Source organism: Aegilops tauschii, chromosome 6 (assembly GCF_002575655.3).
Source record: "Aegilops tauschii subsp. strangulata cultivar AL8/78 chromosome 6, Aet v6.0, whole genome shotgun sequence".
Lineage (NCBI taxonomy): Eukaryota > Viridiplantae > Streptophyta > Magnoliopsida > Poales > Poaceae > Aegilops > Aegilops tauschii.
In genome coordinates, this window is record NC_053040.3 from 390,710,468 (window position 1) to 390,782,556 (window position 72,089).

At 43.4% G+C, this 72,089-nt stretch overlaps 2 protein-coding genes and 2 long non-coding RNA genes across 10 annotated transcripts; 3 read left to right on the forward strand and 1 right to left on the reverse strand.

Annotated features, from left to right (window-relative positions):
- Window positions 1–7,929: 7,929 nt before the first annotated feature.
- On the forward strand, window positions 7,930–9,245 carry LOC123494272 (uncharacterized). Its single transcript, XR_006664844.2, has 3 exons — window positions 7,930–8,016; window positions 8,779–8,886; window positions 8,984–9,245. It is a non-coding gene; the product is annotated as an uncharacterized lncRNA (long non-coding RNA).
- A 22,053-nt stretch (window positions 9,246–31,298) lies between these two features.
- Window positions 31,299–36,244, reverse strand: LOC109743262 (uncharacterized). The gene is made up of 8 exons (XM_073502076.1): window positions 36,073–36,244; window positions 35,766–35,858; window positions 34,773–35,696; window positions 34,661–34,686; window positions 34,161–34,580; window positions 33,834–34,067; window positions 33,056–33,748; window positions 31,299–32,924 (listed from the first exon to the last, which is right to left on the reverse strand). Exons 1-8 carry the CDS (start codon window positions 36,242–36,244, stop codon window positions 31,299–31,301), a joined length of 4,188 nt encoding a protein of 1,395 aa, XP_073358177.1.
- Window positions 36,245–40,538: 4,294 nt separating this feature from the next.
- LOC109743252 (pullulanase 1, chloroplastic-like) lies at window positions 40,539–51,300 on the forward strand. 7 transcript variants are annotated; one of them, XM_073502034.1, is made up of 14 exons: window positions 40,539–41,198; window positions 41,288–41,432; window positions 41,589–41,853; window positions 43,570–43,690; window positions 45,877–45,985; window positions 46,094–46,230; window positions 46,331–46,783; window positions 46,886–46,946; window positions 47,034–47,152; window positions 47,321–47,411; window positions 47,565–47,757; window positions 48,403–48,540; window positions 49,213–49,305; window positions 50,798–51,300. In XM_073502034.1, the coding sequence occupies exons 3-7, from the start codon at window positions 41,816–41,818 to the stop codon at window positions 46,373–46,375; spliced, it is 450 nt and encodes a 149-aa protein (XP_073358135.1). In that variant the 5' UTR covers window positions 40,539–41,198; window positions 41,288–41,432; window positions 41,589–41,815; the 3' UTR covers window positions 46,376–46,783; window positions 46,886–46,946; window positions 47,034–47,152; window positions 47,321–47,411; window positions 47,565–47,757; window positions 48,403–48,540; window positions 49,213–49,305; window positions 50,798–51,300. The 7 variants fall into 7 exon arrangements, with proteins under 7 accessions (XP_073358135.1, XP_073358133.1, XP_073358134.1 ...); XM_073502032.1 differs by having other exon boundaries at window positions 41,288–41,420; window positions 47,543–47,757; XM_073502037.1 differs by lacking the exons at window positions 40,539–41,198; window positions 41,288–41,432; window positions 41,589–41,853 and adding exons at window positions 43,882–44,121; window positions 44,312–44,461; window positions 44,553–44,788 and having other exon boundaries at window positions 43,423–43,690.
- Window positions 51,301–52,551: 1,251 nt separating this feature from the next.
- Window positions 52,552–55,621, forward strand: LOC109743259 (uncharacterized). The gene is made up of 3 exons (XR_012187972.1): window positions 52,552–53,128; window positions 53,593–53,781; window positions 54,775–55,621. It is a non-coding gene; the product is annotated as an uncharacterized lncRNA (long non-coding RNA).
- Window positions 55,622–72,089: the final 16,468 nt, after the last annotated feature.

Here is a 72,089-nt window from a genome sequence, read left to right on the forward strand (position 1 = left end):
GCGATGCGGGGTAGGTGCGTCCAGATCGATAAGTCCCAATAAGTTTCTCCCTGAGAGTCTTTTTTGATAAGTTCCAACTGACCCCAATAAGTCCCTATAAGTCCCTCCTGTTTGGTTTAGATGGGACTTATAGGGACTTTTTTAAGTCCCTAAACCAATAAGTCCTTTGAAACAAACACCCTCTTATTTTAGGGCTTGTTCGTGGGATCTGATCTGCGCTGGCGGTCTTCGCCCCTTGCCTCTTCACTGCCTCGAGACCTGGCACTGGCGGCGTGTGTTCATGGGTGGTCTGAACGTATAGGAGATGTATCTGTGAATTTAGGGATCCGGTACGACAACTAATACTTCTCCATCTCTACTTTTAACTAGTAAAATGCTCGTGCGTTGCCACGGGCTCTTGAAATAGTTTACAAGAGTTACATGTTAATTTCCACACGCACAAACAATATATAACAAACACAATTATTTAATAACTGAAGTCCATTTTTGCAATGTAAATTGATAACATAAAGAAAATTAATGACATGTCCATGTAACAAACTGAGCGATGTTCCAACTAAACATCTATTACAAAACTATTAACATCTAGATGATGCGCTTAAGAAATTCTTTCACAATATCAGGAAATTTTCCTTTAGCTTCATTCCCACGATGTTTTAGCAAGTATAGTAAAAACTGCTTCCTCAATTCATACCCATCCTGCACAAACAATACATATAGTTAGTATGAAAATTTCACGCCGAACGGCTTAAAACATGTAACGGACAATACTCACCGCGCAAATCGGCTTGACCAATTCGTTACCGTTCCACCAGAGCATAAAATGAAAAACAAAATAGTCAGACACATTCCTGCAAAACTTTAAATTAATAATATAAAGAATATAGTGATAACAAAAGTAAATGTTTTTGTTATGAATTCATTACCCGTCTATACTCGTTGGAACACCGAACGGAAATAAACGTTGCCATGTAGATATATCATAATTCCAACCAGGCAGCTTTATTTCGAGTGCTTCTTTGAAATCCCTTGCAAAACTTTTTAATTTCAGTGCATGCCTTAATTTTTTTCCTCTAACGATTGTGATGTTTGAATAGGATCCATAATATATAGATGATGTGCCTCTTTGTCGACGTCATACAAGATGTATCGGCCGATGGATGCATAGGGAAGATAAATCTAAAAGTGGAGCTATTAGAAACAACAATAAACCATGATAACAATGGACAAAATACTTTACTTACCTTGTTGCACGATGAGATGTCGCTGTCCATCCCAGGCCAGCTATCAAATAATGTTGCCAACGTCTGGATAGTTTCCTTCTCGCAAAACTTCTGACCTCGTGTTGACTCTAGCATCATGGACTAAGCAAAAAATGAAATATTGTTTCAACATGTTGATACTAATAACACATAGAATGAAGAGTTACGATAACTTACACAAAATCGTAGATCCATGTAGTGTACAGGAGGGTCTGTGAACAATACTCCCTCATCACATGCCAGCATACGCACGACGGTGTTGAAGCAATCATTGTCCATGGGCTGCTCCATGTTAAGTATGCACTGAAGTTTCTTAAGACTTAAGCCCATTGGATCGGGTGTCGAGCTCCGAACCCATACCTCCCTATAAATTGGATGGTAAGAAGAACAATAATATACATCCGCACATTAAATATTGATACATGATACTTACTCGAAACACCCGGCATCATTGATTGACATGATGTAGTTGCAAAGGCCGGCAAGTAATTCACGTTGGTCCGTGGGTATGATAGTGATTGGGGCAGGACGTTTGTCTTTGAGTACGTCAGATGGATTCTCCAGAATCTCGAGATCAGAATCAGCTAAAGTTTCTTCATCGTCAGGTTGATGGTATATGGGACCTCCTTTTAGCTTATTCAGCTCTGAATCGAGCAAAATGACAGCTAATTTTTGTCGAAAATGTTTTATATCCTCCTACAAAAAATATATATAAACAATTTATAAAATATTTTGAGATAAAATAACGAGATAATGTATAAAAATGAAATACCTGGGTGAACTCGTCTGACAGTCCATGTGATGTCCAGTATTCCATATAATTTAGCATAAACAACCCACATGATACGCTATAATATTATAAAATAATGCTTTAGAATATCACACACATGAATCAAATAAACAAACCATTCTAACAAGTGCTTACCCATCGGTTTGTATTGCCTCATGAAACTGCTCTACAACCGTCCATTTTGTAACATTGAGATCGGGCCACTTATGACCTCTGATAAACTCCGGACTATGCTCTACAAGTTTCAGACGCTTCTCGAGTCCTAGTAACTATTTTATACATGAGAAATATTAGGGATGAAGGCAAACAAAACATATGTTAAGAATGAGTAAAAAAAATAGATAGTTACCGTAGTAGCAAGGTCATTGCGTTTGACCCGAGAACCAAGTGAGTCCAATACTTGAATCTCACGTTTTTTGGCATTGGCGACTGCTAGATACCAATGGTAGCCCGGCATGTTAATCGGAATGAATAACTGGTGTAAATATCATACAAGTCACGGTCGCAATTAGATATAAATATTAATAAATCATTATACATATGAATTAAATAAAAACAATCCATAATTGTATGCATGAATAACGAGACAAAAACTAACCATATCTTGCTGTAGATAAGTATTAACATGATGCACAATGCGGTGATATTTTGATGGGTCTATGTCTTTTTCCCCATCTTCTTTTATCTGGCCAGATACAAACGTGCTAATAATGTGTACCTTTTCACCCGCCCTGTCTTGTAGATGGTCGTGAGCAAGCATGCAATATATGTAAGCATTTATCACCTGTAATCAACATTTAGATTATATTTATATTTCATGATATTATATATTGTTCATATTATTAATTACAAGGTTTATGCAATTGGTCTTACACTGTCATGTAAGAACATATCATCTTTCATAAGACATTCCAAAACGTCGGTTGATAACAAGGCATCTCCAATGTCCACAAACTGGGTATTCTTGGGGGCAGACTTGATTGATTCGATGACTGTAATATCTCTAGGGGTACAAACATAGTCTGTCGAATTCATAAAAAATGAGCCAACTTAGAAATCCAAATGAGAAAAGTTAGTTGAATACAAAAGGCAATATCACAAAAAAAGACTGATAATAATATTAAAAAAATACCTTGTGGGATAACATGTAAATTAGCATCCTTTTTTGGTTTGTTATGAGATATAACCTCTTCGACATTATTATGTTGTGAACTTTCGTCCCCTTTCAGCGACATTACATCTGAACCCTCAATGGATTCTTTCCGTGCATCTCCAAAGTCCATATCCATGTCTCCTATATTCTGAAAAAACAAAAATATAAAAATAGACCTTTCATATTATCATCTATAATATACATAGAGAGGAAGGTTAGCTATATGCACCTCTTCTTGTGGTGTTTCAGTGCAGTCTGTCATCGTTACATCAGTGCGTATGTTGGAACCCATCACTTTATAGCTATGCTGAAATATAAATAGTATTTTTGCTGCATCATATAATGTGAAACTAACACAACTATTTTCTCTGTGATAAAAAATGCTTTTGATTATAATGCTGAAGGCAGGGGCGACTGGGCCGGCCCATTTGGAGGTAACGAGCTCCAGCCGCGTAGAAAAATGGCCCGAACTAACCACATGTCTTAAAGAAACCTAGTGATAGGCTTGCGGAGCGACCTATTAAGTATCGAACTTATTTTGAAAAAATTCAAAAAATACACACTAAACATTTTGTAATATACGTTGAACATTTTCTTGACATACAATGAACTTTTTTCATTATAGAATGAACTTTTTTTAACATACATGATTTTTTTTAAACATACGAATATATCCTCTGAACAAATTTTGAATACCCATTGAACATTATGTAATATAAGTTGAACAATTTTGTAATACACATTGAACATTTGTGTAATATACACTTAAAAAATTTCAAAACACTGTGATTATATATTCATTGAACAATTTCTAATAAATGTTTAACAGTTTTGTAATGTATGATGAACTTTTGTAAAAAACCATGAACATTTCCTTAATATACCGATGAACACTTGTGTAACATGCAATGAACTTTGTATATTATAATAAAAAGGAAACGATATAAATAAAGAATAAAAAGTATAGGCAAAGAAATATAAACAGAAACAAAAAAAGATAAGAAAGAGAAAAAGGAAAATAAAAGAAATAGAAAGCAGAAGAAACAGGGAGGCAGCAGCGAAACAAGTATGGGCCGGCCCAAACAGGGCTGTTGCGAGGCGAAGCTTCAGCGAAGCCACTATATAACAGCCTCACGGCCCGGCACGACGGCCCACCTGGCACGCATGCCTCTCGGGCGGCAAAAGCACTGGAGCGACGCGGCAAGCCCTTTCCCCTCCCCCCGCCGCATTCTACCTACCCCCTCGCCCCTTTCCCCTTATCCACATCACTCTCTCCTCTCCTCTCAACTCACTCACTCAAACCATCTCGCCCTTTCCCCTTCCCCTGCCGCATCGCTGCCCGCGTTGATGAGCAGGCAGCCGCACTCTTTCGCCCGCCGACCACCGCATCGATCTCCTGCATCGACGGACCTTGGTGCTGCGTGCTGTGTGCTGCGCGACCGAGCGGGACGGACGGGGCGTGCTTCCTGGAGCACCTGCGGGTGCTCGATCCGGTCCCGTTCCGGTCGGATCCGCGGCGGCGCTCCTCTCCGGCGATGTCTCAGGTGGATCCGAAGCGAGGCGTCCCGATCTGCAACGCCACAGCTGTGGTACGCCACTCCCCATACCTGACAACTCCATTAAACGCACGCTGCTCCGATCCGCCCCCTCCTGGTCTTCTTCGATTGCGTCCCTGATCTCGTTCCTCTTGTCTTTCTGTGCCGCGGCGCCGTCACCAAACCACACATGCACGGCGAGGACGACGACTGCTTCCTGACGCCGCGTCTGACGCATCCATGAGAGGCGCCTGATGGGGCTTGGTTGGGAGGCGCCTGATGATGTAGAAGGCAAGTGAACAGAGGCACTTGGTGGGAGAGAAGTTGGGCTCAGGTGATGCGGCGGTCGGAGACATGCTGTGGAGGAGTTGGCCGGCGACCCCTTTCCTTCTAGCTTCTACGAGTCCGTGCATGCGTGACCTGTGCCGCCGGGGAAAGCGAAGCAGCAGCGTGAGTCCTCCCTTTGCCTTCTCTTTCTGTGTTATAAGTACTCTTGCTCTATCAAGGTTTGCGTGCTAGGTTTTCATCTTGGTTTAGAAATTGGACGGATTATTTGATTAGCAGTTCATTAGCGTAGATTAGACATCCAGACGATCAAAGAAGTAGGTGCTTAATGGATGGGTGGATGCTGGCTTTAAATCGGCTCTCACCTTATCACTGGATTTGATGTGATCTGGATTTGAGGAACTTGGCTCCCTTTACATTCTGAAGATCTATGCGTCTTGTTTTCGATGTGATCTCGATTCGAGGAACTTGGCTCCCTGTACAGATCATTTTGCTAATGGGTACCTCAACGAGAGTACAATGCACATGGTACACCAATGATAACGTCCCATACTGCTATTCAGTATTTATTTGTCATCTCAGTGCTAAATGGAATTTTTCTTTTAATTTATGTATCTATATTGTTGCCCCTAGCAACGCACGGGCATTTAGCTAGTGAACTTCCTAAATCAATTCGTACACGCGGCTTTGCCCTTTGGAAACTTGTTTAGTAGTACAAGACGATAAGAGGCCGAGGGCATCTGTCACCCTCCATCTGAAATTTTTGTGACTAAAGTAACAGGCATTTCTTACTGATTATAGTTTTTGAGAAAAACCCTATAGTTAATTCTCATTTTAAGTGTTTGCTGTTTTATCTTGAACATCTTTCTTTCAGAATGATTTGAGTCTTGTTGGTAGGCATTGTTCAATAGTCAACATAAATCCAACTTTGTATTTTGAATGATCAGTCTAACTTCTCCATTGAAACAAGCGACAGATCTTCAGTGAGCAAAGAGGGCAGTGGAAGGTAGGAACCCAACCCCAGGAGTTCCTTTGAACCCTTCAGCGTTAATACAATTATGCTTACACAGATCCTGAGAAGCAGGATGCTATAAATGTGTAAGTTAATTTATGTGTGCAAAAATATGACTCTGACAAAACCTTAGGAGTAGAGAGACATTGGTCTAATATTGTTACACACAAGATTTTGATGTTGTGTTTGTTTGAAATGCAGATTCTTGGGCCATTTCCAGCCTCAACAAGGCAAACCTCCTCTTGTGGAAGTTGGACTGAGATCAGCATTACAATATTGGCCGCCAAGGAACTCTAAGTGAAGAAACTGGAAGGTACTGATATAAACTCTTGTACTAACAACAGCATTGTTTGATAAGCTGTGTTGTGCCCCTTACTACCATTCTCATCAATTATAGATTCGTGATGGTCTGCAAGATATGCTTTATGAGCCAATATAAAGTTTAAATAGTTGTTTCACTTGGCAGCTACGAAGGTGGTTTAGAATATTTTTGTTATATTCTAGTAATAAAGAAGAATGCCCACAACACAACTTATGCAGAGAGCAAGTGATTAATTGTTATTTATCCCGTCTTTCCTAATCGCTAATTCACTGGATTCTTAATGTGCAGACTGATGCAGAAGCAAAGCATTTTAAGAAAAATTTCCTCCAACTGAGGGCAAGAAGGGGCCTACACCACTGACAGCCATTGCCATGCAGAAACGGTGAGCCCAGTGCACAGTGTTCACTTTCCTAGGAGTGCTAGTAGCATCTGCAAATAGTGCCAGCTCAAAATAAGCACGTGCATCGTATTACTTGCTCTATCTTGAGAATGTAGATTCATTTGGTTGGGATATAGTTGGTATTGGAGTATTACATATAGTTGGTATTCCATCGAAGCATTCTGTCCTCATGCAATTTTTATTACATGAAATGACATAATATTATGACTCTGATGATATATATCTTCAGATGCTTTTTTTTGATAAAAGAGAGCTTGCCTCTCCGATTTCATATAAAGAAATCATCCGTTCACAGACATTTCTTCAGAAGATAATTATATTTGTTTGTTTTCTGGCATGTTGAAACACTTAAAAAGTTATTAGTTTGTTCTTCTGGCTCAAATATATTTGTGAGATTTCATTAAAAAAATATTGCTTGGCTATGCAAATTTAGGCAGTGACCTATGGTCATAACTTAAAAAGTTAGGTGTATGCCACACTTGCGATGTCCAGAATAGACTGTTAGCCTATAATATCTGAAAGAACTGTTTGTATTCAGTTGCAGCCCACCTAATAGGACTGCTTGATTAGATCTACAATCAATTGTATTGGCTATGAGCTTTTTATAAGCTGGCACTATCTCCACTGGTGTTCTTCATTTGGAATTTGATGGTATGCCTGACGAAACATGATCCTAATCTAATTATTTTACAAAAGAGAAAGATCCAGAAATTTGATGGTATGCTTTTTTTAAACTACTATTAAGGACAAATTTAATGTATTAATTATATCTAGTGGTGGAAGTTGGATGAGGGGCCCATTCTGAATAATTTTAGAGTATTCCATCGAAGCATTTTCACCTTATGCAGTTTTTATTACATAGAAGGACTTAATATTATGACTGTCATGATATTAAGTTTTTCAGAAGTGTTTGTTTATTTGTTTGTTTTCTGCCATGTTCAGAATTGCATGCATGCTTTTATTGCTATAAAATGTGCTTTAGAAAATCATGTGTTCATAATTGCATGCATAATTTTGTAGGTGAACATACAGAAAATGCAAGATAAAACATACTTTTGATTGTATACCTCAACCAAACATGATCCTAATATAACAACTATTACACTTTTAGAGAAGATAAAGATCCAGAATTGTTCGTACCTAGAGTAACTCGCCTTCTTGATGTTGTTGTGATTTTCCTCCAGGTCTGCTGTTGTGATGGCCGAAGGAAGAGCAAGGAGGGGGAGGAGGGATGGCAGAGGAGGTTAACATCTATAAGTAGGCCATGCGGAGAATAACTGGTTAGCAGATCATGGCTGAATATAGTTGTACCATATATACCATTGTTTTCTACCATATATACCATTGTTGATGGTGCAGATATATTTCCTTTTTCCATCAAATGCACACCTGTTAATAAATTAGAAAAGATGTAAAAAATCAGAACTTACTAAAGAATTAAATTATTGTATCTGTTCTTTATCCCAGTATCAGATAATATATTCCCAATTCCATTATTTCAGCCCACTTATTTTGTGAATACAACAGAAAAGGAAATAAAAGAAACTTCCTTTTCCTACTCCCCGTGGTCGTCTGTATGTACAAGCATTATCTCTTTATTAGGAAAATCATATCTATAGATTTAATACAATCTTATTTCTCTATCCCAGACAAATGAAATATTTAATTTACTAACTCATATTAATGTATACACCGAAGGATTGCAACGGAGTACGTCTGCTAATAAATCAGAGAAGATGTAAAAGATCCAAACTTGCTTAAAACAATTTTGTTTCTTTACTATTTCTTTAAGTTACTGAATAGTTTTTATGAGGTATAAAATTTTCGCATATAAAAATACAATAGTTACAATATGCGATTTGTCTATTAAAATGTTAAAGTGGTAACGGTGAAATTATAATGAATTTTTTGTTCACTTATTTTCTCACTGAAAAATAATGCTTTGGCCTTTTATGTCACTTGTTTGGTTGACTGTATATTAACTCATTGTAGTTATCTTTTGATGTGTTGATTTGGCAGCTTTTATTATGAAGCTAAGCTTCTAGACACACATCTGATCTAGTAGTTATTTGTATGAGTTGACAAGACATTCGACATGAAGCTATTAGAATACACCCCGTTCGATTGGTATGACATATTTTCTTTTGTCTTGAACTCGTCGTGCTCCTGGTAACATGGGATTTCCTTGCTACTAATGTATCGTATTGCATATGTTTGTTTTCAGTGTAAATGTGTTCTTTGATCAACCAAACCTTGGTGAATGTGCAATCAGGGGGAGCCTTGATGCCTTCTCATGTAAGAGTAAGATCCACAAAATTTTGATAACTTGAGTCCATTACATCATGACAATAGGGTCAAGCTCCACTTTAATTTGCAGGCAAAGCATGCAGGAAATGATTGTTGGCTTTCAATAAGCTTTGAATATGAGGTACATACTTTCCATCAGCCTATGATTTACGACAACTGCTTTTCTTTTAGCGCTGATGTTGATAATTAGGCATTGATGTGTTAGTTATATATAGTTCGTATTGCCAAATATGTAGTTCATGACTTTACTGTTCTCATTGACGTGATATTTCGAGTTCTAGTTGACATATCTTGGATACAGTTATACGAAACGAGGAATTATAGGGTGCGTCGCAAAACAAATGTTTAATATATCCAAAACAACAAAAAGTATTTAAACCTATATATATACCATCCAATGCATTTTATAGTTATCCGTATTGCCAAATAGATAATTCTCAATTCAATCCCTAACAAAGCTGTAGTAGCCATTTATTTGCGACATATGAATATGCATCGGACCATAGTCAGTCGTTTAAAACCCTCAATGCCGCTCTAATTTCAGCCGGTATGTTTCCAGTTGCTTCATTATTTTTTATCGTCAGCATCTGGACCAGCAGGTTCTTTCTGAGCTGTATTGAATCCTAGAAAAGATGGAAAAATAGTAATTTATAAATTGCTGGAAAAAAATCGCACGATAAACCTCGTTATTGTGTACTTACGTGAGTGGTCTTCCTACCAGAATCAGTAGTACCATTCTGGTGGGCCATCTCCTGTAGGACAAGGAAAGTGGAGTCTTTGCTGTTACAAAAAAAAGAAACTATATTAAAACTATAACGGTGTGCTTATAACGCGTGTGATCAATTTAGTATATTACCGCCTGCCGGTTGAAGAGATGCCGTGCGGTGACCAGTCCATGAGATTGTTATTCCAACCAGTGATCCTCATCTGCAACACATTGTTGAACTCTTGTTTCAACATTGTGATTTCCTTCCTCGTTTCAGTGCTATGAAAGCTGTATGGTCCACCATAGACGTCGATTGATGGATCAATTGGGAGAACCCTCCTAGTTTCCATGTCGACTACAAGTAGTCCGTACGAAGAATCCACGGAAACAAATGGTAGTAGATACTGTTGTAAATAGACACATGTTAGTACAAAATATAATAAGCAAATTAAATTATAAGAACGAGTCTCTTACAATGTTAGAGTTGAACACATCATATTTAGGAAACGACCGAACAATGGCATTGTCAATCAGCACTGCGGTGCGTGTTTCTTGCTCCATCGAAGAGTGTCTGAGGGCCCGTGCAAGAGAATGAAACTGCAAGTCGAAAAAATGTTTGTTTCCAAGCATTCTTGTACCTGCAGTGCTCTCTACTTCAGCGCTCGCAAGCTTACGAACTGCAAGATTGAAGCATTCGGGATGAATTTGTCCAAAAGGCTAATTGTTTCCTGGAGCATCTGTAGGCTGATTTCAATCTGATATGGTCGTTCGCTTCTAATCCAAATTGTGCTACCCAAAAAATGCAGACCAATCTTTACCAAATAACATCCATCCATCTCTGTATCACATTTAGACTAACTATTTTGTATAATATAAAGCAGTGAAAAAAAGTTATTTAATTAAAAACATGCTAGCGCTTTTGTGATAACCCGGTAGCTATTTTTTCTGTAATAATGTTTTAGATGTATAAAAATAACATGGGCACATGTACCATAGGTAAAAAGGTGTGATACAGAGGCACACATAAAATATATAACACCGGTGTAACAGTGCATAAAATATATACACTAAAATATATAACACCTAGACAACCAAACATAATATAGTGGACTATCATGGTTAATTATGTCTAGCCTGCTGTGGTGCCCAACTGATATCTAGCCTGCTGTGTACGAGAGTAATATGCAGAGCAATACAACTTACTTTAGTGCCTCATCGTCTTGGACAACAGTGATAAATTGAAAAATGTATTCAACGGCATCTGCTAGGGCATTCACGTTGCCCGCAGCCTCTTGTGGTGCGAGATGAACATCCACTGGCTCGTGCACAGCCTCCATTGATGAGAGTGGTGAGTGATCGAAAATTGGTGAAGACTGGGGTGGGTGTTGAAACAGGAGCTCGTCGGAGGTTATATGAAGGGATCAGATCCTGTTTGACAGCTGCATTTTCGAGACTTAAGTGCCTTCCACATAATACGGCAACTTCCATTTTTGAAAGCCAAATAATAAGCAAACTTTTGATTACACATGATTTTCAACATCGGAGGCATTAAGTCTCACAGCACATGGTACCTAAGGCAGATGGAAGGTGCCCCATATCCTTCCATCCGTGCATGTCTATATTATTCATTTCCTAGTAGAAATTATTTTCAGCTCCGGACGGATCATATGTTTCTCCGATAAGTGGAAGGTGCCCCATATATTTCCCAAACAAAACATATAAAGAAACCGGCCCCCTGTCCCAAACAAACTATCTATATAATTTATGTGTATTTAATCAGTTCAACGTGTACTATAAAATTTTGTCTACATTTTTTTGCAAACTGTTCAACGTGTTTTAAAAATCATCGTGTAAAAACAATAAAGTCTATGAATGTGTTAAACCATGTCAAACGTGTTTGTAGAAATGTAAGAATAATTTTACACATTATTTTTTGTAATACATGTAGATTTTTTTTATAGTTTTCTTACTATTTTTTGAGTGCATGATGTACATTTTTCAAAAACACTTCTAAAATTTCCTAATACACGAGAATTTTTAAAAACTATGTTGAATAGTGTTTTCTTCAAATGCATTAACACTTCCTTCAAGTTTGTGCCAGCTGTAATATTTTCTTACATTTCCTTGTTCAAACAGGAAAGAGAAAATCAAAAAATAAACATGAATTAGGGAAATAAATAAAAAGAAACCTATTGAGATCAGCTTACAACTCTTTCTTGCATTTCATGTGTAATACCTATTGAGATGCATATGCCTATTTTTTTCGTCCTCTGAATCAGTCATTAGTGCCTCCTTTATTTTATTGTTATTTAACGTCATAGGTAGGTATATATGGCTATTCTGTTTAGAGAAAGTTCATACATACAACACATTTTTTTCAATTATATTATATTTGAACAAGATGTGACTCCATTAGAGTAGCTTAATAATATTTTTCTTCCTACCCCCCCCCCTCAAATCAGAAAATGTTGGTAACGTATACTGTTTGTCGGAAAATGCTGGCACCGTCTAGTACTTTATGTAGTCAATAAGAAAACACTTTGGCGGGGACTTATTTTGGTTACTCTATTCAGGAACACATACAATATAATCAGCTGGTTATCAGAAACATCATGAGCATGACAGAGAAATGTGGATCATGTGCGAACTTGAAGATCAAAGGCAATTGAAGGTACGTGCCTTATATCCAGCGTGTTTTTAATTTGGCTATTCCATAGCTGGCATGTGACGACTGCCGACAAAGTAAACCTCGTATCGTATAGCAGTGCGTGTATGGATGGAATTACACGATACGAGTTAGTATATGATGTGAGGCATGACTGAAAACCTCACTTGCCGGCTGAACCTGCCATGGTCCATTACAAAATGCCTCCGGTTCACCTGGAGCAACAAACCTGCTCCTGACCGCACGGGTATTATAGTACAAAATATACATAGAAGCCAAAATATATAGATAGAACCAAAACAAGCAGACAACGTTGAAGCGAATACGAAGCTAGAGGATGCCATCAAACCGTTTATTCCCTACATATATATAATCCAATACATTATTCATATTGCCAAACGGATAAATCTCAATTTGATCCCTAACAAAGTTCCATTAGCTTATTATATTTGCGACATTTGAATATGCATCAGTCCATAGTCATTCGTCCAAAAACCTCAAGGACGCTGTAATTTCAGCTGGGATGTTTCCAGCTGCTTCATTGCCTTTGATCATCAGCATCTGGACCAGCAAGTGCTTTCTGAGCTGTATTGAATCCTGAAAAACATAAACAAAAATTTAATAAATCGCTGAAAAATGAATTGCACAACAGACCTACGTGATAGGAAGAACATAAATTTATAATTAACAAAGCTATGGAACACAGAAACTTGTTATATATGCATGTACCGAAGTCCTGGACATGTTATGCCCGAGAGTATCATCTTGGTGAGCCATCTCCTGTAGGACTTTGAATCCAGAGTCCAGGCTGTGACCAAAAAACTCCATATGTTAGAACCTATATCAGTGTGGCTATAATATGCATGACCAATTTAAACTATTACCGCGGGGCTGTAATATAGGTATGATCTTGTGGCCAATCCACGAGTTGGGGATTCTGTGACGCCCCCGATTTGACCGTACACTAATCATGCACGCAAATGTGTACGACCAAGATCAGGGACTCACGGGAAGATGTCACAACACAACTCTAAAACATAAATAAGTCATACAAGTATCATAATACAAGCCAGGGGCCTCGAGGGCTCGAATACAAGTGCTCGATCATAGACGAGTCAGCGGAAGCAACAATATCTGAGTACAGACATAAGTTAAACAAGTTTTGCCTTAAGAAGGCTAGCACAAAAGTAGCAACGATCGAAGAGGCAAGGCCTCCTGCCTGGGACCTCCTAACTACTCCTGGTCGTCGTCAGCGGCCTGCACGTAGTAGTAGGCACCTCCAGTGCCGTAGGTGTCGTCGTCGACGGTGGCGTCTGGCTCCTGAACTCCGACATCTGATTGCGACAATCCGGTATAGAAAGGGGAAAAGAGGGAGAAAAGCAACCGTGAGTACTCATCCAAAGTACTCGCAAGCAAGGAGCTACACTACATATGCATGGGTATATGTGTAAAGAGGCATATCAGTGGACTGAACTGCAGAATGCCGGAATAAGAGGGGAATAGCTAGTCCTGTCGAAGACTACGCTTCTGGACATCTCCATCTTGCAGCATGTAGAAGAGAGTAGATTGAAGTCCTCCAAGTAGCATCGCATAGCATAATCCTACCCGGTAATCCCCTCCTCGTCGCCCTGTTAGAGAGCGATCACCGGGTTGTATCTGGCACTTGGAAGGGTGTATTTTATTCAGTATCCAGTTCTAGTTGTCATAAGCTCAAGGTACAACTCCGGGTCGTCCTTTTACCGAGGGACACGGCTATTCGAATAGATAAACTTCCCTGCAGGGGTGCACCACATAACCCAACACGCTCGATCCCAATTGGCCGGACACACTTTTCTGGGTCATGCCCGGCCTCGTAAGATCAACACGTCACAGCCCCACCTAGGCTCAACAGAGAGGTCAGCACGCCGGTCTAAACCTATGCGCGCAGGGGTCTGGGCCCATCGCCCTATGCACACCTGCACGTTGCGAACGCGGCCGCGAGCAGACCTAGCAACCCACACGATCACGGCGGTTACGTCAAAGCGGTCCAACACGGCGCGCGCCACTCAGTCGCTGACGTCAAAAGAGCTTCGGCTGATACCACGACGTCGGGATACCCATAACTACTCCCACGTAGATGGTTAGTGCGTATAGACCAAATGGCCAGACTCAGATCAAATACCAAGATCTCGTTAAGCGTGTTAAGTATCCGCGAACGCCGACCAGGGCCAGGCCCACCTCTTACCTAGGCGGTCTCAACCTGCCCTGTCGCTCCGCCACAAAGATCCACTTGCGGGTACTCCTACGAGCCGACCCGACTTTAATCATCACATGTGTCATGTATATAGTATATAAGTATATACCCGCGATCACCGCCCAGGTGATCACGGCCCGATAGTATAGCACAGCAGACGGACAAGAATGTAGGGCCACTGATGGAAATCTAGCATCCTATACTAAGCATGTAGGATTGCAGGTAAAGGTAGTAACAATAGTAGCAAGGATAGGCTATGCATCAGAATAGGATATCGAAAAGCAGTAACATGCTACACTACTCTAATGCAAGCAGTAGAGATTAGAGTAGGCGATATCTGGTGATCAAAGGGGGGGGCTTGCCTGGTTGCTCTGGCAAGTAGGAGGGGTCGTCGACTCCGTAGTCAAACTGGGCAGCAGCAGTGTCGGTCTCGTAGTCTACCGGAGAGAAGAGGGGGAAGAAAAAGTAAATACAATGCAAACATAAGCATGACGATGCGTGACATGACAGTGAGCGGTGCTAGGGGTGTCCTAACGCGACAGTAGGTGGTACCGGTGAAGGGGGGGAACATCCGGGAAAGTATTCCCAATGTTTTGCGTTTTCGGACAGAAGGACCGGAGGGGGAAAGTTGCGAGTTCGATAGGTTAGGGAGGTGTGGTGGACGCACGGACTGCGTATCCGGATTCGTCTCGTCGTTCTGAGCAACTTTCATATAGAAAACATTTTCATCCGAGTTACGGTTTAAAAGATATGAATTTTCAAAGTTGATTTGAATTTCTGGAATTATTTAATTAACAGAAAAAGGGATATGACGTCAGCATGACGTATGAGTGACGTCAGCGGTCAACAGTCCGGGTTGACTGGTCAAACTGACAAGGGGGACCCACCTGTCATAGACAGTGGGTTAACAGAAGATTAAACTAATTAGTTTTTTAGTTAATTAACTACTGGGCCCACCTGTCAGTGAGAGATTAATTAAACTAATTATTTTTATTTATAAAACATTTTCTTTTTCTTTTCTTTTTCTTTTTTTAATTTTTGCGGCGGGGCCCGCATGTCAGTGACTGGGCCTGCCCAGTCAGCAGTTGACTGGGTCAACCCAGTCAACTGGGGCCCAGGGGGCCACTGGCAGTGAGCCAGGGGTGGGGCCCGGCCGGCCACGTCGGCAGGGCACCGGAGAGGAGCTCCGGCGAGCTCCAACGCGGCGGCGATGCGCGGGTGAGCTCGGGTTTCGCCCACGGTGGCCCATTTGGAGCGCGGTTAGGTCCTATGACGAGCTGACGCTCGCGCGCATCGGGCGCGGCAAGCGGCAGGTGCCGAGGTGGTCGGAAATGGCACCGGCGATGAGCCGAGGCGGCGACCAGAGCACGGCACTGACGGGAAAGACGCAGGGGGCATGCGGGAAAGAGCTAGTGGGTGCTACGGCTTCCTACGGAGATGTTGAGCACGACGGCGTGCTCAAACGCCAGCTGCGTGAGCTGTGGCCGCAACGGCGAGGTGAGCGGCGGAGCAAGCTTTCGGCCGATGGCGGATCAGCTGCTAGAGCTCGCAATCGAGCGCGTTGAGTGAGGGGAAGGAGAGAGATGCTCACAGGGGGGGTCTGCAGAGGTGCTAAGCGGGCGCGGGGTGGTCCGGCGAGGCAGATCAATGAGGTGGGCGACGACGGCCGTGGTTGGGGAAGAAGGCCGGCGGCGACGTCTCGAGGCACTCCGGCTCAACCTAGCGCTTGCATACGGTGCAGAAGAGGACGGCGGTGCTCCTCGACATCCTCCCGAGCGCCGGGGAGGCTTGTGGCCACGAGCACGGTGACGGCACGGCGATGGCGTTCGGACGACAGAGGAGGGAAGAGAGCGAGCGAGGAGGAGGGGAATGGATGGGGACGCCAGGGGGATTGGAGAGGGGATCGAGGGGTCGAGGCGTGGCAGCCTTATCCTCTCGCGGGGTTCATCGCCGGTGAGGGGGGTCCGGCGGCGACCAGCCTCCTGTAGCGACGGGGTCGGGGGAACAGAGACCCGACCGGGGAGGGGGAGTGGGCCGGCTAGGGTGGGTCGACGGCCAGCTGGGCCGAGGCCCAGCGGGGAGGGGGGTCTTTTCCCCTTTTCCTTTTTTTTTCTTTCTGGGATCTGTTTTCTGTTTTCTTTTTATTTGTTTATTTTCTTTTCTGTTTTATTTCTTTTAAAAGTATTTAGGTATTTTATAAAAATGTGTTTCCTCCACCATAATTACCAGTGTATTATTTAGCACCCACTGAACATTTTTGTTTGAATTTTTGAAAACTTTTATTTTCCACTTTTAAATTTAATTGAAGTTTGAACTAGGAGTTTGACAAGGGTGTGGTTCAAATGTGATCTAGCCCTGTTTAGCAATATGATTAGCTTAATCACAGGGGGTTACTGTAGCATGATTCTCAGGGTGTTACAAATCTCCTCCACTACAAGAAATCTCGTCCCGAGATTTAGGAGGTAGAAGGAAACAGTGCGGGGTATTCTTCGCGCAGACGATCCTCTCGTTCCCAAGTGGCCTCATCTTCAGAATGGTGCGACCACTGGACTTTGAGAAACTTGATCGCCTTCTGACGTGTGCGGCGTTCAGCTTGGTCGAGAATGCGGACCGGATGCTCCTTATAGGAGAGGTCTTGCTGCAATTCGAGCACTTCGTGATCCACAGCTCGGATTGGATCCTTGAAGCAACGGCGGAGCTGTGACACATGGAACACATTGTGAACCTGAGAAAGGTTCGGCGGTAGTTCCAGTTGGTATGCCACTTTTCCACGCCTTTCGAGAATAGTGAATGGGCCAATATAGCGAGGAGCTAGTTTGCCCTTGATCCCGAAGCGGTGAGCACCCTTCATAGGTGTGACTCGAAGATAAGCCTTTTCGCCAGGTTGATAGACCATGTCTTTATGATGACGGTCATACTGACTCTTCTGACGTGACTGAGCAGTCTTGAGATTCTCGCGAATAATGCGGACTTGTTCTTCGGCATCTTGGATAATATCCGGACCGAAGAGTGGACGTTCCCCAGTTTCTGACCAGTTCAGGGGGGTTCGGCACTTTCGTCCATATAACACTTCGAAGGGGGCCATCTTCAGACTAGCTTGATAGCTATTATTATAAGAGAACTCAGCATACGGGAGAGATTCCTCCCATTTCTTGCCGAAGGAAATAACGCAAGATCGAAGCATGTCTTCGAGAACTTGATTGACGCGTTCAACTTGTCCTTGCGATTGAGGATGAAACGCAGTACTAAATGACAGATGAGTGCCCATAGCTTCTTGGAAACTTGCCCAGAATCTTGAAGTGAATAAGCTACCACGGTCTGAACTGATAACCAATGGAATACCGTGGAGTGAAACAATCCTGGACATATAGAGCGTTGCCAACTAGCTAGCTGTGATCGTTTCTTTGACTGCCAGAAAATGTGCAACTTTGGAAAGTCGGTCAATGACGACAAGAATAGCATCATTACCTTTCTGTGATTTGGGAAATCCAGTGACGAAGTCCATTTCAACATGGTCCCATTTCCAATCAGGAATAGAGATAGGTTGCAGAGTTCCAGCAGGCCTTTGATGTTCTGCTTTGATTCGACGGCAAACGTCACACTCAGCAACATAACGAGCAATGTCTTGCTTCATATTAGTCCACCAGAATCTCTGACGGATATCTTGGTACATCTTTGTACTACCAGGATGGATACATAGAGGCGTATCATGGGCTTCTTTCATAACTTCCTGTGTCATATCCAGGTTTTTCTCTGCACATGGCACCACTAGGCGGCCCTTGAAGTATAGGGTGCCATCTTCAGAAATGGTGAAGAATGAGGGCTTTCCTTCTGCGAGGTAGCGCTTAATCTTGTAGGCTTCAGAGTCATACTTCTGTAGCCTTTTGATGCTGTCCTCGAGATCTGGTTTAGCAACTAGGGTATTGAGGGAACCCTGGGCAACAACGTGGAGGTTCACCTTGCCAAATTGTTTAGGAGGGGGAGCGAGTGCACCCGGAGGAACAATATGGAGGTTCAGCTTCCTGAATTCTTCAACAAGCGAGGGCTGAACTTTATGAACCTGGAGGTGGTTGCAGTAAGACTTGCGGCTCAAGGCATCAGCCATTACATTAGCCTTGCCTGGCGTATAGGAAATACCCAAGTCAAAGTCTGCAACAAGCTCCATCCATCTCTGCTGACGGAGGTTCAGATCTGGTTGAGTAAACAGATACTTCAGACTTTGGTGGTCGGTGAAGATCTCGCAACGATTACCGAGAAGGTAATGTCGCCACTGCTTCAGCGCATGAATGACAGCAGCAAGTTCGAGGTCGTGAACTGGGTAGTTCTCTTCGTGAGGGCGCAATTGTCGAGAGGCATAAGCAATCACTTTGCGGTCTTGCATTAGGACACAGCCTAACCCTTGACGGGAAGCGTCGCAGTAAATGACGAAGTCCTTCTTAGTATCAGGTGGAGCTAGAACTGGGGCAGAAGTCAACTTGTCTTTGAGTGCCTGGAAACTTTCCTGACATTTGTCTGTCCATTGGAACTTGACACCCTTATGCAACAGGTTAGTCAGAGGCCTGGCGATCTTAGAGAAGTTCTCGACGAATCGACGGCAATAGCTGGCGAGACCGAGAAAACTTCTGACTTGCTTAAAGTTCTTGGGAGGAGTCCAATCAAGAATAGCCTGAACTCGCTCGGGGTTGACGGCAATACCATCCTTAGAGATGACATGCCCCAGATAGGTTACTTCCGGTAGCCAGAATTCACATTTAGAGAACTTGGCATATAGTTGATGTTCTCGTAGTTTTTCCAGCACAAGTCGAAGATGTTCAGCATGTTCTTCTTCGTTCTTGGAAAATATCAGGATATCATCCAGATAAACCACGATGAACTTGTCGAGGTAATCCATGAATATGTAGTTCATCAGACGAGAGAAGGTGGCTGGAGCATTGGTTAAACCGAAAGACATGACGGTGTACTCGTATGAACCATAGCGAGTCACGAAGGCGGTCTTTGGGATATCCTCTTCGCGAACACGGATCTGGTGGTAGCCCAACCTCAAGTCGAGCTTAGAGAACACTGACGAACCCGCCAGTTGATCATACAGATCATTGATCCGAGGAAGAGGGTATTTATTCTGAATGGTAGCTTGGTTTATAGGACGGTAGTCTTGAACTAACCGGTTCGTCCCATCCTTCTTCTTGACAAAGAGAGAAGGTGCTCCCCAAGGAGAGCAACTTGGGCGAATGAATCCTTTGCGAAGAGACTTGTCGATTTCCTCCTTAAGCTCAAGGAGTTCATGCGGCGGCATTTTGTAAGGTCGCTTGGCTATAGGAGTGGTGCCTGGTTTCAAGTCGATGATGAATTCGACAGCTCTAGCAGGGGGAATCCCTGGAAGTTCTTCAAGGAAGACGTCGAGGAATTCACGCACGACGGGAATGTTTTCAATGCCCTCGAATGGTGCAGCGTTCAATGCATTCAATGCATAGAGCCTTGCCTCGGCATTTTGCACCAGATGGGCTTGGTAAGTAACTATCTCATCTGAAGGGTGTAGCAGATGGACGGTCTTAGTGGTGCAAACGATTGAAGCAGTATGCGCTTTTAACCAATCCATTCCCAGAATGAGATCAATGCTACAGGACTTCAGTACGATGGGAGAGACAAGAAATTCCAGTCCTTCAATTTCAACAGTAACATCGCGACTAACCATAGAGGTTTGACATTGGCCCGCAAGGGTGTGTACCACTAGCGGAGTGTTTATCTCTTCGTAATGAATGCCATGCAGGAATGCAAATTCTGCTGATATGAATGAATGGGATGCTCCTGTATCAAATAAAACGGATGCTGGTACTGAATTTACGAGGAGTGTACCCATCATAGTAGCAGGCTGGTCTTGAGCTTCGCTGAGATCAACGTGGTTGGCATGAGCACGACCATAAGACTTAGCATTGTTGTTGCGGGGCTGGTTGTTACCACGGCCAGCTGCTGGAAGGGCCAGTTGATTCTGGTTCTGATAGCAGTTCCTGGCAAAGTGACCCGGTTGACCACACTTGAAGCACAGACCATTATCGGGAGTGGGAACAGGAGCCCCAGGTGGGGGAGCTGGTAGCTTTGACTGCTTAGATGGTGGAGGAGGCAGACGCGGTGCAGCATAAGATTTCCTGGGAGCAGGTGCATTTGGACGATACATGCTGTTTGGGATCCATATCTTACGCTTCTGGGAGGGCGAGCCCGAAGATGAGCCCGTGTCACGGTTGCGCCTCTGAGAGCTCTGGTATTCCTGCAGACCAGTCTCGACATTGATGGCCTTGTTCACCAAGGTGGCGAAATCGGCGAAGTCATGCACTAGAAGTGCGAGCTTGATGTCAGCTTGAAGGCCATCACGGAACTTCTCCTGTCTGCGTGCATCAGTTGCAATGTCTTCTTCAGCATAGCGGGACAAGTCCAGAAACTCCCGCTGATAAGCTTCAACAGTTTTGTTGCCTTGGGTGAGGTTGCGGAACTCACGCTTCTTCCGGTCCATGACTCCCTGAGGAATGAAGCGGGCACGGAAAGCAGCTTGGAAGTCTGGCCAGGTGATGATTGTTCCAGCTGGCAGAGTACGCCTGTGGCTGTCCCACCATTGAGCTGCGGGTCCCTTCAAGAAGAAGGAAGCAAAATTGACATAGCTGGCAGGGGCTACATCAGCAGACTCCATCTCATAGGTGATGTCACGAAGCCAGTCATCAGCATCCAAAGGCTGAGTTGAGCTGCGGTAGATGGTTGGGTTGAGGCGTATGAAATCTTGAAGAGTCACTTGGGCTGGCTGCTGGTTCATATTGGGGCGAGGAAACTGAGCCATCATATTTTCCATGAATTGGCGGTTCAGTTCAAACTGTTGGATCATACCAGCCATGTACTCAGGTGGTGGTGGGGCATCGCCACCACGACCACGACCACCTGGTCTAACCATCCTGCTAATATATAACAGTGGTAGTTCAGCATTGAGAAAATTTGCAATGACAAGAATCATTCATGATGAAACATGCATAATTGAAAGGAGCACGATAGCTACTACATAGTAGTCGGCATAGTTTACAAAAGGGGTCATGCATAGAGTTCAGTACACAGAGTTCAGGACATAGACTAAAACATCATAGGCGGCACACAGGCTCGCGGCGACTGCAACTAATACTACAATCAAGCCTACATCAGTCCCAAGAGGTACTGTGGAGGTAATCGTAGCCCGACAACTGGTAGTGAGGCAACGGATAGCTCTCCACGTCAGCAGACTGGGGGCCGCGGATACTCAGGTGTAGAGCCCGGTGCTCAGGTGGCAGAAAAGGTCCAAGTGCGGGAGAGTAGCCTCCCACCTCTGGCCAACCAACACCGTGGGGCATCACGGTCCTGGCTGGGTAGATCGCAGAACGCGGTACCTTTCCAGACCGGACAAAGGGGTGCAGCAGCGTCAGAGCACGGTAAAGGTGCTGACGGGTGGTGTACATCTCGTGGCGAAGAGCTCGGTTAGCTCGATCCAGCCCATCAGCATGCAGAACCAGGTGCTGATGGTAGAAGGGCTCTCGGGTGACAGTGGAGTAGGCAGCAGTATAGTATCCCTCCGCACCAACATCAGATGCGATAGCAATGTGCCTGAAAGGGGAGGTGTCCAACTCCTGATACTCTCCACGAAGACGTGTCAGAGCAGCATAGGCTGCATCGTGGACAGCCATATCGATGGTCACACCAACACCATGTGCGGTGTGCAGCACTGTAGTGGAGTCGTACTCCCGAGAGTAGAGGTGGACGATGGCACGGTACTGCTCCTGGTTAAAGTCCTGGTACTCCTCGTAGACGGTGTACTCAGGGTGCCAGCGATAACCCAGATAGGTCATCATCTCAGCTAGCACCGCAGGTGATCCCGAGGCACCAATGGCCATCGTGTGGCGAACAACCTGCCTCGTGGGTTCCATCTGAAAGCAAAGACGTTTCAAAGGAGTCAAATGACAGTGTGTGAATTGATCAAAATACTATTCTGAGAAACAACTATGGCTTATCCAACTTTGGGGTGAATGTGGTCACGGGATCCTAGTGTTAGAGTTAGTAAAGTCGTTTAACCCGAGTAGAAGAGAGTTCAGAGTCCCAGAGTAAAGGTCGAGGAGTAAAAGATCCTAGTACCACCCAATGGCGACGTGGGCCCGTAAGCCGCACAGCCATGTTAGTAAAAGTTTTGCAATGTCTAGACTCGACTTCGGCCAAGGAGTGTGGAAGGGGGGTTCCTACAGGCAGTCGGCTCTGATACCAACTTGTGACGCCCCCGATTTGACCGTACACTAATCATGCACGCAAATGTGTACGACCAAGATCAGGGACTCACGGGAAGATGTCACAACACAACTCTAAAACATAAATAAGTCATACAAGCATCATAATACAAGCCAGGGGCCTCGAGGGCTCGAATACAAGTGCTCGATCATAGACGAGTCAGCGGAAGCAACAATATCTGAGTACAGACATAAGTTAAACAAGTTTTGCCTTAAGAAGGCTAGCACAAAAGTAGCAACGATCGAAGAGGCAAGGCCTCCTGCCTGGGACCTCCTAACTACTCCTGGTCGTCGTCAGCGGCCTGCACGTAGTAGTAGGCACCTCCAGTGCCGTAGGTGTCGTCGTCGATGGTGGCGTCTGGCTCCTGAACTCCGACATCTGATTGCGACAATCCGGTATAGAAAGGGGAAAAGAGGGAGAAAAGCAACTGTGAGTACTCATCCAAAGTACTCGCAAGCAAGGAGCTACACTACATATGCATGGGTATATGTGTAAAGAGGCATATCAGTGGACTGAACTGCAGAATGCCGGAATAAGAGGGGAATAGCTAGTCCTGTCGAAGACTACGCTTCTGGACATCTCCATCTTGCAGCATGTAGAAGAGAGTAGATTGAAGTCCTCCAAGTAGCATCGCATAGCATAATCCTACCCGGTAATCCCCTCCTCGTCGCCCTGTTAGAGAGCGATCACCGGGTTGTATCTGGCACTTGGAAGGGTGTATTTTATTCAGTATCCAGTTCTAGTTGTCATAAGCTCAAGGTACAACTCCGGGTCGTCCTTTTACCGAGGGACACGGCTATTCGAATAGATAAACTTCCCTGCAGGGGTGCACCACATAACCCAACACGCTCGATCCCAATTGGCCGGACACACTTTTCTGGGTCATGCCCGGCCTCGTAAGATCAACACGTCACAGCCCCACCTAGGCTCAACAGAGAGGTCAGCACGCCGGTCTAAACCTATGCGCGCAGGGGTCTGGGCCCATCGCCCTATGCACACCTGCACGTTGCGAACGCGGCCGCAAGCAGACCTAGCAACCCACACGATCACGGCGGTTACGTCAAAGCGGTCCAACACGGCGCGCGCCACTCAGTCGCTGACGTCAAAAGAGCTTCGGCTGATACCACGACGTCGGGATACCCATAACTACTCCCACGTAGATGGTTAGTGCGTATAGACCAAATGGCCAGACTCAGATCAAATACCAAGATCTCGTTAAGCGTGTTAAGTATCCGCGAACGCCGACCAGGGCCAGGCCCACCTCTTACCTAGGCGGTCTCAACCTGCCCTGTCGCTCCGCCACAAAGATCCACTTGCGGGTACTCCTACGAGCCGACCCGACTTTAGTCATCACATGTGTCATGTATATAGTATATAAGTATATACCCGCGATCACCGCCCAGGTGATCACGGCCCGATAGTATAGCACAGCAGACGGACAAGAATGTAGGGCCACTGATGGAAATCTAGCATCCTATACTAAGCATGTAGGATTGCAGGTAAAGGTAGTAACAATAGTAGCAAGGATAGGCTATGCATCAGAATAGGATATCGAAAAGCAGTAACATGCTACACTACTCTAATGCAAGCAGTAGAGATTAGAGTAGGCGATATCTGGTGATCAAAGGGGGGGCTTGCCTGGTTGCTCTGGCAAGTAGGAGGGGTCGTCGACTCCGTAGTCAAACTGGGCAGCAGCAGTGTCGGTCTCGTAGTCTACCGGAGAGAAGAGGGGGAAGAAACAGTAAATACAATGCAAACATAAGCATGACGATGCGTGACATGACAGTGAGCGGTGCTAGGGGTGTCCTAACGCGACAGTAGGTGGTACCGGTGAAGGGGGGGAACATCCGGGAAAGTATTCCCGATGTTTTGCGTTTTCGGACAGAAGGACCGGAGGGGGAAAGTTGCGAGTTCGATAGGTTAGGGAGGTGTGGTGGACGCACGGACTGCGTATCCGGATTCGTCTCGTCGTTCTGAGCAACTTTCATATAGAAAACATTTTCATCCGAGTTACGGTTTAAAAGATATGAATTTTCAAAGTTGATTTGAATTTCTGGAATTATTTAATTAACAGAAAAAGGGATATGACGTCAGCATGACGTATGAGTGACGTCAGCGGTCAACAGTCCGGGTTGACTGGTCAAACTGACAAGGGGGACCCACCTGTCATAGACAGTGGGTTAACAGAAGATTAAACTAATTAGTTTTTTAGTTAATTAACTATTGGGCCCACCTGTCAGTGAGAGATTAATTAAACTAATTATTTTTATTTATAAAACATTTTCTTTTTCTTTTCTTTTTCTTTTTTTAATTTTTGCGGCGGGGCCCGCATGTCAGTGACTGGGCCTGCCCAGTCAGCAGTTGACTGGGTCAACCCAGTCAACTGGGGCCCAGGGGGCCACTGGCAGTGAGCCAGGGGTGGGGCCCGGCCGGCCACGTCGGCAGGGCACCGGAGAGGAGCTCCGGCGAGCTCCAACGCGGCGGCGATGCGCGGGTGAGCTCGGGTTTCGCCCACGGTGGCCCATTTGGAGCGCGGTTAGGTCCTATGACGAGCTGACGCTCGCGCGCATCGGGCGCGGCAAGCGGCAGGTGCCGAGGTGGTCGGAAATGGCACCGGCGATGAGCCGAGGCGGCGACCAGAGCACGGCACTGACGGGAAAGACGCAGGGGGCATGCGGGAAAGAGCTAGTGGGTGCTACGGCTTCCTACGGAGATGTTGAGCACGACGGCGTGCTCAAACGCCAGCTGCGTGAGCTGTGGCCGCAACGGCGAGGTGAGCGGCGGAGCAAGCTTTCGGCCGATGGCGGATCAGCTGCTAGAGCTCGCAATCGAGCGCGTTGAGTGAGGGGAAGGAGAGAGATGCTCACAGGGGGGGTCTGCAGAGGTGCTAAGCGGGCGCGGGGTGGTCCGGCGAGGCAGATCAATGAGGTGGGCGACGACGGCCGTGGTTGGGGAAGAAGGCCGGCGGCGACGTCTCGAGGCACTCCGGCTCAACCTAGCGCTTGCATACGGTGCAGAAGAGGACGGCGGTGCTCCTCGACATCCTCCCGAGCGCCGGGGAGGCTTGTGGCCACGAGCACGGTGACGGCACGGCGATGGCGTTCGGACGACAGAGGAGGGAAGAGAGCGAGCGAGGAGGAGGGGAATGGATGGGGACGCCAGGGGGATTGGAGAGGGGATCGAGGGGTCGAGGCGTGGCAGCCTTATCCTCTCGCGGGGTTCATCGCCGGCGAGGGGGGTCCGGCGGCGACCAGCCTCCTGTAGCGACGGGGTCGGGGGAACAGAGACCCGACCGGGGAGGGGGAGTGGGCCGGCTAGGGTGGGTCGACGGCCAGCTGGGCCGAGGCCCAGCGGGGAGGGGGGGTCTTTTCCCCTTTTCCTTTTTTTTTCTTTCTGGGATCTGTTTTCTGTTTTCTTTTTATTTGTTTATTTTCTTTTCTGTTTTATTTCTTTTAAAAGTATTTAGGTATTTTATAAAAATGTGTTTCCTCCACCATAATTACCAGTGTATTATTTAGCACCCACTGAACATTTTTGTTTGAATTTTTGAAAACTTTTATTTTCCACTTTTAAATTTAATTGAAGTTTGAACTAGGAGTTTGACAAGGGTGTGGTTCAAATGTGATCTAGCCCTGTTTAGCAATATGATTAGCTTAATCACAGGGGGTTACTGTAGCATGATTCTGTGCTTTCTGAGCTGTATTGAATCCTGAAAAACATAAACAAAAATTTAATAAATCGCTGAAAAATGAATTGCACAACAGACCTACGTGATAGGAAGAACATAAATTTATAATTAACAAAGCTATGGAACACAGAAACTTGTTATATATGCATGTACCGAAGTCCTGGACATGTTATGCCCGAGAGTATCATCTTGGTGAGCCATCTCCTGTAGGACTTTGAATCCAGAGTCCAGGCTGTGACCAAAAAACTCCATATGTTAGAACCTATATCAGTGTGGCTATAATATGCATGACCAATTTAAACTATTACCGCGGGGCTGTAATATAGGTATGATCTTGTGGCCAATCCACGAGTTGGGGATTCAAACCAGGCCTCCCCTGTTGCAATACACTGCCAAATTCTTGCAAAACTATCAGGGCTTCCTTCTTAAGTTCCTTGTCATGAAAGTCCTCTGAGCCTAGGAATGACTCATTGGAATGATCAATCAGGAGAGTCCTCCTATTTTCAATATTAACTGCAAGGAGGCCGTAGGAGGAATCCACCAAATACAACGGCAATAGGTATACAAAGTTAATGGTGAACAGGTAGTATACACACCAATTTTTTAGAATGAAAATTCTTACAATGGACAGGGTCATGAGCACGTTGTATTTCGGCAAAGGCCGTACAATAACAGTGTTAATCAACAAGTTGGTGCGTTCAGCTTGGCCTAAGCCAGTCTGACTCAGCACCCGTGCTAGGCGATGGAATTGCAAATCAAACATATGCGTGGAGCCAACAAAGTCTGTTCCCGCGTTCCTCTGTATCGCGTCGCTAGTAAGCTTACGCACTGCAAGATCGAAGCACCTCGGATTGACCCATGTATCAGCTCGCATGGTGTCTTGGATAGTCCGTAGACTTAACTCGATCAAGAATGGACGAGGGCTCCTTATCCATATTGTGCTGCAAACAAACCGGCATGATAGCAAAGCTGTTAGAAAAATAAGGGTATCAAAAAATGTAGTACTTCAATGTGTGGGCAAACAATAGTACATTTTTTAAAAAATCTAGTAAGGTCTGAAATGTATGTATCTTCTAATTGGAGTTGTACTGTCATTTGAGGAGAGAAGTACTATTTCTTAAGATAACCAAATCTATTATGACATGTTAGGTTGTAATGTATTTCTGTAGTATTACAGTTATGAAAAAATCTGTAGATGGTACATGTATCATGCACCAGGACCCGTTGCAATATACTACCGTTCAAAGAAAATTTGTAGTTTAAAATAACGTGCTGTGGATGGTACTATCATGGCGTAATGTAAAAGGATAATATTAGCGCATGGCCAGTTTTTTGCAACCACTGCGTTAGATCTTAAGAACCTTATGGACTTAGAAAGGATAGCATGATCCTAACCAGTACATGCATGCAACAACTTATGAACGTGACGAACTAATCGCCATGGTTAGGTGAAAGAACAGATTTTTACTCGGGTTTAAAATAAGAAGCCGATAATGCAAACTATAATGGTAGTGATCTGCAGCTAACAAGTGCAAATAAACTATAGATGGAGTTTAGGGCTGCCAGAACAAACTCTAATTCCTCCTCGTCTGAGGAAACCATGACGTAGTTGTAGATGTACTCGACTGCGTCGTCCACTCCATCAAAAATTGGCATTGCAGCCATTACCGCGGGCAGAAAGTCGTCTTAGCACCAGGATGAGCGAGCGAGGGGGCATTGGACAATGGTGGACTCACAACCGGACCATATATATGAGTGTCGGAGGGGAATTGTCCGGCACCAGGTCGGTGAGGCATTAGCATGTTGTATGGATTGGAAGGTGCCCCTTATCCTTCCATCTTTGCATGTTTCCATTACAAAACCTTGCTGATAAACGGACAAGCAATTATTTTTATTCCTTACTGCACTGGGCAAATAAATAAACGCCGGATTATATATCTATTATATACGTCTCCCTTTCCCGACCGGAACAAGAAGGATTTAACTTTCCTTATAAGCAAATCCGATTAAGGGAAAATTAATGGCCAAACTGGGAAACCCAATGAACGTATGGTAGGCCACACCGGGAGATTGGATACTATAACGTATTGGAAGGAAAGTTGTGATTCGGCGTGATCAACCCAGTAGTAGTTTACAAGGAAAAACACCGAACATGCCATTATATAAACACCGGATATGATCACCTGCCGTAATAAATACTAAGTCTGCCGATAATATATTATTTGTTTCGGGATATTATATGGGGATTTTGGCTTCTTTTATTATGGATATATATACTAATAAGTCTGTCGATATTAAAATTAAGTTATTTCCTTTTCCGGTTTTGTTATGTTTTAAACATGCAGAAGATAAATAGTAGGACAAAAACTTAATATTCATCCTTTTAACAGTTTCTTGCTAATGGATCGACTTTGGAAGGCCCGTGTGTTGCTACTTCGCATTCAAAAGTACTGGTTAAAGTTATGACTAATGGATCATTTTGTGCAATATGGATGTTATTTCTCTTGCCTTTTACACAATATCACTATAGCTTTCCGGCACACACACCGAGTATTTATACAATGTCAAAACCTCGAAAAGCAGATGTATTAGTGATGCCAATTTAGTTGGCACTGCAATATACCTGAGTACTGATTCTCTCTGGGCATGTTTTTCTTTGTTTCTTAGGGCTACTCGTTGTCACCTCATTCATCTACGCTTGGTGGTTTAGTGTCCTCTTTTGTTAAACTCTTAATATTCCAGGTATGGTCATATGAACCACCTTAGGAAATTCCATAACTATCAATATTTATCTGCACTATTTTTTCACTCGCTCTAAAAATGTCAATATATATAGTAATTTCCTTTTCCATTTTATTTCTTAAACTCCTAATAAGATCAAATATGCTTAACCCATTTATAGATCACAAGCGGTGGTAACAGCAAATAAGAAGTACAATAATATCCCGGATTGTGGGGAAGAGAATAGATAACATGAACATAGAAAATATGCAGAAAATGAAACCAGAATGATAGCCTTCCTCCTTGAAACAGAAAGTATAATAATATTGAAGAGACTTTATTGAAGCGATTAAGAATTAGCATGATGGAAACAATGGTCTTAGAAAATGACAGAAAATGCACCATCTCGCCACTGACAGCCTCCTGACGCTGCTTTCCTTCTAAGTCGAATCCTTGTTGTCCCGCTACGGCACCACAACACAGTATGCTCGATATCAGCCGAAAACAAGTTCTCATGGACCAGAAATCCATGAAAGGATGCTTGCTCGCTGAACCCATCCTCGCCAGGTCCTAGATTAATGCAGCCTTGTACAAATTTTTAGGTCTGAGCTCTCTCAGATCCGCAGAAAATTCGTGAAGGTAAATGAACCAATGCAAGAAAAAAATATGTAACTTGCTCTGAACTGTTAAATAATTAGTTTAGATGCATGAAAGTACAAGTAGTCTAACTTTTTTCCAAAGATTGCACACTTCAGCGATCAGACATGTGCATTGTCACATTCTCCAGAGTCGCACGGGCATTTAAACTTATTCGCAAGTACGCAGGCTAGCATTTTACTATTTATTAGGAGTACATATGCAAAATATGTCTTGAAAAGCTACACAACCGCCGACATTCAGAAAGCATTTCACAAGGAGAATTAGGGCAACTAAAAGACTACCAGTTTGTTTTGTTCATATATTCATAGATGGCACTATGCCGACTGTTAGTTAAAGCAAAGTTAGTAACCTATGAATTGAATTACCAGAAATAGAAGGTGGAAAAACTGAGTCCTAAACTATACTACGGGTGGGTTTCCTATCAACCATCAGTTAGAATGCCTTTGCCCCGCCGACCTGCTAACACGCCCCAGCATCCGTGCATCACACAACATCACCATTTGCATAGCATACATGGAGAATGTTGAATGTCTGAAATTATATGACCTGCCCGTAGCCTGGTCTTGCTGGTAAAGCCTAAGGTGCTCAGGCAGGGCATCACCTGCATAACAAACCACCATGAATCTGAAAGTACTTGAAGATAGCTACGAAAGTCTGTATTTGTATCTTCCAGTTGTATGCATGATCATGTGTGGGCACCAGATGATATTTAGTTGGCAGCGAGATTATTTGACGCACGGGCACTCACATGTACTATGGAGCACTATAGTAGCTTAATAATCATAGCTCCCCTTCTGCGTGTGTTGGTCTTATAATTCAGACCAATAATAATCTGATAGTTCTGACCTATCAGAATAATACAGGGATAATAAGGATGCCAATAATTTTACATTCAAGCATACTATCAAAATACCAAAATAATAACAACGGATATGATCACTGGCCGTAATACAAGAGTTTCATTGCATGTTCCAGATATTTATCAGGCCAATCATTATATCTGAATCACATATTACACATGAAATACTACGCTGTGTGACATGTACATTGCCAAAAACATTGCGATAGTAGAAAACCTATAACAGCGATGATGGTGCCAATGTGACGGCTGATTATTGAAATGCAGTTAGTAGCTCAACTAAATGGAGTATACCTCCAACTATCAAAATACCAAATAAAAAGATATATGTAAAAAAACGAATTACAGCAAATCTTGACCATCGCAAGAGTAAATGCTCTGTCATTACAAAACCTGCCGGTCTATTAAGACCGGAATTCAGCCTGTAAGGACTTCCTTGTAGACGATGTTCTTCATCGACGTCAGTAAGGACACGGTCGGTCTTTTTCGCTTCTTTGGATTGTCCTTTTGCTTGTTGGCCTTCTCCTTCGGCTTCTTAGGTTTACCGCTTTGCTTCTTGGCATTCTCCTTCTCCTTCTCCTTCTCAATGAGGATCTTTATGTTTCTCTTTGCGGTGGCTCGAGACAGTGCGACATAGAGTTGACCATGAGAGAACACAGGATTAGGTAGGTACACGCCAACAATCGGAATCGTCTGGCCTTGAGCCTTGTTAATCGTCATAGAAAAGCTAAGCCTTACAGGAAATTTCTTCCTCTTGAACTTGAATGGAAACATGTCGTTGTCAGATGGGCATAGGGGTATTCGAGGAAGGAATACCCTCCTACCTGTGTGTTGTCCGATCACGATTTCTGCGTCGATGGCGTTCCTCTCGAAACCTCGCACCACAAGCCTCGTCCCGTTACACAGACCATTAGCCAGATCAATGTTCCTCAGAAGTATGACGGGGCAGTTGAGCTTCAGTTTGAGTGCATGCGGAGGTAGACCGTTGGGAGTCAATCCATTTAGGAACTCGGGAGCGTAGTAGCCATACGGGTCGTCTTCTGCACTGTCAAAGCTATGGTAGATTACTTCTTCTCCCCGAAAACGCTCTACCATGCGTATGTTTATCTTGTCGACGTTGTCGTTCGTGGTGGAGAGGATTGCGCATGAAGTCATGTAATTCGGATCGGACATGTTGTCATCTAGTCTCGAAAACACATGGTCAATCAGCTTCTCCAGGTCGTCACCCTCGCCTGTAGACGGCACACAAATATCTTCAGGGAGTCGTATGTTTCCTTGATCGTCAACTTCCTCAGTGCCATTGCCTACCCTTAGCAAGTAATCCGCAAACCAGGTGTCATTATGAGCCCTCGTGTTGGTGACGAGCCTTAGCTGGCGCATACCCTTCCATAGGTGTGAACTTCGAAGGGTTGCATCGATTATCTGACCCCGGGACCCCCTCCTGACGACCAGAAGCACCTGCCTGAAGTCCCCGCCAAACACAACAGTTTTTCCTCCAAAGGGTCGGTCCCGTCTTCCCGTGATGTCGCGCATGCTGTTGTCCAGTGCCTCGACCGCCTGTCGCTTAGTCATGGTGGCCTCGTCCCATAGTATCAATGAGGCCATCCTCAGTAGCTTGGCGGTACCACTCTGTTTTGTGAAGGTGCATGAGGCGCCATCGTCGCAGCTCAATGGGATCTTGAACCTCGAGTGGGCAGTCCTGCCTCCAGGCATGATAGAAGCGGCGACGCCTGACGTCGCGGTAGTGATAGTGGTGTTTCCCTCGCTTCGAACCTTGGCGAGCAGCGCCCTGTACAGGAAGGTCTTCCCTGTACCTCCCGGTCCATCAACAAAGAACACACCCCCATCACCGCATTCAACAGAAGCTAGTACCTCGTCGTATGCAGCCCTCTGCTCCAAGTTTAGCGACGAAGCCAATTTAGTGTCGTTGATGTCAAAATCGACGTTGGATTCCTCGATCACTTCTCTGGCCTCTCCCTCGGTTGGGTCGAACGCATCGTCAATGCATGGAAGAGCGAAATCAGCTATGTCTTTGCCCATGGACTGCAACATACCCCTAATGTCAAGCAACACCATCTGTTCCACCTCAATCGGGCACGTGTGTGATCGCCGATAGTCATCAGACATAGGCTCGAAGTGCCTATCCCATAAACCACGCACGTCGCCTGGCTCACAGTGCACCCAAATTGTTGCAAGAGCCTCCTGAGCGAACATGGCATCACCCACTGCTCTGCCTCGGTAAGACAGTCGTCGAGCGTGTTATCTGCCTCGATGAGTCCCAACCTTTCGGCAGCCTCTCTAAAGCTCCCGCATAGCCTACCGTCCACGGTGAGCAGGTCCTCATAGGATGTCTTGCCAGCAACATGGTTTAGCAGCACACGCAGATAGTATCGCTCCCCCTCGGCAGGATTGGCAGACACAATTCGACCTATCTGATAACGCTCCACCCGCTCTTTCCAATACTTCTTACCCTTCTGCCATGTGAACCTTCCAGGAAAATCCTTGTACAATATATTCCTAGCCCACGGGTGGTTTTGGTTAGCTTTGAAATACTCTGTCAACATGGATTTGGAAGCTTTCTCAGAGGTGACTACGTCGGTCAAGTGAGCTTGCTCATTGAATGCCACCCTGTGCATATTCGGGGGATGAAGAGGCAACTGTAGGACAGGCGGGTCATTGGCACACAAGGGGAAGCCAAATATCCTCCACATCGCCTCTGGAGGAGTAACCCACCTCGCGTCTACGTATCTTTTGATCTCATCAATGTTACCATCAGCGTCGGGCTGGTCGATGCTGAAAGAAGCCCTATCATGGCCCTTGTATATGTACTTGCAAAGGTATTTGACGGCCTTTATGCTGGAGCAAACCTACGTTGATGTGGCAATTGAACATCCGCAGAAGGTAAGGGTTATACGGCACAACCCATCTGTTGTCCAACATTTTACCCCGGACCTTAGCCTGCCAACCATTATCTCGACGATGATAAACAGGGTATGAGTCCTTGCCCTGTGCCGTGTTTTCATTGAACGACCACGGGTATCTCCACTTGCACTCATTCTGTTGCATGCAAACATTTTTGGGGTTGAGAGCACCGCATGGTCCATGCATCATATGTTTCACCACCAAGGCGTGGAGTTCAGGATACTTTTGCTTGTCTGGGAGCTCGGCAGAAATGAGCCGGTCGTACTGCTCCGGAACGACAAGCTTATAGGCAGAATCCATGATCAACAAAAAGTGTGCGTGGGGGAGGCCCCTCTTTTGGAACTCGACTACGTATACATGTGCAACAACAACACCCAGGATATTCTTCTTGAACAACATCTCTTTCATAGCCTCTAGCTTGCCATGGAACACACGAGCCACAAGATCAGGTCGGTCTTGTGCTGTCTGACCAGGAAACAACTCATTCGTTATCTCTTCCCAGTTAGGGTTGCAGGTCATGGTCAAGAAGATGTCAGGCTTCCCGTAGGTATGGACAATTGCCATGGCATCCATATGCCTCCGCTTCATGTCGCGGTCGCCACCTGGGTACGTTCCAGGTAGCACTATCCTTACTCCAACAGCGCTTGCCCGGGTCTCCCCGGATGTAATTGCATCAACAACTCCTTTATACAGGTTGGCACGGATCTTTGTCTGGTTCTTCCTGTACCATTTCAACCTACAACTCTCAATCTTGATGTACATGTCCACCCCCCATTGCTGGAGCAATCGTGCTCCACAGAGTATGGGATTGAATATCCCAGGTCGTGCTGGAGCATGTAACAGTAGTAGTCTCTCACCGAGACGCATAACCTGCTATTCCCCTCTGCACATGGATGAGTAACGCAGACATTAGGATTCATATGAGAAGTATACAATTCATCTAAACGACAGAATATGCATAAGGCTTACCTGCATCCTCATCATCATCATCACCTCTACCTCTTGGTTGTTGCACAACCGGCCAAGGGACATCACGTTTAGGAAGTTTCGGGTGCCAACCGAGCTCCCCCCTTGGGTAGAAGAGTGGGTAAGAGAGAGGGTCATACGAGCCAGCCGTCACATGTATACTGTGCCTCTGGTTGTCATTCCCGCAAAGTGTAATCCTACGATCGAACCTCTTTGCTAGGTCAGTGCCCTCCACCCAAATTGCAGCGATCTCAGATGACAGAGGTCTATTATACTTCCGTTGGTCTAGTCTCTGGTCAGTGTTGAGGTCTATCCTGTAATCGTCGAGGTTGTCCCTGTGCGCACCCAAACTCCTAAACTGCTGGGAGTACGGGTTTTCCCTGAGTATGTCCACTAACTTTCTGATGACATCTTGGTCTAATTGCTCGGTGGCAGCCTTGCGATGGGTTAGGCCTGGGTCGTCGTCGTAGAAGTACAACTGTAGATGATCTGGACGTGATGTTGGACCGAAGGAATGAACGTTGTGGTAGATGGTGTCGTGCGCCCGGAACGTGTACACCTCAGACTTCATGTTTGTGTAGCTTTCATCAAGGCTGACGCCGAGGGTTGTGAAGGAGAAGTGGCCGTTGAAGAACCGTATGTTCTCCCGAAAATGCCTTGAGTCCGCATCCATGCTAGACCAAAGCCTCATTAGCTCCGGGACGGGCTCCGGTTGCTTCAGCTGGATCTGCCCACTGCGACAGCAGAATCCCGGGGCCTCAGACACAAACTTCTTGGCCTCGCAGTGATCGCAATTTGCGGCGTGCTTCAGGATGTGTGTGTGGTCTGGGAGGTTTGAGTAGACATAGTCCAATGGATCATGGTCGACATAGGTATTGTGACTTGAGTCTTCCAATTCGTCGTGCTCCATGTCATCAGGATCTGAGCCTGCAAACAATGTTTATAATTAGTGTGATATTTCAAACGGGTGGATGTTGCTCAAGTGGGTGTACATACCTTCACCAGCAAACAGGTAATACTCATCGTCAAAGAGGCTATCAGGGTTGACATTATCATTCATGAGACGACTAAGGTAAGTGTCCATGTCGTCTGCTCAGGTGCGAAACCAATAAATGAGGGTTCAGTCTCAAGGGACGCAAGGAGAGTAAGGATGGGAGTGTTACCTTTACTTCTGATCGTGTACTCCGGCGTGCTAGATGAGGTCAAGGCACCGTGTGCTTCCACTATGGTAGGTTGTCCAGTTGAGCTCATTTTCGGTATGGAGATGGACCCGACGGTTGGGGTCATCACCCTACCTGCAAACCTTTCATTACGCCGATCGCGTAGAACATTCCTCTCACCATGCGGTACCTGCGTACATTTTTTTTGCTTGCCAATTTTCTGTTGACGCTTCTTTGCCACCATACCACCCTTGCAAGCTCGCTCTCTCCTCCTAGGCGCTGCTCTGGACTCATGACTCTGCTCATCCACTCCATTATCCGCTATTGTTACCGGATCACTGGTTTGCTGGTCGGCATTTTGTAGGTGCACATTGATTTCGATGAGGTCGCCATCTACAGCACCATCACCGAAGGTTCTGCTTAGGTATGCACCTACAACACTATACATCATTATTTATATCTCATGAATGATTACATGATGAAAGATGATGGTTGATAGGATATGTACCATCGGTTTCGGTGTTGCGAATGTATGTGGGGGCCGCATTGACCGTAGGAGCATGATCTATTTGTTCACTGTCGAATTGTTGCGTGAGGGCTGAAAGTGGGAGAGTCGGACAATGTGTGTGAGGGTTGGGCAATGTGCTAGTTAGATCTAGACGTGGCATTGCGATCGATTCAGCACATGGCGTGTTTTTCTTTGCAGCATACTTTGCCTTTCTCTTTGCACTTGACTCCCCCCTTCATCCTCAGTCATGGTTTTAGTGTGTTGCACGCGCCATTCTTGCAACTTCTGATTTTTTTTCTTGAAGATCGATCATTCCATCACCCACTTTTTTTTTCCGATAACTTGCTCGCCTCCGCATGTTTCTCTGCTCAATTTGCTCGTCTGTTAAGTCACCCTTGTGTTCTTTATCAGGCTGTTTTTCATCTAGTTGCTTGCTGGCTGCCTCCTCTTTTTTCTTTCGATAAGCAGCTCTCCTCCGAGCCTTGATTTGCTCTTTTTTCTCGTCAAGGTCCACCGAGAATGGTTGACACCCATTAGTGATATCACCGAGAGGTAGCAGGGGAACATTTTGCATATCTGCACGGAGGGTTTAGGGTCTCCATTGTTCAAGAAGATTTCATGTACTACACAAACGCTTACTTTATATATCTGCATGGTCAGGTTAAACAATGATGTATAGCTGGATGTAGTTGGGTTGGTATCATCGAGAGGTAACAGGGGAACATTTTGCATATCTGCCCGGAGGGTTTAGGGTCTTCATTGTTCACCGAGAGGTAACAGGGCTGGTTGAAGCTACTTCTTTATCTAGGGTTTATTTTTTATAGAATCCCTCCGTGTCCATACATAAAGTCTGTATGTACTCAAAAGTCGTATGTCTGCCATATATCGAATTGAACCTAAATGATCAGGAATTGTATGTTAACACAGTGGTCAACTATTGGTCAATTATTTTTATTCTCTATTCTTGGTCAATTATTCGTGGGGTTGGGGTGAGGAAACATATGTCGCCTACATTATTCACTAAGAAAGTATACATACGGTCATCATATTGCTGAAACATAAACATCCTTACCTGATATCGTAAGGGCAGTCAGATTTTCATCTTTTTGCTTGTTGGCTGCCTCCTCTTTTTTCTTTCGATAAGCAGCTCTTCTCCGAGACTTTAGTTGCTCTTTTTTATCGTCAAGGTCCACCGTGGTTGGTTGACACACATTAGTGATATCACCGAGAGGTAACCCACCCACATTCAGCATATCTGCATGTGAAATGATATTAACATTATATTGTGGAATGGAGGGAGTATATATAATATCATCGCAGTGCCTTCCCATAAAGCATTCTTACCTGATATCGTAAGGGCAGACAGATTTTCCTCTTGTTGCTTGACAGTAGCCTCCTCTTTTTTCTTTCTATAAGCAGCTCGCCTCCGAGCTTTTATCAACTCTCTTTTTTGTCAAGGTCCACAGAGGATGGTTGATCTGCATTAGTGATATCACTGTGAAGATGGCGTGGAACATTATGCGGCCTCTCTTGCCAACTGTCACGTTGCATTCTAGCTAGTTATTTTGTCAGATAACTGAGAGCTGGCAACGAATCTACATTATATAGGAATGAGATTGAAGGGTTGTCTGCATCATGTTAACATAACAATATATTGGACCGAAACAAGGCAAAGTTGTAGGCACATGGTCTTAACCTTTCGGCAACATAATACTTACCCGAAATCAGATGGGAAGGTTGATGAACATATGTCCTTTCACAATCGGCCTGTTCAAGTATCGTCCTGTCCGAGTGAGTAATATGGACTCCTACAAGTCACATGCTTGATCTTTTAGAATCGGTTCTGCCCAAGTCTGTTAGGTATGATTTATCACATAAAAAGCATAAAAGCAATCTCAGTATATATGCACAGCCTTAGTACCTGGACTACTTGGGTAATTCTTGTGAACATCGTCGGCTCCAGGTATAACCCCTTCATTAGAGTCGTCACCATTTGGCCCCTCCATCGGGCCTGCAACATCTCCTGTGATGGTGTTTGTCATGTATAACAAAATATGTAGCTGAACATATACAAGGAGGTAGATATATACCTGGAGTATCATATGTGCTATCACCATCGGTCTCAAGTATCATCCGTTCGGAGGGAGTAATATGGACTCCTAGAAGTAAAGATGTTGATACATTAGAATCGGGTGTGCCCAAGTCTGTTAGGTATGATTTTTTAACTAAAAAGGATAAAAATAAACCTTATACCTGGACTACATGGGTAAATTTTGTCAACATCATCGGCTACGGGTATAATCCCTTCGTTAGAGTCGTCAACACTTGTCCCCTCCATCGGGCCTACAACACATATATAGTTGAACATATATATGTTTGACTTGTGTAGCACAATTTATAGGTGAACATATACCTGGAGGTACATGTGATGAAGTCGTCTGTTCCGCTGGCTTGTTGTGTGGAGTCCCCATATGTAACTACTAAAAAAAGACATGTCCAACAGACTCAGGTATCACGCAAAAACTTGTAAACTGACTCTGCAAGCAGATCACGTGAAATATCAACATTACTAAAGGCCCGTTCCCATTGTACAGAAATTCAGTCCATAAGGGCAGGTTGTTACAGATTTATGAGTCTTGCTATATATATGAAAATAGAAAGACATGTCGAACAGACTTTGCTACTTTGCATTTTTTTGTGAACTGACTCTATTGGATACATGTTAAGAATTCAAGATGCTAAGATGTCCTGTTCATCTGACTGCAGGCAGATGAAGGCCGTCAAAGATCACAAGCGCATCTTGCTATTATACAGGTTTAAAATTTAGAAAGGTGACCTATTTTCATGTGAACTTACCTATTCTTTGCTATTCAGAATAATTCTTTATCTTCCCATTGTTGTGTTAATTGATTCATATGCGGTCGTGCTATTCTGACAAGGATGTCCGTCAAGGTTGTTTGGAGGGACATAATGAAACCTCACAAGTTCTACTTTGCTGATTCTTTCCGAGAATTGTTTCATTACTAATGCGCTGTCGCGGGCATGTATTAATCCCAAATTCCAAATCACTTTGGAATCCAGTCAAAATCCAGTGAAAATCACTCTGGAATCCTTCTCCGTAATTGATTCGCAAACTACTCTCAAGGACTGCTCTAAACCTCAAATATCGTGGGCACATGAAGTTGTGGTGTAATTTTTACAGAAACAAGTGATTCAGGCAGCAAGGTATTGATTGATGCAACTATGTTGTACTTTTTCAGTGACTGTTAATATTTCCATTAGGAAGGATAACCAATTTAGTACTAAAAGTATTTTTCATGTTATCTAAATTGAGGGCGATCCTTTGTACACTAATATGAGGCATTTTAGGTCACGGAAGTATTGACCTAAAAGGTATTGTATTAGTTTGAACACGAGTCCATCAGGATCGCCCTGATCTGTACACGTAGACATAACAAAGAAAGAAAACCTGTGTGTTCATACCTGGGGTTGAAACCGTACAGCGTCGCTGATCGCACGTTCCGTGGCGGCGCGCGATCCAGAAACTGCCAGCGATCCAGAAACGTGGCGGCGGCCCTGTCGAGTCGTTCCGCGGCAGCGGCGCTGTGGAGTGCGCAGATCGCACGACCGCTGTGCAGATCTGATCGGCAGCGGGGTATGGGGATCGGCGTCAGGGCAATCCTGGCAATCCTGATCGGCGGCAGGGCGCTGTATTTGTGTGCGTGGGTGGGGTTCGGTGGGTGGGCATGGGGTGGGGGTAATTTGATGGAAAAAACTGGACGAAAAAAACCAGACGAAAGTGGGGGACTATTCAACCAACTCGTCCATCTCTACTCCTAATGTCTCAGTTGGTAGTCTCCGTTCCGGGTTTATTTTCGTCCCACCTACCATGGTTTTTTTGATACCTGCTCCCACCTAACGCTGAGCCGCGTAGAACCAAAAAAAACCTCCTGCCGAGTCCCCCACCCGCCCCACGCGCCTAACCTCCCGTCGCACCCAAGACAAACGAAAGAAAAAAATCTACGAAAATTAACCAGCGAAAAAAAACCGGCGAAAAAAAAACCGCGACAAGATCGTGCGTGCGTACGAGCGAGGCCTCTTGCCCTCGAGCGCCTATTGACGCACGCCCTAGATCAGATCCCGCCGACGACTGCCCCTCCTCAGCGTCCTCCCGCCGCCCCTCTCCTTCGATCTGATCTCCTTCGCACCCCGCCGTCGCCGGCGACTCCTCGGCGCCTCGCCGTCGCCGTCACATCAGACGCCGGCAACTCCTCCGCGGCCTCACGCTGTCGTCCTCTCCTTCGCAAGGAACACCCGACCCTTCCTCCGCGGCCTTGTGACGCCGACCACTCCTTCGTGGCCTCACGCCGCCCTCCTCTCCCTCCTTCCTTCGTCCAAGGCCAGGACTTCCCCTCCCTGACCCGATCTGACGGAGAGAGGGCCAAGCCTTGCCACTCCGGTGGTCACTTTGGCCAAATCCGGTCGGGGAAGCCGTAGAGACTAAACGTCGGCGCAGCAGCAGCAGTCCTTGCGACGGTGGGTGCCGGAGCTCGTCAAGCAACTCGCCGTCGGCGGCCACGACCACCTCATTCCCTGCCGTGCGTCTCCGTCAACTACTGTGGCATTGACGACAGCGAGCTAGGAGCCTACGAGGTAGACGCCCTGCTGACTGTGTCGTCAAGGCCTCCACATGGCTCCTCTTGCGGCAGACTGCTGGTTGTTTGTCATGTCCTTGATCACCCTAATTTAATCCAAGTCAGGGTAATCTCTTGCATTAAGCCATCTGGCTCTGCTCTGCAATTTCTCGAGAGAACATTGTGGAGAACCTAACTCATGGATGGTTGGTTCAGTTTTTGGGATGAATTGATGACAAGGAGAGCACGTTGGAAATAGTGGAAGTGGAGACGGGAGAGGATGATGGGAACGATCAAGTACATCACAATCATCGGCATCATGTGGCTCTCCTACACCAACGCAATTCAGGTTTGATAATTGGTGAGATATACCATGCCGTGGTTTATACTCTTACTACTTGTTATCAATTCACTTGGCCGGGTGAAACCCCATGCAAGATTATCACTTTCCCTTGTTCAATAATTTCTGGATTAGTCACAGAATCTTGTTTGGTTTGGTCTTTGGTTCTGTGATTAGATGAGGGTGGGTGCCATGGTCGTCTATGCTGGGCTTCTGCACGATCACATCTTCCACATGTTCGGTGCTGGAGTGGCTGATCTTGTGGAAGGGTTACGTTTTCCTCTTCTCATGGATTTTGACCATTGTTTTAGAGGGATTCGGATAATGGTTCTGTGATTTAAATTATGATGGCCTGCATCATGCCTCCCTATATTTAAGGCAAATGATAATGGAAGTACACCTTCATGAACAAGCTAGCCGAGGTCTTGGAATTCCAACCTAGGTAAACAAGTGAACTCATTTAACGGTTTCCCCTTTTCTGGTGATGCAGGTATAGCTCATTCATTAAGGGCTACTCAGCTTTGTCTTTTTCTCTCTCTTTGGTGATTGGATTATATGCTACTCTGTGTTGAAGGATCTGTTCATGCTAAATTTAACAAATCTTGTCATGTTTTCATAAATTATCTATTTGATCACTCTGCGTGGAACAGTAAACATTTGTAGCATGATCAGGGTTTGATTATTTTTAGCAGTGCACATAACTTCAGAATATAAACCAATGGGGCTATCTTGTTCGTCTTTCTACTTATGTATGTATACATATGGGATGCTTTGTTAGTTCTGTTGTGCAAATAATCATTCTTTGTGTTGATGAGCTATGATAATGGCTCCCCAAATTACAATACTTGCTAAACGTACACTTTGTTGCGATGAAATCCTATTTACAAACAGTATATTTTCCTAATGGATTGTGATTAAACTTTGTTGCTTTTACCCACTTTGGTGCTGCTTCAGTGTATCTGTACTAAATCGTAAAATAAGATGATTGTATATTTTGCTTTACAGTACACCGGTTCATGAGAAGAATGCTGAGAAGATTCAGCTTGCTGTGCTAAATGTCATTCTGGCTTGACTCGATAATATCGTGGTAACATGGTGGAATATTTTATTTTTTATTGTAACAAACTGTAGTCAAATTCATCAGATATATATACTTCCAGGATCGGAGGAACAAGTAGTTTTAGCCTTCTGTTTTCGAATTCTTAGTTTAACATCTCTGTACTTGTTGAAGCTGTTATCTCCAACTCTACATGAGCATAGTGATATGCAGTATAGAACATCTCCATTTTTTTCTTCTTTGGTGAGCATGGAATATCCAAATTGACATCTAGAGATAGATAAGTTGGTAGGGTAACGTTCACTAGCTTTTTTTAGGATCAAAATTGATGTATTAATTTTCTTATCAAAGGATGATTAACGGAATCGTGGTATTGCGGCCAAAATATACTCTCTTCAGTTTGTTGGTAATGAGCAAAATGTAGTCCTACTGGTAATGGGCTTTGGATTTGTGCGTGAAATACATTGTTGCATGCATGTTTCCTAAGTGAAAAATGTAATGGTTCTGAATATAGCTGGAGATGAATTATTTGCAGCATCCAAACAACAACAGTGGCATGGATACAGTTAACAGTACTAGCAATTGATGATATTGTCATAGCAATTTTAATTTGGAAAAAATATGTGCGAGATTAGTCTTTTCTTTTCTTTCATGCAATGAAGAGAGTACAAAGTATACTACAATTTTTTGTAACCCACACAATGATTCAAGAAGCAGGGCCAAACAGGACCAATGAAGACGCGTACAGTACTGTTCTTCATGATATGATGTTAATTTTTTCCCGCAAATGAATTTAATATTTAATTCTTTGTGAGACAACTACTAAAATGAAGTAGTTTATAGGTTTGAAAATTCCATGTATTGTGCATATTTTTATGTGCGTACTTGACTCAGATGCAAGCTATTCGCAGTACGTATATTCTGAAAGAAAACATGACGTAGCTGCTGAATGCTCTCTGAAACGTAGCATATTTTTTAAAATACTCTATTTGCTTTGAATGAGGTTGCCTTTTGCTTTAAACAATTAACTGCATTCTGAAATACTTTTAAATTTGGCTAAGATTAAGAGATCTAGCAAATGAGTCCAAGTCTCAAAACCAGGTGCATCTTGAGTATTTCTCCTCCACGGCGGGTGGTCCATCTCCATCGTGGAGTGTTGCTAGATCAACAACATCTGGTCTATTTGAATGGCACATTACTGTTCCGAGTCTCCAAGAACCAGGTACATCTCTCTTGTCTTAGCCTCTTCTGATTATCCTTCCTGTTATTATGTAGGAAGCAGATTACCAACTTTCCAAGCTCTATATTCAGCCGTCCTTTCTGATTGCTCATACAAGTTCAATATATGAACATGCTTGTTACACTTAGTTCTTCCAGTTTCTTGAGATAACCATGTCTCAAGTTTTTGAACAGCTACAGTACCTATACAGTAAGAATCGAACTGCAAAGGAGCTGAACCCTCTGTTGTTTCATGACTCCCTTATGCCCTTGCGAGGAGCGGCCACCATTGGGCAGGGACAAAGCCGTTGAGCGCCCTTGCTCGGTGGTCCACCACCCTTCTCGCCTCCCGTTCGACGCCTCTTCTCCACACCCCTTCGTTCGATGTGCTTCGACTCATGATGTACCAGAGTGGAGTCAGTATAGATATCAGAGGTGCACATGGGGTCCTCTTTAGTTTTTTTCCTTAATTGTTAACCATCTCCAATTTTATGTCAACTCTACTTATTCCAGTTTCATAGTTGGAGGTATCAATGCAATGCTTTTTATGTATAGATAATACATCAATTTATATCTATCGCCCTGAAGAAAATGTACATTGCTGATACAAATAATCTTTATTTAGTTTACAAACATGTAATGAAATCTACACTACGAATAAGAAGACTGAAGTATAGGACGCGCTCAGGGGTGTGCGGCAGCCCATGGCGGGCAAGGCGTGCTGCAGTGGGGTTATGGCAGCATTATGGTCATGAGAGAGCTAGCATGCTCATTGGTATAAATTAGTTACCCTCATGTGGGCTTATTTTTTATTCTAAGTATTAACATGCCTTCAAAATAATTCTGTAATAGGTATATAATTGCAGGTTGTTGTGTGAGCTGCACCTAAACTGAGAACTGAAACTGCAATGAATTACTTGAAACTTGGTGTCTTTATATTTGCCCCATTTGTTGAGGTTCAGTTTCACTAAAATGGACAGACCATGAGCTCCTTTAGGAACTTGTTGGGAAATGTCGCTTGTCTGGAGAGGCTGGAAATACGAAGACAAGTATGTGTTTGATTATTTTGAAGCTATTTAACATATTAGTGGTGTCAACGAGGGTAAGTCCAGGTTCCACATGTCAAGCTATATCAGTTTTTTCGCAAAGAAATTTCTCTTTATACAACAAGACAATACTTATTTGTGATTTTGCATGCCGTCGTGGAATTCTAGCGAACATGTCAATTTGTTCGTGATTTCGGACGTACAGTATTTGGGTCCCATGCACGAGGAGACGTTGATAAGTTACTTCAGATATACATATGGACCGAACTAAATATGTATTTAGAGATTATAAAAGTGTGTGTTGTTTTGCAATAGTTTTAACCCACTCAACTGTATTATAAATGTGCAAAAAAAAATCTGGCCCGGTGGCAAAGCAGAGTATTTAGCTAGGTGAGCTATAGACCAGGAGCTGGTGGGCGGCAGGGCAAGCACGCCGCTTCTCCTCTCTGTCTCCAGAGAGGCGCGTGCGTCGAAAAATGAACATATCTGAGCCACGCGCCTTGCTTCTACTGGTTTCTATAGAGATTGGCTCGCTTAGATTTTAGACTAGGCGGTTGCTGTCGAGGTCGCCAAGGTGATCCTACAACACTGACATGGGGATTGTTCATGATTCTATCTGGACAAGCGGTGGTTGTGATTGGCTGGGTGGTGGTGTTGCCTTGAGGAGAGACAAAGTGAAGGTAAAAGCAAGCAAGATCCGATGGTGCTGCCGTGAGGATAGCCAAAGTCAAGACGTAGACTACGGACTCGTCGCAACGAACCTCGACGCTACGAGCCTGATTCATGGACCAATGGAGGGTCTTGACGCTGTTAGGGTTCGGATAGGATGAATGTGGGAGGTGACGTGCTTGGTTGAGTGCCCCTGGAAGATTGTGTCCTCCCCGTGGATCTGTCTGTGGCCATCGTAGAGGAGATTGTGGCCCTTCCCCGACGAGCAAGAACAATGTAGGCGGCAGCAGGAGGTAGGGGTGGATGCGGGGATGGATGTTGATGGTTGCTCGAGGTTGCGGTGTGGAAAGTCAAGAGCACGAAGTCGAAATCGGATAGGAGTTTGAGTTCTTGTTGGCCGTGGCTGGCTCCCCACTTTAGTGATGTATTTTTTTCAGTTTGTTGAACCTAGAGTGCCATTCGCAACATGTTTCAGGTGACCCAGAAGTTCCCTTTCATCAGCAGTTACAGAGCATTCAGAGTTCCGAGCTCTGTCGACGTCGCCAGCCTTGTGAAATGCCAACTGGTCGTCGCTTCTTTCGGTGGTAATTCTCGATTCTTTGCACCCTTGCATGCAGATTCAGAGATGAGTGTCAAATTCTTCAGACAAGTTCTGAGACAGAGCAAGATCCTTACATACTGCTTGTGTGCAGCTGACGGGAAACACGTAGATGTTACTGGACTGCAATTACCCGGCGTGCTGGATGACATGTTTGCATACACAGGACCGCTCGGTGCGGTTTTCAGCAAGGACTCTGTGAGCCTGCACCTTTGGGCTCCTACAACACAGGTTTGGCTTCTAAAGACGACACATTTTACCATCTCAAGTGTCGCCTCCGGTTCTGTACTATTCCCGCTTATATGTAAAATGTCCCCAATATATCTTGCAGGATGTGAGTGTGTGGTTCTTGGATGGTCCGCCGGCCCTGCTCTAGAGATGGTGCAGCTCAAGGAGTCAAATGGTGTTTGGAGTGTTACTTGACCAAGAGAGTGGGAAAACCGATACTATTTATATGAAGTTGACGTGTATCATCCAACTAAGGCACAAATTCTGAAATGTTTAGCTGGTGACCTTTATGCTAGAGGGTATGTGGCTGTGCGTATTTCAGTTATGTAGTTCAGGGAGAGGAACTTTCAGCAGAAGAAAAAAGTTCAGGGAGAGGAAGAAACTAGCTTGTTGTTTATTTGATCAGCCTTTCTGCAAATGGAGCGCGGACCTGGTTGGTTGACATTAACAATGAAACATTGAAGCCCGCTTCCTGGGATGAATTGGCCGATGAGAAGCCAAAACTTGATTCCTGCTCTGACATAACCATCTAAGAATTGCACATTCGTGATTTTAGGTAAACTGTGCTGCTTGATTTACACAACTAAAAATCTGGCGGGGTTTATGCATATTCATCTTTGGAACTTACCTATCTGTTTCCTGTGCTTTTCAATTACAGTGCCCATGATGGCACAGTGGACATTGACTCTCGTGGAGGATTTCGTGCATTTGCATACTAGGTCTTCAGAGTTGATTTACTAGATGTATTGCATTGCCTTTTTTCAACAGTATCTCATGCTGATTGCATTTTGGAACCTGTGGTACAGGCCTCAGCAGGAATGTTTGACTCATGTGCATTTGTTGCCAAGCTTTCATTTTGCTGGCGTTGACGACATTAAGAGCAACTGGAAATTTTTCGATAAGGAAATATTTCTCTTTATAAAAGGTGGTAAGGCACTTTTGAGCTTTTGCTAGATGTCTATCATTTTTTTGTTGGATAGCAATGAGTGACAACTACTTATAAGTACTTGGTTTAAACTGCACCTCTTCATTTTCGTCTCATTTACTTCAGATTGACTTATTTGGTTATACGGAACTTCATTTACTCTGGCAGATGAGTGTGAACTAGCAACATTCCCTCCAGGATCAGATATGCAACAAGCAGCAGTAGTAGCTATTCAGGAAGAGGACCCTTTTAATTGGGGGTATTCATTTCACACTTCTTTTTCCCTCAAACATTCCAGATACTAATGTATCATGGTGGTGTTAATATCGGAAAGTTAATTATGTTCTTGCGAGTAAAATATTCTTACATATGGTCATATTTATGCTAAAGGTATGACTCTGTGCTTTGGAAGGTTCCAAAAGGAAGCTATGCAAGTGATTTCATCAGGAAAGAGATGCAGACGAGAGGAAGAGAGCCTCCCCCAAGCTCTGTCTAGGCGATGCACGGGCGACGGCCACCCTTCCTGTTATTGCCTCCATGGCTGACTGCTCATCCCCAGTAACCTCGCCCCCCCCCCCTCACGTGCGCCACACTCTGGGATTAAGGTCTGCTCCTTGGCTAGCATTTGCGCTGACCGATTCTCTGATTTCTCTCCACTGAAGAATCAAAGAAACAAGCAAGCTGATGTCTAACATATTTGTTTCGTAATAGTTGGAACTGGAAGAGGAAGCTCCAGTACAATTCAGATCTCTGCTCAAACCCTCAATATCTCATGCATACATAACTGCTTATTGTGTGAATATTAGACGTTACTTGTGCATCATCTTCACCCTTTCCTAATTCAATATCTGTAAAAGTAGGCAAAGCTTCCTGTTATTATGTGCTATAATATTTTTGAATTGCTGTCTAGAAAATACTTGGTCAGTTCTTCCGTAAGAAAGCTGAAGTTGGATATTAGGTGCTTTAACAAAGCTACTCCCTCCGTTCACTTTTATAAGTCATTTCAGACAACTCAAAATAAACTACTTTGCACATTGTCTGAAATGCCTTCAAGGCCTTATAAAAGTGAACAGAGGGAGTAATTCTTTTAAGCAATTACATTACCATTGTTAGATATATTATTCAGAGCTCACTAAAGTAGAAAGGTTCTGATGCTTTGACGGTACAGTTTCCTGAGCATGCTTCAACATCATTTGTTTCTGCATATCGTTAATGGTGGGCTTTTCATGATTTTTTTTCTGTTTTTAAAGATTGTCAATACATGCTGCAAGATACTGTTGAGTTAATTAATTTCCTCGAGTCAAACGAAAATATGGAAACTGTCAAGGAGATGTCGAATGATGAATATATTCAGATACTAAGAGAGGTTCTAAAATGTGTTTTGGCAGGTTAGTCCTGATCGTGCTTATTTTTAAACCCGAAACATTCTTTATCATTGGAGGGTTCTCTATAATCCCATAATTGCGAAGTCAATTGCTTAATTTGATTGAGAGTAATTGAGTTAATGCACATGTTTATTTTTCTAGATCGTATCTTAACTGCTTGGACTCTTCATGTACACTAAATGTGAAACTCATTATGGTTTGGAAGTGCCTGATAGCTTGTGACATAATTGATGTAGTTTATCAATCATGCAATTTGTTGTTAGCAACATGTACAAGATTTTGGTAATTTCCATTTCAATATTGTTTTTTGTTTTCATATATCCTAGATCATACTAAGATACTAAGAGATTCCTTACTGCATTAACATTGGCATCCATGGTTACTTCTCTGTATATATGAAAAATGTACATCCTCTAGCTCTCATGCGTTTTAGTCGCTCTTTTCTCTTTATGCTGTATCACCAATGGCGCGCGCGCGAGAGAGAGGGAGGGAGAGAGCGATGGAGAGGGAGAGGGAGAGGGGTCTAAATGATTGTATCCGTACCAGTTTCATGTTTCCATGCATGTCACATAGAAAACAGTATCTTCATGTGGCAAGTATCTAATGCATATACATGAGTTATATTATTTATCGTATTCACATACTAATATATTCATGATTTTTTTTGCATTGTAGAGTGCTAGCACGCTACATTGGAGAGAAAGCGTTGAGAGAATGCTTTGTTAGGATGATAGACATGAATAATCAATCCTGAATCCTCATTCCAAGGTTAGATTTGTACTTCCTGCCCAGTTCTTTTTCACGAAGGACCAAGCCTCTTACTTTATCCATTTCTTAATTTTGTTCCTTCACAGAAAAACATTTTCTCATTTCAATCTTTCTCCATTTGGTATGAGTATGACACACGCTCTGAATTTTTTGACTATTCTTGGTTGATTAATGGTTGGTGTATTGCCTTCCACTTTGGATTATTCTAAATCTTCTTGCTTAGGCTATGTGTACCATTCTGTCATGTGCCACCATTGATCTGAGCAAAAATCAGTGTAGATGAACCGAGCTATTTTATTATAAGCTGTGTACAGAACTTCCTGGAAAGATAACCATGTAGTTATTGTTTTATGCCGTATATATTCAGATAGGTGAATTATCGCAAGTTAGTCCCGGTATGTTAATAGGATTGTGCCAACCTAGAGCCTTTTCAGATCGTGCCAACTCTGTTTGGGGTTTCCTTCTACCTAATCAAGGCTTAGCCCAGTTTGTCTTGTCCTTATCTCCTTTTCTGTCATAAATTCTTCATCTATTCAAGAAGCTCATTTTTGTTAGTTGGAACAACTGAAAAAATCATACTCCCCCGTTCCTGTATATAAAGTCTAATTGTTTTTTCAAAAGTCAAACGAGTGCATGTTTGACCAAGTTTTTAGAAAATATATTGATATCCACTGTACCAAATTTATATCATTCGATCCGTCATGAAAAGTAGTTTTATATTTTATCTACTAGGTTTTTCAGATGTTGATATTTTATTCTATAATCTTGGTCAAACATTCGAATGGTTGACTTGGAGGATATCAATACACCTTATTTTCTGGAATGGAGGGAGTATCATTCTTGGTGTGACGGACAAATAGAAAGAAAGGTCCGCAAAGAGTGCACTCACAAAAGCCATGTACTGTAGGCCATGAGTGATTACCTTGAAAGCTTTCTCATCGAGGCCATAGTTCCAAACTATACCATCCTTTAAGAAACATTCAATCAGAATTGGAGGAAATGCCATCCATTGGGGTTCTGAAGTTCTGAACTTTGATCTCTCTATTTGAATCGTTGTTATTATTTTGTCTGTAGGCCATGAGCAAATAATCTGGAGAGTGCCTAATGTTCCTCAACTTTTCTTATGTTCCAAATTCACTATTAGTGTTGATCATCTTCAAAGAACAGAAAACGTATGACAGGATTAAGATTGTAATTTGTGCTCATATTTTTTTCCAAAATTCACTGCTTGATTAATTTTGTTGTAGAAGCTTGAGAGAAAAAGATAGTAAATACATAGTAACTTTATATTGATTTAAGAGTAATAGCAACACACCTGCTTTTAACTATATATAAATATCTCTATATTGTTCTATACTGTCCGTCAGCAAGCGAGCGTTTGAATTGCTGTTGATGTGCATTGTACATGGGCTTGGCCACTTGGATCGTGAGACGAGATCGATCGACTAGATGCTTGTTTATTTGTGTTGTTCTTAATTTAACTTTGTGGAAGGTTGCGAGCCGAATGCGTCATCGACGAGGAGGTGAGTTTGGATTTGGACGGTGAAGATGAGAAGATAGTTGGGGAGGAAGAAGGTATAAAATCAACAATATCGTCTGGTGTGCGTGAGGATCCTAATGGTACATGTTTGACGCGATCGTTGCTAACCTAATAAGATATGCGGTGGCACGAGGTGGTGGCATAAATGGGGCGGTTGTGCTGGATGTCCAAGGCTGCACTAGGGAGGTGCGAGCGGTGCCTCCCGCAAGATTCCATTGGGGCGACGCATGGGCGGCAGCCACCCCCAAGACCCTGTTAGCACAATTTCATAATAATATATTTATACTCCCTGTTGTGCAAAATAGAACGCTATTGTTTGTAGTTATATTAGTTTATTTCCTCTATATACAATGACACGTCTTATTATGTGTCCAAGAGGAAGGAAAAATATATGTTTCTAGGTGTTATGTGACTTACCTTTAAAAGGAATAACTCTAATAAGAAGTCCTGTTTTAGATGCCGAGTTGATGAAATTTGTTACCTAAGATATATGCGGTAATTTGATATGAACCCAAATATCTTGTTCCTTCAAATAAATTATCCCTGGAAATATTTGTTTTCAGTAAATATTTCTTTGTCGTAGGCATGTTGCAACCACTAACAAGTCCAGTCACCATCACATGTTTACTGCATGGATTCCATATTTGTCACAATATTGGCATAATCGACATGTGTGAGTCATCTATAATCTACGAGATGGCCAAATGGATAAGATTATTTAACATGTTTACTGCATGGATTCCACAAGTGTCACAATATTGTTTGTACATGTGAAATTTAACATGTAACTCTTGCAACTATTTCAAGAGCCCGTGGCAACGCACGGGCACTTTACTAGTTAGGAGTAGAGATAGAGCACTTGGTAGTCTGGTACGGTTTATTTTCGACCAATTTTTCTTCGTCCCACCTCACACCATCCGCTTTCACTGGTTTTTTATTTCATTGGTTTATTTTTCTCTCCATTCTTTTCTTTCAAAAAATCAGATCTTTCCTAACGCGTAAAAGATCATGAATCTAACTTTCTTAACTTATCAAAATCAACCGATCTCTCTCATTAATGCAATTTATTTTGTAAAATAAATAATAGATTCTTATGAAACAAATAATGGATTTTAAGGAAATTAACAAGTAAAACATGATAAACAAATCTTATTGTGGAAGTATTATATCTCTACTCCTAATGTTTCAGTACGTAGGTAGTTCGTTGGTTTCATTTGTTTCCTACGCTTCCATCGATCGATATATGGCCCTACCCTGCAATCTCCCTCCCATCGATTTTCCTCCTCTCTCCGAAAACAAACACCGGTTTTAACACACGTCCCATGCCCAGAAAAACCAAACCGACCCTTCTATCCTTCCAGCGATCCCACCCTTTCATATAAGCACCAATCAAATCATATTAAATGGTCGGTTTAAAACCTTCCATCCAAGACATTTCCTTGTTAGCGCATGTATTTATTGTTAATATCGCTACAAATATTTATGTAATCAATTAGCTATCAAATAAAATATCTCAAGATTATTCTCCAACAAGCCAAAAGGAAACAACTTGTGTTAATTCACAAAATCAACCCACGAAATATACATGGAAGCTATGATATTTTCTTTTGGAAAGTATTGCTCGTATTCCAAAGGAAATTCCAAATCGATCCGCCTATTAAACATGGAGATTTCTTAAAGAAGTGTGTGCCCGTCGATCCATAGCTGCAACGCAAAGAACGCGCTGCTCGATCAAATCAACCGAGGGACGAGAGGAGAAAGGTCTCCGCCGGACTCCGCTTCCCCACCGCCGCGGAGCTGCCCGCTCCCCTCGCTCCAGATCGAACTCCATCCTGACCAGCCCATCACGTCGATTCCTTCGCCGACCGTCTACTCCGCTCAATGCTGTCCCGCTGGACGCTCCTTCTCTCTTCTGCGCCTGGCCTTCCTCCACAACCTGGCGTCTCACTGTCGCCGTCGGCCATCACCAGGTCGCCGCCTCCCAAACTCACCTACAGGTCGACCGGTACTCATGAGAATAGCAGATCAGTACCTCTGGCCCTAAAATCCCATGTTCTTTTCTCTGGTCCGTTAAATATACTATTTGGAATCAGATATATTTTACTCATATGAGGCAATTTCTGCCAAATTTGCTGATAATTTAGAAAGTGTGTTGCATGCGTAATGTTGAATTCTTCTGTCAATTTTGTCGTTGTCAATTTTTGTTAGTTCAACAGGAAAACGAATGTGATGCACATTGTAAGCTGCCATGGACTGCTGATACGACTCATGCATTACTTCATGGTATGTGTCCTCTGTGTCTTTTAACCAATAATCTCATTCTTTGAGATTTTAGCCAGTAGAGAAAATAGATTGAGATCCTCTGGTCTTGGCCGGAGGTGTTTTGTTATTCATTGTGATTCTTATTCCAGTATGTGTAGATTGGTCTAATTCTGAGCCATCATGGACCTCCTAGGCTTTAATATATGTTCAGTTATCCATTCATCCGCTGTGCATTGTTAATAGAAATGAAAACCTTATGGAGTACCATATACTTGAAAGTATGCATAATTAATTTGCCTGTATGAAACGAACAATTCATCGGCTAGAACACATAGTAGTATCGCTATTTTTACAATTACACTCCACTGAACTTCTCTCATTTAGTTACTTATAATTACAAAATAATATGAAGATCAACTTTAGAGAATCGAACTGATATTTAATTCAGTTGAATCTAAGGCCACTATCTAATATCATTTGTGCAGGTTCATTATGAGAGACGCGCATTAACTTGGCAATATCAAAACTGGTGTTCCATGAAACAACAGTCATAATATTGCAGTCACTCGCCGATGTGTATCAGGACCGTTGACATGACTGGATCATTTAGTGTTAGAATAATCTTATATTCTAGGATGGAGGGAGTACCATACCACTGTTTGTGCCTGATTCGAGTAAGTTCAGATAAAACTTTACAATAAAACTCTCATTGAATTAAGAACATAACTTGTGTTATGTGCCTGATTCGACCTTCTATTGATTTTTTACATTGCTCATAGCCCATTGGTGCTTAAGTACATGAAGAAATGTCCAGAGATGTCCAGTATGTTACAACTGCAGTATTTAATATGTATTATTAATATCATTTTAGCACAAATTTACATTTATGTTTACCCAGCTTGGCCTACATGCTTTGTTTTTTTTGTTAGTAAGTTCAATAATTAGATTTTGTACTACTTAGAAAACTCGTTAGATGTTTTTACTGCTTGATCTCACATCATATTTACGTGCTAAGAAATGAGTTGTAACTGAAACAATAATGTTAGTTTATGTAACTACATACTGTGTTGGATATTAGTTTTTTGAAATTAATTACGTGTTCAATTGGCTTTTCTTTTTGTGTGTCAAGAATTTATTTACAATCTGTAACACGAGTAATTTATTTGACATACATACATACATATATATATATATATATATATATATATATATATATATATATTTGTATACGTGGAATATATTACAAGATCCATCATAAAACTGAAACAACATCAAGGCTCTTTGAAGTCATAATATCCAGCTTCACCTTCAAATGTCGACGTTCTACCATGACTGTGCAATATATTTCAAGGCCCATGATAAAACGGAAAGAGGATCACGGGTTTTACAGGTCATGGTGGCCCGGTTTTGCTGGCGACCTGGCGTTGTGGTCCATGCATACCAATTCGTGCTCTAGAAGATAAATGTAGAGAAGGGTCACAATAATTTAATTCGCTGTTTCAATATTTGTATTCAGAATAAGTAGTAGTTATATTCTCCTGTGTAGTTTTAGTACCTGAGTTGAGAAATAAATAATAGCCTTTCTCTAAAGAGGTTTGATGCCTTGCTTTTTATAATTCAAATCATTCGGATTTGTTTTCTAATATTCAGAACATAATGGTTTGCAGAGAACAGTGAGGTGACTTTAGATAGCTGTAATGAGCTGATGGAGCCTTTGACCTGAAGTTATATTTGTATAGATTACATGATTTGTTGATGAGGATAAGAAAGAGGAGCTGATGGCGAACCAACCGAGGAAGGTCATGGAAGATTGAGGTTGGGCGCGATGCCACATCAGAAGTTATTTAGGCTATGGGCGAGTTAGGGGCCATGGAGGAGTGAGCTGATAGGAGGGTCGAGTATGGTGCATACATGTCAACATTGGTAGTCAGAACTTATGTTGAGTGCGGATGGGAATGATGGAATGAGGACGGGCGTGCTGCAGTTTAGCAATTTGTCATTGCCAAATGATTCAATCCCGGTGAGGTCATTGTTGGATATGCAAGGTCTCACTTGGCAAGGTATTCGAAGTTCTTAAGTGCTTAGGAACCTCGCTGTGTTTTCGTATTGACGTGATTAGCAAGTGTATTTACCGAAGCATAGATGTAATACGGGTTATGTGCAGCACCGAATCTGAGGTGGCTGCAGTCCAGTCGGTTCTGGCATTGGAGAGTTAAGAGTGAATCAGACTTAATCAGATGGCATCGACACTGTGTTAATCATTGGAAGGTCTGTTGAGCGTTTGGGAAGAGAAGCATGGGGCCAATACGTACTTTTGGTTCTTAACCTAGGTGATCTCATTTAAAGTTGTTGCCGTTTGTTAAAGTCATTCTTGATAAGCTACACAACGCTTCATGTATTGCACTACTAATGCCGTTTATTTGGTGGCCAACCTCCTGTTCCACTCGTATATAGATGATTTGTTTTGTTTACTAAAATGTGAATATAAGTGAATCTATCTTAAATTAGTACAATGATTATAATTTGTCTTAAGTTAACACAATGATTATAATTTTGAAGTGTGGGTGTGACAGGGTTGAGGGATTGTGAGTCGGATATGCCATTAATGGCACCATGCTTGGATTGGGGAGTAGAAGAGTAATCATTTTATTTGTTTGACACGATTAGTGTATTATGCACCGTAGCAATGCAAGGGCAATGAGCACGTGAAAGTAGATGTTTTGCATGCATGGCTGGTGGAGAAACATATTTAGAGGAAAGCGAGATATTGACAAGAACTATTTGTCACAACATAGTGCTAAGCATGTGATGTACGCACTGCATATAATGATATTTTGATATATGTTCCCATAGATAAGTTTGTTGTTTCATAGCAATGGAAGGACATTCAACCAGATTTAGATTCCTTGGATTAGGAATAGATCAAGAAGTTGACATGGTCGGGGTTTCTTGTACCGTTCGAGACAACAAAACAATTGACAAGGTGATGGATTGAGAGGATGAATGATGTATAGACAGAGAAGGTGATGTATGACAAGTTCAGAGGAAAAGAGCAGCTATAGGAGTGTGTGGTGTTTGTAAAAATAGAGAGAAGATGCATACATTTGTGTTGTGGTTGAACATTGTGTGTAATATGCTCATTTGTGTGTGTGTGTGTGTGTGTGTGTGTTGGGGGGGGGGGGACATGAGCTTTGTTTACAAATTTATTTGTTGGCCCGTGGCAACGCACAGGCAGTCTACTAGTTTTTATAACTAGACGATTCCCCGCACGTTATTGCGGGAAAATACTACCTATAATTGATGTTTTACTATGCAAACTGAGTGTCCTAAAAAGATTTGCAGAACGATTTGGAAATGATTTTGGTTTGTCAACAATCTTTGGAATGATGCATGACTATAATGGTACATATGTAAGTAATATTGATCCTTCTACTTATTTCGTTCAAAGTTTGGACAATAGATAAACAATCTGAATGTGGGATTATGTTGTCATCACCCATGGAACCAACTGGTTTAAAGCTTCACTATAAGCTACTAAGTGTGCGTCATCCACAAGGGAAAAAACTTCAAGCTACAACAGAAATATCACCACCTTGGTATACCATATAAACCCAAGTCTTCTTTTTTGCGAGATCAATATTAGTTTATTCCAAAAAGGTAGGGCTACAATCCAACGGCAAGAGTTCCTCAATACATGGGGGTCCTCTGTCGAGCCACACAGCCGTAGCCCATTCAGAGTGACTATACCTTGCCAGGCAATCTGCAACACTACTCTGAGACCTATGAAGTTTCCGAGGAATAAACACCGTATCGATCATTAAGGACTTAATCTCAGCAACTAAATGACCATAAACCGAGCGATCTAAGCTAGTACTAGATAAATAAGAAAGTGCAGTATACGAATCAGACTGCACCCGGATCAGTTGCTGCGTATATTGTCGTGCAAGCGCCATACCGATCATCAAATCATGGATCTCCGCCTCGAGAGCATCATGGCAGTTAAACAAGTAGCGGTATGCTGAGAAGATCATTGTACCATCATGTCTCCGTAGAATCATCCCAGCTGCCACCGTAACATCCTCATTGATGCGGAGCATCCCTCGTCCATCCACATGGACACACCATCACCATCGCAAGCACCGAGAGGACCGATGACAAGAGCACGTGCACGCACCATCGAGATCGAGGTCAATTCTTTCCTCTTCGAGTCTCGTTCGGAATCGCATATGAATCGGGTTCTACCTCAAATGGATTCGTTATGCCTTCTTAGGTACCAAGGACTTTACCACGAAGAAGCTAGGAGGGAGACTCGTGCACACATCGAGGAAGGAGAAGGAGGGAAGCATCAAGACGTGCGAGGAGACGGAGTTCCCGGACACCCCGGGTGCCCGAACGGAAGGACCCCGGGTGCCCGGACACGGAGTCACGGAAGGGCCAAGTCCCCTGGACACCCCCGGTGCCCGGCCACGCCGACCCCGGGTGCCCGGCCCCCGCCTAGGTGATGACCCACAAGTATAGGGGATCAATTGTAGCTCTTTTTGATAAGTAAGAGTGTCGAACCCAACGAGGAGCAGAAGGAAATGACAAGTAGTTTTCAGTAAGGTGATGTCTGCAAGTGCTAAAATTGTAAGTAGCGGAGCAGTTTGGTAGAAAGATAATTTGTAACGAGCAAGTAACGGTAGTAGTAAAAAAAGTGCAGCAAGGTAGCCCAATCCTTTTGAGGCAAAGGACATGCCAAAACGGTCTCTTATGATAGGCAAAGCGTTCTTGAGGGTACACAGGAATTTCATCAAGTCACTTTCATCATGTTGGTTTGATTTGTGTTCGCTATTTTGATAATTTGATACGTGGGTGGACCGATGCTTAGGTGTTGTTCTTGCTTGAACAAACCTCCTACTTATGATTAACCATCCTGCAAGCATCCGCAACTACGAGAAAAGTATTAAGAATAAATTGTAACCATAACATTAAACTTTTGGGTCCAATCGGTCCCTTACGAAATAGCGCATAAACTGGGGTTTAAGCTTCTGTCACTCTCGCAACCCACCATCTAATTGCTACTCCACAATGCATTCCCTTAGGCCCAAATATGGTGAAGTGTCATGTAGTCAACGTTCACAGGACACCACTAAGGGAATAATAACATACATACTATCGAAATATCAAACACATATCAAGTTCACATGATTACTTGCAACATGATTTCTCCCGTGACCTCAAGAACAAAAGTAACTACTAACAAATGATAAACATGTTCATGATCAGAGGAGTATTAAATAGCAGAATGGATCTGAACATATAATCTTCCACCAAATAAACCATATAGTAGTCAACTACAAGATGTAATCAACACTACTAGTCACCCACAAGCACCAATCTATAGTTCCTGTAACAAGATTGAACACAAGAGATGAACTAGGGTTTGAGAGGAGATGGTGTTGTTGAAGATGTTGATGGAGATTGCCCTCCCCAAGATGGGAGAGTTGTTGGTGATGATGACGACGATGATTTCCCTCTCCGGGAGGGAAGTTCCCCCGGCGGAAACGCTCCGCCGGAGGGCAAAAGTGCTCCTTCCCAAGTTCCGCCTCGAGGCGGCGGCGCTTCGTCCCGAAAGTCTCCTCCTTTTTTTTCTAGGTCAAAATCACTTATACCAGAAGATGGGCACCGGAGGTGGGCCGAGGAGGCCACAACCCACCAGGGCGCGCCTGGGGGGCCTGGCGCGCCCAGGTGGGTTGTGCCCACCTGGTGGTCCCCCTCTGGTGTTTATTGGCTACAGTATTTCTTAAATATTCCATAAAAAATCTCCGTGAAGTTTTAGCTTATTTGGAGTTGTGTAGAATAGGTGGCCTGACGTAGCTTTTCCAGGTCCACATTTCCAGCTGCCGGAATTCTTCCTCTGTAACATCCCAAATTTTCAATTTGGAATGTTATACATAGATCATACCTGCATATCATATTTTATTGCATTTCGTTTTGCGATCCTCGAAATCCTAAGCAACTCCAGGACCCTCGGAGAGAGTTGGGGATTTCCCTGTTTTCATATTTGAGTTTTATCAAATATTGAAACGAGGATTATTGGTTTTAATTATTTTTCTCTCCGAAAATATTTCATATTAAAATATATGAGAGGAGATAATATGACTTCTCCAAAATAATTGAAATATTGGAGGAAAATATTAAAATCAAATAGTTGATTTTATTCGGAGTTTATTGCTATTTTATTTGCATTAGAAAAAAATTGCACGTTTTTCAAAATTGCATTTTAGGGCCAAGAAAATCTTCATCTCGTTCTAAATATTTTATTTAGATGGTGAAAATTTGTTTTGGTATTTTTAGATTTTTATTTATTTTTCTAGGATTTATTTAAGTTTCGGCGAAATTATTATTTAAAAAAAATCTTCTCTTCGCCGACTGGGCCGAAGCCCAACCAGCCGGCCCAGCCCTGCCGCGCCGCCCGCCTCGTCCCCGGCCGGGACTGCTCTCCCGCGTCGCCTTGCCCCTCCCCCAAGCTAGCCCCCCTTCCTTTGTATACGCTGCTCCCGGACCCCCTCACCACCACCCGAACCCCGCCGCCAGCGCCGCCACCCAGCCCGCGCCGCCGCTGCCGTCGCCGCCCCCCCGCCTAGCGCCGCACCGCCGCCTGCCGTTGCCGCCGCCGCCGCCCGCGCACCCCACCGCCGCAGCCCACCTCGCCGGAGCCGCCCCGCCTCGCCGGAGGTATAAGCCGCCGTTGCCGCCGTTCGGTTTTATTTTAAAACCGATCCAGTTTTTTTAGAAAACCCTAGGTTCGTTTTTTAGGATAGATCGGTTTTTTTTCCGGTTTAGTTTATTTAGCGAACGTTCGTTTTAACGAACGGTGTTCACTCGTTAGCCGCAGACAGCGAACGTTCGTTCGTTAGCCTGTTCGTCGGTTTTCTTTTTCTAGGATTTTTCGCGATTATTTTCGATCGCGATTTCTGATCCGATTTTCGTTTCAGTTTATCTTTTCGCTCGTTTATTGGAATCAGGCGATTCAAGCGCCTAGATCTTCGTCTCGAAACCCTCTTTCTGTTTAATCAACTTGAACAAGATTTTGGTACTGTAAAATTTGACTTTAGTTCAGATTAGTAAACGGATCTTGTTTCTTTCGCAGTTTGAGTTTCGTTGCTCCGTTTGATTTGATTCTTCTTTCAGACCGGAGTTCTTAAGTTGAACTTTCTGGATAGTTCTTCTTATTTGAGTTTTTCCCGTGTATCTTTGCTTGAATGCTTATGTATGCTAGTGTTTGTTTGCGGTAGAATTCCCGGAGTGCGAAGCGTGCTACTACGAGTCTCTAGGTTTTGCGGATCGTCAGCAAGGCAAGTAACACATTGATCATACTCTTTTCATACCCAGTTTTATGCATTAGTTCCAATCCTCAAACATTGCATGATTAGGATGTGATTAACTTGTGGGTATTGGGAAGTAGTTGATGAGGTAGAACCTATTGCCCTGTTATAATCAAACCCTTGGGAGTTACTTCTACGTATTGCTAATATTGCTATGCTATGCTCGTAGACGTGGTTTGGGTGAGTGAATCCATGAAAGATGTGAGATGATTTAATTAATGGCTCAACTTAAGGTGGCAACTTTAATACACATCTGGGTGGATTGCTTGTCGGGCACCTGGAGAATCCAGTGTTGTCCTAGGATATCCCGGAGTACCCGTGTGATAATCCTAAGGTCCGCCACCCAGGCTCAAAGGGAACTGAGATATTTTCATGCTAGAAACTTCCATGTGCAGCACAAGCTATTATGGGCTCTAGCATAGTTGAGTAAGTTGCATGAGCTCTTGAAGAGGTGGATCAGCAGGTAGAGGGATGTAGGTTGGTATGGTCTGCCCGGAGTAAAGAGTTAATGTTTCTGAAAGACTGTGTCTCGGTCATCTGTTTCTCAAACACCATGTAGTGCGAGAAATTCAATGGAGGAGATCGAGTCTTGTGGGGAAAAGTGTGCAAACCTCTGCAGAGTGTACAATCTAATCATGGTTAGCCGTGTCCCCGGTTATGTTCATATTGAGTATCTAGTACTTGGATTATCCTAAGTATCTCATCACTCTAAATTAATATTGTTGGGTTGATAATAACTTTTAATTGGGATTGAGTTGGAGGAACCTTCTCAATGATGTATCAACTACCATGATAGTTAAAATAAAACTTATTCCTTTGTTGTAGGAAAAAATTGGCTTTTCGCAAAAACTATAACCATAGAGCTTTCCACCAGCCAAATATGCATGTAGTGATAGAATTATTCTATTCTTGCTCTACTGTGTTATATTGCCATCATATTCCATGTGCTGACCCGTTTCCGGGCTGCAACGTATTATGTTGCAGACTTTTCAGACGAGGAGTAAGGTTCGTTAGGTCGTTGCCGTGCAGCTCAGCTATGCCGTTGGAGTTGATGGACTCACTTTATCTTCCAAGCCTTCCGCTGTTATCGTATTAGATGGCCTTAAGCCATATTTATTGTAATAAGTTCTCTTCTGAGACATTCGATGTAATAAGTGTGTGATTGCTACTCTGTTATAAATCCTTCGGGTACTGTGTGTGTCAGCATTACCGATCCAGGGATGACACTAAAGCACAGAGACTTGACCGTTTGAGGTCGGGTCGCTACACCCTCTTGGTTTGTTCCTTGCAAATTATGAGAGAAAAAGCATTAGAATTACTCCAAAAAGCATTATTATGGATAAAAACATTATAAATAACAGTAAGAAAACATGATGCAAAATGGACGTATCAATTCCCCCAAGCTTAGACCTTGCTTGTCCTCAAGCGAAAACCGAAATCGAAAAACATGTCCACATGCTTTGAGAGAGAGGTGTCGATAAAAACAAAATACAGACATAGAAGCATCATGTTGATTATTATAACAACAACAAAATTAAACATAGGACTTTTGTCATATACTTCTCATGAATAAGTAATAGTTCATCACACAATCGAAGTATAAAGCAAAAACTCTATTAGAAACCAACAAACTATGTTCTCAGCCAACTTTGCAACTACAATTCATCATGTTTTCAGGAAGGGTCACGTGTCAGAGCCTTTAGGCAAGTCCACATACTCAACCATCGCATAGTTTTCTATGATTGCTAACACTCACCTCGTACCCATGATCAGAACATTTCAACCGGACACATAGAAATATTGGGGCTTATAGTTTCTCCTCCCAACATACTCACCTCAAGGGTGATGTCAACAATAATAACCATGCTGTCTATATTCAACTGGACATATGTGCCTAGATCTTTCCTCACCACATGATGCTTGCCAAGGAGAAAAATAAAAGGAATAGAAGGAAAACTTTGACTCTTTGCATAACATAAATGCATAAAAGTAAAGGATAGGCCCTTCGCAGAGGGAAGCAGAGGTTGTCATGCGCTTATTTGTCTGTATGCTCAATCCCTTAGTGCAAGAGAATGTCACGTTGTATTGCCCCTTAAGATGACAACCTTTATTATGAAGTCTATCGCTTTTATTCTTTGCCATCCGAGTTCATACAACGCTCAATTTTCTCTTACACTAAATGATCTCACACTTTTAGAAGCAATTTTTATTGCCTTTTTGCACCGATGACAACTTACTTGAGGGATCTTGCTCAATCCCTAGGTAGGTATGGTGGACACTTGAAAATAAGATTTGGGTTTAAGGGTTTTTGTATGCACAAGTAATATCTCTACTTAGTGCGGAATTTTTGGCTAGCAAGATAGGGGGCAAGCATCACATGTTAAAGGATCTATGAAAATATGACTTCTATGTGAATATAAACAAACATAAATCATTAAGTTGTCTTCCTTGTCCAACGTCAACAATTTTGGCATATAATATTTTGGTGAGGGCTCACAATCACAAAAGATTTCTAGGATAGTATATCTATATGTGAATCTTCTCTTCCGTCATTAATTATTTCATGAGTTGCATCATTGACTAATGCTATGTTTGTCAATCCCTAATAAAATTTTCTACTTATACTTTTCCTTATGTGGTGCCATCACCTACCATAGGATTAGTATATAATCTTATTGATTTATTTCCTTTCTTCTATTTATTTACTTTCTCTTTTTTTCTTTCTTATTTCTTTTCTTTTATTTGCAACATGAAAGTAAAGAAAGCACAAACTCAAACTAACGTTATTATATAACTTGCACATGATTACAAGGATAGATCACTAAGCAAACTCTCAAAGAAGAAAGGATCGAACTAAACTCTATTTCATCTAAAAGAAAATGATCGAACTAGGATAAGTAAAAGCAAAAAGATAGTGGGATGATACGATACCGGGGCGCCTCCCCCAAGCTTGGCGGAAGCCAAGGGGAGTGCCCATACCCGATACTCAATTCTCCTTTGGTGGTGAAGAAGATGATGGTGATGAAGGAGAGATCTTGCCCTCGAATTTCCATGGCAGTGGTCCACCGTCATAAGAGGAGGAGTGAGTCTCACAGGTCCTGCAACTAGTAGCCAAACTCATACCTTTGAAACTTGCCTCATATTCAAAGACTTGGTTTTGGAGGTCATAGATCTGGCTTTGGAGGAAGTTGATTTGCTCGTTGAGGGTGAAGACAATGTCCTTCATGGGCTTGCCATCCACCTTGAGATCGCGGGACAGGTCCGCAATCATGAGGTGATTGGCATTGAGCCCACGCTCCACCATCCCCTTGCACCGGAAGACTTCCTTCTCCATGGCTTCAATCCTGTCCTCCACAGTTCCCATGACCTTGGGACCTTGCTCATCGCGGATGTACAGCACCCCCTCATCCATCTGGATGGTTTGAGGGTGCTGCACCACTTCCCGCAGATAAGGGTTGATGACGTTCTTGAAGAACTTGTCCTTGGAGGAGCTTGAAGAGGCCATGGTAGATGGGATCTGATAGAAAACAACAAGGAAAAAGAGAACAAAGGATTTCTCCGCGATACGGTGGTTAACAGGTTCGGGAAGTATATATAGATTTTTTATCTTGGGGGACAAGTATAAGGTAGAAAAACGGAGTACGGAAGGTGTCCAAGGTGGGCACAACCCACCTGGGCCCGCCAGGCAAGCCTGGCACGCCCTGGTGTCTTGTGCCCACCAGGGAACACTTCCTGGAAGTTTCTTTATTTCCAAAATTCTAAAATATTCCAAAACTTATAAAAAATATTTTTGCATATTTTTCGGAGTTCGTTTACTTACCGTATCACGTACCTCTTTATTTTCACGATTCTGGAGTGTTCCGGAAGGACTCCTTTATGTGTTCTTCCGGTGTCAAAGTTTGGATAATATTACTTTCAACATTAATAGGCATACCTGAGATATAATGCTTTATTCGTTGCCCATTGACAACCTTCGAGTTAGTACCTTCGGAGTTATTTATTTTGATGGCTCTAGACCGGTAAACCTCCTCGATGATGTATGGGACTTCCCATTTTGAGAGGAGCTTTCCTGCAAAAAATCTAAATCGAGAGTTGTACAAAAGAACATATTATCCGACTTTAAACTCACGCTTTTGAATTCTTTTGTCATGCCATCTTTTAACTTTTCTTTGAATAACTTTGCATTTTCATAATCTTGGGTTCTCCATTCATCTAAGGAACTTATATCAAATAACCTCTTTTCACCATCAAGTTTGAAATCATAATTGAGTTCTTTAACTGCCCAATATGCTTTATGTTCTAACTCAAGAGGCAAATGACAAGCTTTTCCATAAACCATTTTATAAGGAGACATACCCATAGGATTTTTATAAGCTGTTCTATAAGCCCAAAGTGCATCATCTAATTTCTTAGACCAATTCTTCCTGGACCTATTAACAGTCTTTTGCAAAATTAATTTTATTTCTCTATTGCTAAGTTCAACTTGACCACTGGACGGAGGATGATAGGGTGATGCAATTCTATGGTTAACATCATACTTAGCAAGCATCTTATGGAAAGCACCATGAAGAGAGTGTGAACCACCATCACTCATTAAATATCTAGGGACTCCAAACCTTGGGAAAATAACTTCCTTTAGCATTTTAATAGAGGTGTTGTGATCAGCACTACTGGTTGGAATGGCTTCTACCATTAAGTTGTTGGGGAACTCAGTATTTCAAAAAATTTCCTAGGATCACGCAAGATCTATCTAGGAGATGCATAGCAACGATACGGGAGAGTGTGTCCATGTACCCTTGTAGACCGAATACGGAAGCGTTTAGTAATGCGGTTGATGTAGCCGAACGTCTTCACGATCCAACCGATCCAAGTACCGAACGTACGGCACCTCCGTGTTCAGCACACGTTCAGCACGATGACGTCCCTCGAGCTCTTGATCCAGTTGAGGACAAGGGAGAGTTCCGTCAGCACGACGGCGTGGCGACGGTGATGATGAAGTTACCGGCGCAGGGCTTCGCCTAAGCACTACGACGATATGACCGTGGTGTTAACTGTGGAGGGGGGGCGCCGCACACGGCTAGGAACAATTGATGTGTGTTCTAGGGGTGCCCTCCCCACGTATATAAAGGAGGGAGGCATCCTAGGGCGCGCCCAAGTAGGAGGAATCCTACTTGGGCTCCTAGTCCAATTCGCCCCCCTACCATATTTGGACAAGGGGAAAGGAAGGAGGGGGAGGGGAAGGAAGTAGGAGTCTTACTTCATACTTTCCTTTTCCTCCTCTCCTTTCCCTTTCTCCCCACGTGGCTGGCCCTATAGGGGGCGCACCAACCCCTTGTGGGCTGGTGTGGTCCCTTACTTGGCCCATTAAGCCCATATCTTTGCCGGGGGTTGCCCGGAACCCCTTCCGGTGACCCGGTATCACCCGAAACACTTCCAGAGTCCAAATACCATCGTCCTATATATGAGTCTTTACCTCTCGACCTTTTCGAGACTCCTCGTCATGTCCGTGATCTCATCCGAGACTCCGAACAAACTTCTGTCATCAAATCACATAACTCATAATACAAATCGTTATCGAACGTTAAGCGTGCGGACCCTACGGGTTCGAGAACTATGTAGATATGATCGAGACACATCTCCGGTCAATAACCAATAGCGGAACCAGGATGCTCATATTGGCTCCTACATATTCTACAAAGATCTTTATCGGTCAAACCGCATAAAAACATACATCATTCCCTTTGTCATCGGTATGTTACTTGCCCGAGATTCGATCGTCGGTATCATCATACTTAGTTCAATCTCGTTACCAGCAAGTCTCTTTACTCGTTCCGTAATGCATCATCCCGCAACTATCTCATTAGTCACATTGCTTGCAAGGCTTATAGTGATGAGCATTACCGAGAGGGCCCAGAGATACCTCTCCGATACACGGAGTGACAAATCCTAATCTCGATCTATGCCAACTCAACAAACACCATCGGAGACACCTGTAGAGCATCTTTATAATCACCCAGTTACGTTGTGACGCTTCATAGGACTGAAGGAAATATGCCCTAGAGGCAATAATAAAGTTGTTATTTATATTTCCTTATATCATGATAAATGTTTATTATTCGTGCTAGAATTGTATTAACCGGAAACTTAGTACATGTGTGAATACATAGACAAACAGAGTGTCCCTAGTATGCCTCTACTAGACTAGCTCGTTAATCAAAGATGGTTAAGTTTCCTAGCCATAGACATGTGTTGTCATTTGATTAACGGGATCACATCATTAGAGAATGATGTGATGGAAAAGACCCATCCGTTAGCTTAGCACTGTGATCGTTTAGTTTATTGCTATTGCTTTCTTCATGACTTATACATGTTCCTATGACTATGAGATTATGCAACTCCCGAACACCTGAGGAACACTTAGTGTGCTATCAAACGTCACAACGTAACTGGGTCATTATAAAGATGCTCTACAGGTGTCTCCGATGGTGTTTGTTGAGTTGGCATAGATCGAGATTAGGATTTGTCACTCTGATTGTCGGAGAGGTATCTCTGGGCCCTCTCGGTAATGCACATCACTATAAGCCTTGCAAGCAATGTGACTAATGAGTTAGTTGTAGGATGATGCATTACGGAACGAGTAAAGAGACTTGCTGATAACGAGATTGAACTAGGTATGATGATACCGACGATCGAATCTCGGGCAAGTAACATACCGATGACAAAGGGAACAACGTATGTTGTTGTGCGGTTTGACCGATAAAGATCTTCGTAGAATATGTAGGGGCCAATATGAGCATCCAGGTTCCGCTATTAGTTATTGACCAGAAAGGTGTCTCGGTCATGTCTACATAGTTCTCGAACCCGTAGGGTCCGCACGCTTAACGTTCGATGATGATTGGTATTATGAGTTTATGTGATTTGATGTACCGATGGTTGTTCGGAGTTCCGGATAAGATCACGGACATGACGAGAAGTCTCGAAATGGTGGAGACATAAAGATTTATATATATTGGACCATGTTATTCAGACACCGGAAGTGTTCCGGAGAGTTTCGGATAAAACCGGAGTGCCGGAGGGTTACCGGAACCCCCCGGGAAGTTATGGGCCTTAGTGGGCCTTAGGGGAGAGAGAGGGCCGCAGCCAAGAGGTGGCGCCCCCCCAAGGGGAGTCCGAATAGGATTAGGGGAGGGGGGTGCGGCTCCTCTTTCCCTCTCCCTCTCCCTCTCCTTCCTTCTTCTCCTAGTTGGACTAGGAAAGGGGGGAACCTACTCCTACTAGGAGTAGGATTCGCCCCCTTGGGCACACCCCTTATGGCCGGCCGGCCTCCTCCTCCCCTCCTTTATATACGGGGGAGGGGGGCACTATAAGTGCATCTAGTGCCCCTTAGTGATTTTGGTGTATTGAAGACTTATAGGTTAAGGGACTAATGTGTTTTTGAGTGTACACAGGTCTATAAGTCTATGAGGAGTTTGATATTTACAGAGAAAGTCGACCCCTAAAAATGAATGTCTTCGACTGAAGACTTTGGATTTCTGAAGACTTTGAAAGTGAAGAAATTGGTGTGACCTTAAAGACTTGGCATTCATTCGAGGAACATGAAGCGTGAAGACTTTTGTTTTCGTAGTTTCATTTTCTCTTTCTTGAGTCATAGGAAACACCGTACTGTTAAAGGGGGTCGAGGAAATACTAAGGAAATATTTCCAAGTCATGCTCAACTCAAAATCCTACACCTACAAATCCCTTCAAGTGAAGCCATTGGAAATCTCATACAGTTCAGTCAATTTCTTCAGTGACAGAGACGAAGCTCTTCTGATCTCTGAGGAATGTGTTCTGACTGAGGAGTTAGGAATTCGCCAGTGCGGATTGCCTACACAGTGAGGAACATGATAGCCCTGAGGAATTTGATACTCAAAATTCGGACCGTTGCTGTGCTATGCGCCAGCTGTCCCAAAATATCTACCCACCTAACGGTCATATCATTGAAGGGCATTTATGTCTTATCATGCCGGGCTGCTGCCTAGGCTATAAATAGCCGCCCCCTACAACCACTAGCTGGTTGGCTGCTCCGAGAGAAACTGACACTTGTCATTTGAGAGCATCCCATCCTCTGAGGACTTTGAGCGAAAATCATCTAGTGAGGAAACCCAAACCCAAACACCTACAAACCCAAAGTGATTGAGCATCACTAAAGAGATTAATCCTGCGTGGATCCGACGCTTGTTACCTTTGAAGACTATGCATCTTCCAGACGGTTAGGCGTCATGGTCTAGAGCATCGAAGAGGAAACTGTGGATCGCCGAGTGACCGAGTTTGTGAAGGTTTGGAAGTCATCTGAAGACTTACCACGAGTGATTGGGCGAGGTCTGTGTGACCTTAGCTCAAGGAGAATACAGTGAGGACTGTGTGTCCTCATGTTTAAATACCTAGCCGCTCCAACCAGACGTACAACTGTCACAACAGTTGGAACTGGTCTACCAAATCATTGTCTTCACCAAGCCTACTGGTTCTATTTCCTCAACTCTTTCATTTCCTCATTTACGGTGTTGTGTGCTTGTTCATATTTGTTTGAAGAGTTTGACTGAAGACTTTCTCAATTTCATTAGTTCAATTTCTTCAGTCTGTTTGTCTTCATTCTGTGTTATCCTGTGTTTACGCTTTCTGTACTCTGAGCTTGTCTTCATTTCATCATGATGACCATGCCTATGTTCTGTTATGTTTACATCTGAGTACTTATTCCGCTGCAAGTAGTTCTTCGCTTAGGAATTTCCTCACCCTGAAATTCCTTAGTGAAGAATTCATAAAAATCGCCTATTCACCCCCCTCTAGTCGATATAACGCACTTTCAGTTGGTATCAGAGCAAGGTACTCCCTTGTTCTGTGTGATTTTGGTTTAACCGCCTGGAGTTTTAGTTATGTCGACCGCAGGTATGATCAAGGTCTCTGCTTGGTGTCCTAGCTTTGATGGGACGGACTACCCCTACCGGAAAAATAAGATGCGTATGCATCTTGAGGCAATTGACAACGATCTCTGGTATGTTGTGGAAAATGGTGTTCCCTCTGTCACACCTTCTGTGAATGCTGCTGATGTGAAGAGATTCAAGCAACTCGGTTCTCAAGCGAAGAACATAATATGTGGCCATCTGAGCAAAGGGCAGTATGGAAGAGTGAGTGCTTTGGAAACTGCTAAGCTTATTTGGGATAGGCTGTCCAAAGTCAATGAAGGAGTCTCAACACAGCGTGACTCTCGAGTTGACGTTCTTCGCAATCTCTTCAACCGCTTCAAAAGACTCGACAATGAAAATGTTCAGCAAACCTTCGATCGCCTCAGTGACATCTCAAAGATCTTCAAGCACTTGGTGCCACTGACATCACCGACCATGAGGTGGTGAAGAAATTGCTGAGATCGCTTGATTCCTCATTTGATACTCTGGCACTGATGATACAAGAACGTGGAGATTACAAGTCACTTGATCCCGCCGATATCCTCGAGAGGCTTAACACTCTTGAGTTCCAGCTTCCCGAAAAGAGAGATCTCTATGGTTCGAGCTATGGCAGATCACGTGCCCTGAAGGCCAAGGCAGACTCTGAATCTGAAGGTGAAGATTCTGGTAGTAGCCTTGGTGATCCTGAAGAACTGAGCCAGGAGCTAGAACTGCTCGTGAAGAAATTTCAGAAATTCTCAAGACGTGGTCGCTTTGGAAATTCCTCAAGGAGTAATGATTCCTCATCCAGTGACTACAAGAAGAGGCTATGCCACAAATGCAAGAAACCCGGTCACTACATTCAAGACTGTCCTCAGTGGGAAAGGAATCAAAGAAGAAGAAATACAAGGATTACAGTTCTGATGACTCAAAGAAGAAGAAGAAATCTTCAAAGTCTTCATCATCAAAATCCTCGAAGTCTTCATCTCACAAGAAGAGCAGCTCCAAGAAGGCTAGGGCATTCATTGGCAAGGAAATGGAGTCCGAAGCTGAATCTGAGGAACATGAGGTAGAGGTGGCATCTGAGGAGTCAGAATCTGGTGTGGCGAGTCTAGCTCTCGCTACTGCGTTCATCAGCAAGTCCATCTTCAACACTGAAGAAAATGGCTTCACCAACAAGGCTGATGAAGGCGATGATGACTACGCTCCCACCTATTGCTTCATGGCAAAAGGTTCCAAGGTAATCAAATACCCCTCCTCTGAATCAAGTGAGGATGATCTGATGAAAATCTCAAGCCTAGCTACTCTAAACTTGCTAAGATTGCTGTGAAACAACAAAAGGCTTTTGAAAAGGTTCAAAACATGCTAGACAAAAGTGATGATATGTTGGGTGAAGAAACGGATCGCACTAAAACCTTGACTGAAAATCTTCAGAGACTTCAGTCTAAGTTTGACAACCTTCAAAATCATCATAACACTCTCTTATCTGATCATGAGAAGCTTTCCTATGAATTTCTTCAAAGAAAGCAAGATCTTGAAAAGCTAAGGGTGAGTTATGAAGATCTTCAGAAGGAGCGCAATTCATTACTTGCTCAACAAATCAGCGCCACTCAAGAAGAATTTGTTCCTCCATGTTTGAAGTGCATTGAACGTGAATCTGCTAATTCTTCACCTGAATGTTCAAATGCTTCTAATGTTACAAATTCTTCACCTGTCTCTGCTATCACTAATTCCTCATCTGAGGACAATGCTAGTATCACTGATGATGCAGGGCTGAAGGAATTATACATGACAGGCATGTACAAAAGCCTCAAAGGGCATCAGGCTCTTTGTGATGTGCTTGAAAAGCAGATCCTCAACAGGAACCCTAGGAAAGAGTGTATTGCCTTTGAGAGGAAGCTTAACGCTGATGGGACTTACTGGAAGCCTGAGCAGTATCCCAAAACCTCATGGGTTGCTGCAAAGGGACCTCCAGTAGATCCATTTACTTTATCTGGCTTTATATGTGAATCTCCTCATTCTGCTAATGAGTCATTTGACTCCAACTATAAACTGTTCAAAAATCAGAAAGGTGAAGTTTTTGCTAGATATGTCGGCACTAACTGTGGGAACAGTTCCCCTATGAAGAAAAGCTAGGTTCCCAAAAGGTGCCTTGAAAGTCTTCAGGTGAATGTCCTCATGAATCCACCTGTGAACCCCAGATCAAATTCTTCACGTGGATCAAATTCCTCAAAAGGATCAAAGTCCTCGTATGAACATCATCGTGCTAACCCTTCTGTTTCGCAGGGAAGATTTAAGGGCTATGAATATGAGCATTATTCTTCTAACCATTATGTTCATAAGTCCTCGAAGAATTTCTCTGCTTATTCATATGCTTATCCTAACTCCTCTTATGTGAAACGAAGTGGACTGGCTTCTATGCCACCTTTCTCGTATGGAGCTCGCAGAGTGATGAACTCTTTGCCACCCCTTCAGATGTGGGTGGTGAAGAAAAATAACTAATCTCTTATGCAGGGTCAGGTCTCCAGACGTGCTTAAACGTCTGAAGAATTTGCTGGAGACCTGAATTTGCCTGAAAGGACGCAGGCTAATCATGAAGAAATGAATCCTCACTTCTCACGTCCTCATACTGCTTTATCCGTTCTATTGCTTGATGAAATTGATGTCATATTCTTCACTGATGAAGTATATGAG

Coding starts and splice junctions, on each gene's coding strand:
- LOC109743252 (XM_073502034.1), top strand. CDS start 41,816: ATGAACAAGCTAGCCGAGGTCTTGGAATTCCAACCTAG. Junction 43,691..45,876: donor TCCGAGTCTCCAAGAACCAG/GTACATCTCTCT, acceptor AACATGTTTCAG/GTGACCCAGAAGTTCCCTTT. Junction 45,986..46,093: donor GGTCGTCGCTTCTTTCGGTG/GTAATTCTCGAT, acceptor GCTTGTGTGCAG/CTGACGGGAAACACGTAGAT.
- LOC109743262 (XM_073502076.1), bottom strand. CDS start 36,244: ATGGAGTGGATGAGCAGAGTCATGAGTCCAGAGCAGCGCCTAGGAGGA. Junction 34,581..34,660: donor ATAGCAGGTTATGCGTCTCG/GTGAGAGACTAC, acceptor CGATTGCTCCAG/CAATGGGGGGTGGACATGTA. Junction 33,749..33,833: donor ATAATGGTTGGCAGGCTAAG/GTCCGGGGTAAA, acceptor ACATCAACGTAG/GTTTGCTCCAGCATAAAGGC.